The sequence below is a fragment of the Arachis duranensis genome, chromosome 5 (assembly GCF_000817695.3).
Source record: "Arachis duranensis cultivar V14167 chromosome 5, aradu.V14167.gnm2.J7QH, whole genome shotgun sequence".
Classification (NCBI taxonomy): domain Eukaryota; kingdom Viridiplantae; phylum Streptophyta; class Magnoliopsida; order Fabales; family Fabaceae; genus Arachis; species Arachis duranensis.
Window position 1 is genome coordinate 11343897 of NC_029776.3, and position 60886 is coordinate 11404782.

General features: G+C 35.3%; 3 protein-coding genes across 5 annotated transcripts; 2 read left to right on the plus strand and 1 right to left on the minus strand.

The window, feature by feature from the left end:
- The first annotated feature begins 8428 nt into the window (after positions 1 to 8428).
- Positions 8429 to 15560, plus strand: LOC107488044 (kinesin-like protein KIN-7E). 3 transcript variants are annotated; one of them, XM_052262335.1, is made up of 15 exons: positions 8429 to 8920; positions 8993 to 9093; positions 9718 to 10133; positions 10630 to 10719; positions 10874 to 10974; positions 11058 to 11171; positions 11238 to 11319; positions 11453 to 11520; positions 11617 to 11682; positions 11776 to 11900; positions 12043 to 12379; positions 13221 to 13328; positions 13422 to 14393; positions 14567 to 14886; positions 14997 to 15560. In XM_052262335.1, the coding sequence occupies exons 3-15, from the start codon at positions 9923 to 9925 to the stop codon at positions 15316 to 15318; spliced, it is 2916 nt and encodes a 971-aa protein (XP_052118295.1). In that variant the 5' UTR covers positions 8429 to 8920; positions 8993 to 9093; positions 9718 to 9922; the 3' UTR covers positions 15319 to 15560. The 3 variants fall into 3 exon arrangements, with proteins under 3 accessions (XP_052118295.1, XP_015964226.1, XP_020997852.1); XM_016108740.3 differs by having other exon boundaries at positions 8429 to 8910; XM_021142193.2 differs by lacking the exons at positions 8429 to 8920; positions 8993 to 9093 and having other exon boundaries at positions 9592 to 10133.
- A 22933-nt stretch (positions 15561 to 38493) lies between these two features.
- Positions 38494 to 42978, plus strand: LOC107488045 (probable LRR receptor-like serine/threonine-protein kinase At4g36180). The gene has a single exon (XM_016108741.3). It carries the CDS (start codon positions 38893 to 38895, stop codon positions 42190 to 42192), a length of 3300 nt encoding a protein of 1099 aa, XP_015964227.1. The 5' UTR covers positions 38494 to 38892; the 3' UTR covers positions 42193 to 42978.
- An 11692-nt stretch (positions 42979 to 54670) lies between these two features.
- On the minus strand, positions 54671 to 56742 carry LOC107488047 (V-type proton ATPase 16 kDa proteolipid subunit). Its single transcript, XM_016108742.3, has 3 exons — positions 56489 to 56742; positions 56052 to 56337; positions 54671 to 55070 (listed from the first exon to the last, which is right to left on the minus strand). The coding sequence occupies exons 1-3, from the start codon at positions 56562 to 56564 to the stop codon at positions 54938 to 54940; spliced, it is 495 nt and encodes a 164-aa protein (XP_015964228.1). The 5' UTR covers positions 56565 to 56742; the 3' UTR covers positions 54671 to 54937.
- Between the last annotated feature and the right edge of the window lie 4144 nt (positions 56743 to 60886).

A 60886-nucleotide genomic window follows, 5' to 3' on the forward strand; every position in this document is an offset into this window, starting at 1 on the left:
AAGTAATTTTCTATAATTATAACCTTATGTCTAATTAGTTAGGTGGTTTGAAATGAATAATATCTCAGAGAAAATAAAAAATCAATTCAAATAATCTAAATTTATTTTATTCACAAGTTTAGATTCCTAGTATTATCGATCTGAAAAAATATCTTTTATTTTACTGTATTAGACCAAACTTTAAGTTCCAAAAACATGCTTCGGTCCGTTTATATACTGCATTATTTTAGTTTCTCTTGTTGAGTTATTTTTTAATAAAGGATTTATGGTAACATTTTATACATTACCAGAATAAAAATTGTTACCGATGGAAGGCATGTGTTAGTTGAGTAGGAAGAAAAAAGGTTGAAAAAAAAAATTATAAAGCGGAGAGATGAAGTCAATGAGAGATGCACGTGTAAGTATACTATTTGAGGACTTAAGAGTCCAAAACTCGAAATGCATAAAATGTAGTTTTGTATTCTACAATGGAGCCGATAATGGGACACTCATACGAGAGAGAGTGAGTATACAACTACACATGCATATGATGAGAGTGATATTATATGGGCCTCTTTAGCTCCCAGTTACTTTATAAATTATCACTACACCTCCAACTCCACCACACCATGCACATGGCTTGTTCTTGAAAAGATATCATCTTAGATTATGAACTTTTTTATTACTTCTTTTGGTCAAAGGTCCCCAGTACCTTTTTTCTAGTTTCCTTACCTTTGAGAATAATTTTGAAGAACGTAATACTCAAACAAAGGTATTCATTTTTCAAACACAAAGGAGAATATCTTACCTCTTATTATCAAATTTAAGATGATAACATAATAGTCACTCAACGAACCGGGACCACAACAATAATCTTCTCTCTTACAAGAATTTTATGAGACATAAATAATAAAATAAATAAATAAGCTATCTTACATCTTAATAACACATTTAAATCATTTTTAATAAAATACTTTTTTAATGTTATTAAAATATATTTTTAAAACATATTAGGAAGCAGAATTTTTAAAAATAAATAAAAATATAAAAATTACAGATATAGACATTCATTGGAGTAATTATTTTTTAACACTTTATTATTTATCATGCTCTCATAGATAGGACGAATTTGTTATACACATATCTCGTCTTTGAAAAAGATGAGATAAATAAAGAACGATATCAGTATCTAACTAATTTACAGACGAGATAAAACAATGCAATTATGATAAACGTATTTTGTCTATGTTGAGGATGAGATATATGTATAACTATCTCGTCAATAGTGAAGACGAGATACATACAAAAATCAGCCTATATATATAAAATTATTTGCAGATAAGTTCATTTGTTAACTTTTTAAATTCTCTCCACTTTTTTTTTCTTGAGAAATTCCAATTTTTCTACTCTTTTTGTTAGGTTTCGTGCCATTGTTAATGATACAAACACGTGTCGTTGATATCAGTCAGTTGAATATGATATTACACATTGTTAGAGTACTTTATAGTGAGGCTAGTAACTGAAATAGTTGATTATTTTAATATTATTATTGTTAAACTGATTTTGTTAGTTTAAATTAGATAAGAATGATTTTAGAAAATAGTTTAGATTAGATAAGAATGATTTTAGAAAATATGACTATTAGAAGTAATGTTTGAATTATTTGTTAAATAGGTAGTTATATTTTACTTAATAGCTTTATTCTAATTGGTTTGAATTAATTAAACTTTTTGTGGCATAATAAACTATTGTTAGGAAAAAATTATTTAAGTTATTTTGAAATATCGAAATCGTTAGTTAGGATTTTTTAAAATTTTTATATTTGTTTTATTTTTTTAATGAAATCAAAATAGTTAGTTAGATAAAAATAAAATATGTGGCTTTTCTAGGATTGACCAGTGCTCTGTTAGGATTTCTGTGTTTCTTTGGAGCGGTTCTTCACAACTTTTGAATTTTGCAGTGATCAGATTATACAACTGAGTATGGAGGCAAGGATGATTTCTGTCAGAGAAAAAAATTCAGATAGTGATGGGAGAACGACAATGTGGTGATATTCAAGGAAGAAGATATCAAGAAAGGGAAGGAAGCATGTGCTAATAGCCTCATAGGCCGTATTTTTGCAGACAAAAAATTCTCTATGGACATTATAGAGAACGCATTCAAGACCATATGAGGCAGACCAGAAGGGTTCAGAGTCTCGGATAGAGGAAGTAACAAATTCCAGTTTTTCTTTGACAATGATAAGGGATTGATGCGGATTGAGAAAGGTTCCCCATGACTATTTAAAGATTATGTTCTTCATGTGAGGAGATGGAATGACCTTGATCGGAGGAAGGAGAATGAGATGCAAGGCTTCCCGGTATGGTCTCAATTTTGGGGATTGCCAGAATACTATAAAACTATAGAAGTTGGAAGGAAACTGGCTGAAAAAATTGGTACAGTTATAGAGATTGGTTTCTATGAGATGAAGGGTGGAGAATCCAGGATCATCAAAGCGAGATTTGAAATGGACATATTGTGGCTAGTTCTAACTAGCATGACCAATGGGACAAACCGAAGAAAAAACATATGCCTAGTTGGCTACTTAATAGTCTCTCATGCCTCTCTATGAAAGAAACGGTGGATAGTAAGGTGGTCTCAGAGGAGAAAAGTTCTCACTCAAAGAGCAATTCTTTTATGGAGAACTCGGAGGAGAATTTGTTAGACATAGCTACTGCAATTAATCAGGAAACACAAGGAGAAGCTCAAGCTATTATGGCTGTAGAAGAGGATCAAAATGTCATTCAAATTGGCACACCGAAAAATGAGCGTACCAAGATCAAGCAGATGGCATGAAGAAAGACAGAAGGTCCTCAAGTTACATGTGGGGTGAAGCGAAGATTCAATGAGAAAGAAAATATAGAACCACACAAAAGGATTTGCTTGGAAGAGATCCAAAATGATCATGAGGAGGTGGAGGGCAATGGCTGTCAAACGGTGTCCCAAGAGCCATGAGAGTCCTAACGTGAAATTGTCGGAGTTTGGGGAGACCCCTGACATTCTATAATTTTAAAAGGATTTGTAGATTCCACTCCTCCGAGATTGGTTTCATCTGTGAAACAAAAAAGCATCCTCGTCAAATGGAGAACAAGTTAAGGGCATGTGGTTTTAGTGATTGGTTTTTGTGTAATCCTAATGGTACAACGGGTGGCCTTGCGCTGACATGGAAAGAGGGCATTGATGTGGAGGTAACGAACTCGGGTAAATTTTTCATTGCTGCAAAACTCAAGGATGCTACTAGGCAGGAGGAATGGGGTCTAATTGGAGTTCATTTTAGCAGCATAGAACAGATTCAGCTTCAGCAATTTGAACAGATCAAACCTATACTACAACAGTTTCAAGGTAAAACCATCATTCATGGTGACTTTAATGTTATAAAGAATACCCAAGAAAAGGAAGGAGGATTTTGGCTTCGGAACCTTCTACGACAACATTCAATAACTTTATAGATGACAATAATTTATTGGACCTGGGAATGATGGGTAGACCGTTCACTTGGTCAAATAGAAGGAGAGGTCAAGAACTTATTCAAGAGCGCCTTGACAGGGTGTTGGCAACATTGGATTGGTATGCTTCTTATCCTACAGCTACAGTACTCAGATTCCAAGAGGATGGATTAGATCACGCCCCTTTACTGCTGGATTCTAATTCTCATATGGAGAAAACAAAACGCAGGTTTAAATTCCAAGAGAGATGGTATTGAAATGCTGAGGTAAAAGCAATAGTTGAGGAGTCATGGAAAATTGAAATTGTGGGATCCCCTATGTTCATCCTTGCTCAAAAACTAAAGAGATGCAGACACTCGCTCGTTTGATGGCAGCAAACCTCTCGGTTAAATTTCCTGCAACAAATCCAAGAACTCAAAGACCGAGTGGAAGAATTGAGAGTCTCTAGAGTTCAAGGGGGTGAGCAGGTTCTGGAGATTGAAAAGCAGCTAGAGGTGGCCTACTTAAATGAGGAAAGTTACTGGAAAGACAAGTCAAGAATAAAATGGTTAAAACTTGGGGACCGTAACACCAAGTTCTTCCACAATTTGCTCGAGTTAAATGCCACAGCAATAAGATTTGGAGTTTGGTTGGTAAAAATGGGGTGGTAGCAAACACAAATGAGGGTATTGCGAGGGTAGCTGAAGAATATTTCAAAAGCATTTCCTCAGCCTCTTCCACTCTTGATCTGAGCCAAGACTTTGAAGAGTTTGAACTGAAGGTTACCCCAAGTATGAATCAAAAACTTCTAAGGCCTATTTCTATGGAAGAGGTTAAACGAGCAGCATTTAGTGTGCATCCACAGAGCTCTCCAGGGGATGACAGATTTACATCTAAATTTTTTCACGCATTCTGGAGCATCGTGGGTAGAGATGTTTTTTTGGCTGTGAGGAGCTTTTTCACAAGAGGCAGACTACTCAAGAGTTTTAATCATACCCAGATCTGTCTTATCCCTAAGGTTTCTAATGCCAAAGACATGTCCCATGTGAGACCCATCAGCCTCTACAGTAGTCTACAAGATCATTTCGAAAATCCTTGTCGGTAGACTGCAAAACATTATGAATCTCTTAGTTAGCCCGAACCAGAGTGCCTTCTTGAAAGGTAGACTGATTTCGGATAATATTCTTATTGCGCACGAGGTTATGCACTACTTAAAAACGAAGAGATCTGGGAAGATAGCTGAGATGGCCATTAAACTTGATATGAGTAAAGTGTTGGAATGGCCTTTTCTTTGGTTTATGATGAAAAGACTAGGGTTTGATGCAAGATGGATTAGGTGGATCTAAGAGGTTGTTACAATTGTTTCTTATTCTATTGTTATGGAAGGTCAACCATTTGGCTATTTTAGGCCAAGTAGAGGTATCTGGCAAAGTAATCCTCTCTCCCCATATCTTTTTCTTTTTTGTGCGGAAGGTCTTTCCTTCCTATTACACAAAGCAGAGCAAAACAGGAGTTTACAAGGGATTCAAATCACTAGAAGATGCCCGACTGTTAACCACCTCCTCTTTGCAGACGATTCTATCATCTTTTGTAAAGCTTCTCCTAATTGTTGTGATCGTATCCTAGACCTACTGGGTAATTATGAGCAGTTCAGTGGACAAACAGTCAACCTAAATAAGTCGGCTATCTTTTTCAGCAAAAACACTCCTCAGGATATCAGAATCTTACTGGCCGAGAACCTAAATATCTAACATATTGGGGCCCAAGATAAGTATCTGGGTCTGCTTTTTATGATTCAGAGATAAAAAAAGACTACATTTGGTGCTATTAAAGATAGAGTTTGGAAAAGAGTTGAAGGTTGGAAACATAAACTACTCTCAGCTGGAGGGAGACATGTCCTCATTAAGGCCGTGAGAGAAGCTGTCCCTATCTACACCTTGTCATGCTTCAAACTTCCTGACTCCTTACTTCAGAAAATTCATGATATTTTAGCTCGATTTTGGTGGAGTTAGAAGGAAGAGGAATGAAAAATCAGCTGGGTCAGCTGGGATATGATGACAAATCCGAAAGTAGAAGGAGGACTGGGATTTAAGAATTTGAAGGCACAAAACTTGGCACTTCTAGGCAAATAATTTTGGAGAATAGCACCACAACCTAATTTGCTATTGGCTAGAATTCTCAAAGGCAAGTACTTTCACTATACAGATATTTTGAGAGCAGAGATAGAAAACTTACCTTCCTGAGGCTAGAGGAGCATTCTGGAGGGGCAAAAAGTCACTGAGAAAGATTTAATTTGGCAAATAGGTCCTAGCTCCGAGGTGAACATCTTCTTAATTCATGGGTTCCGTCTTTGCAACAATTTACTCCTCCAATCAACCTAAACATCTTTTCCATGAACAAGCCAGTCTCACGAGTTAGTCACCTGATGAATAAAAATAATGAATGGAATCAACAACTCATTTCCTCAATATTCCCACCAACCATCACTCAGCAAATTTTAGCAACAATAATTGGTGAACAGATGGATAAAATTACCTGGTTGTTCCACAAATCAGGCAAATATGAAGTCTTGTCTGGGTACAGAATAGCCTTTTCCTTCAATCATGAAGCGGCTGAGCTTCATCCACACCTTCAGCAAAGGCAAGGAATTTGGAGAGATCTCTGGAAGATTAAAGCTCCACTACAAGTCCTCTTCTTTCTCTGGCGTGCTCTGCATAAAAGACTTCCGACTATGGAGCTGCTTCATCGAAGAATGCCCTCGAGACCGCCTACCTACCTGCGGTGCCACGCAGCCACAGAAACAATTATACATTGCCTATTTACTTGTGAGAAAGCTAGAGAAGTGTGGAATAGGAGCCCTTACTGTGGTATGGCTGTTGGCAAAGATGAGGGTCTGTTCTTCCAGTGCTGGGCAGCGAAAAAGCAACATTTAATTCTTTATCCAACTGAAGAGTAAAGCCTATTATCATTGGGGATTTATTGCTGGAGCATTTGGAGAGCTCGCAATGAACACGTCTTCGAGCAGGTCTCCAAGACTTCCTAAGAAGTGGATGGCTTAGCAAGAAGCTAAGGATGATTAACATGGCTTCTGCGGCGGCCAATGAACCCCAAATCTAATTAGGCATTCTTTCCTTTTCTCTCTCTTTATTGCAACTATTGAAGATAGCACTCTATGTGTCTGAGTTTTGAAGAGTCTGCTGTCTCTCTTTTTTATTTTCCTTTAGTCACATTTGAACAATTGTATTTCTTTTTCTTTGAAAGGAATAAAGCATCTCTTTTTTCTTTGAAAAAAAAAATAGTTAGTTAGGATATTTTTATAATATTTTATTTCATATTTATTTTATTTATTTCAAAAAATTCTAGTTAGTTCATTAGTGGCGTTAGTTTTGATTTTTTTTTAATGTCACATATTTTTGTTATAGAACTAAAGTTGAGTCATATGTATTGCTGCCGATGGTGTTTCATCTTAGGCGGATCTATTACACCATAGCACCACCAGAGATTATATTATCGTACTTTAGGGAGACTAATTACTTATCAATAATAAATATTTTATATAAATGAAAGGCACATATGCTTCACGGACACCCAATTGAACTTTGATTGCATTCACAGTGGTTTTTAGTATAATCAAACTTCTCCACTCTATAATTCACAGTTAGTCGAATGTTATAATTCTTCATCCCCATATGAACAACTTTCCTACTAATAAACCAGTGGTCCACTCGAAATTAAGTGTCCAATTCAAATTGTAATCATCATCTACTACACCAATGCCACAAAGTAGTGGATCCTCCTCCATCTCATCAAGGTCCAGTATGTGATAGTAACTAGGCACATTGAAAAGTTTAGGTACACAACAATGGTGCAGGTAACAGAAATCTTCATCCCAACAAAGTATTTGCTGCAAACTCATCCTCCTCAGAGCTATCCAAGAAATCTTCGATCTTAGCAATATATTCCTCATCTAACTTAAAATCCTCCTCTATGCGATCAGCTAGTGTAACGTAATGCAACGGAGATGCAGTAATTGGTGGCCGGTCCCAAGGGTGTGGATGTAGATGGGCCAGTTTCACTATTGCCAATATCAACGACCTCGACGTATAGCTCCATGACTTGGTGTGCTAGAATTCTCTCATGAGCCTCAAACATCGCACACACGTGTTCATCATTTACAACCCAAAAAAACTTGAAGAACCAGAAGTCTCAATTTGCTAAAGCAGCAAGAAATCTGTACTTACTTCTCGTAACTTCTCTTTGACCTTGAACCCCATCTTCATCAATATTAGATTCTTCAAATCCTACGAAGTGTCAAATCAAAGGGTTTAAAACAATCATTTACATAAACACTTACAACATACTCACTAGTCACTACTAGACATTTTAAGCATGTAAAAAGAATTAAAAAAATGAAATTGGTGCTACAATGACATGAATAATAAACTCTTTATATAGTTGAAAATTCTTGTCACGTGTATATATATCATGTCTGCAAATATAAACGATTTTTTTAAATAAATATCTCGTTCTCACCATGAACGAAATAGTTATACATATATCTCATCTTTATCATAGTGAGATATGTTCACAATAATTGTATTGTCTTATCTCGTTTGTAGAATAAATACATTATTATCGTTTTTTACTTGTTTTTTCAAAGTCAAAATATGTGTATAATAAATTCATCTTCTCTGATAATAGAATAAATAATAAAATGTAATTGAGTAAATATCCAAATGTGCGTCTTGGTAATTTTTTTATTTTTTTATTTTAAAAAATCTATTCGTAAGAACTATAAATATATAATTTGAAGAGGACAAATGAAAAGGTGAGTAATAAATGATGCCAGTATGCCACAATCACAATTCAATTCACAACCAATCTGGTTGTTAGATAGATGAGCGAATCTTAAAAACCATTATTCTTCCTCTTCATTCTAAATAGAAAAGTAGAAAACTGCAGTAGTAGTTAGTGACTATGGTACACTTTGTTAGCTGTGTGGAAAGTGGGGGAAAAGGCACCATGTGCTACACCGCCATTTGAAGTGGCATGGTTTAAAGCATTCTTCACCTTTTCTTAAATTCAGCTCATGCATGCCCCCTCCTCTAAATTATGTATCAATTTGGGTATATTGGTAATTTCATGAGTCTAAGTCATTACTATTTTCAAAATATAATATAGTGTTTAGCGCGGTAAAAATATTATTTATTATTTATATCAATGCAATATACAACGCAACGCAACGAAGTAACAAGAAGAAAATTAGGAGGGAGACGTCAAAGCAACACAAAACCCTTTTGGACAGAGAAAGAAAAAGCCATTTCTGCTTTCTCTCTTTACATTCAAGCTCGCTTATCATTGTTATCTTCCTCACTCACTGCATTTGCAATGCATCGCACTTCATACTTCAGAATGTTCTCTTCGATCTTTTCTTCATTCTGAGATGGCATTCAATATCCTGCATGAGGTGAGAAACGGTTAGTTCCCCTTTTGTTCAATTTGTGTTTCCTTTATTTGAATTTTGAACTCTCACATTGTGTTATCAACAGTCAAGGAACAAAAATGCAAGAATTTGGTTTCATGAAGAAAATGTGATGGCAGAATTTGCTGTCGGAGTAACATTCCATCGTCAGAATCTAGCTTCAAAATGGTATATAGTATATCTTTTTCTTTTTTTAAAAAATTTGTTTGCCTTTTCTTTTTCTTCCATATATTCTATTTCTGGAATCTTCTCTCGAGTTCTGTTTGCATTGTGTTGCACAAACTAAAATTAGGAGAAGCTGAAAAAACTGCCAAAAATATCTTTAGAGTGGGTTTTTTGTTGAAACAATTGCACCCGTTCATTTTTTTGTTGTCACTTTGGACAACCCAATTTTCAGATCTTCTCTCTGTCTCTGTCTCTGTTTCTCTCTGTCTCTGAATTCATCTGCAAATGAATTAGGATGAAGAATGTTCCTTTGAAAATTTCTGAATCCTTAAGTCCTTATCACCTCTGGTAAATTTTCTTTAACAAAATTGGACGTTTTTCTATATTTCCATGTGAAGAAGAATTTGACAGTCTGTTCCATGGAATGGGGACCATTTCATAAAAGTCCAAGTTTTTATATTAGAATACAGAAACCACCGCATTCTGTTCTCATAATTGGAAGACCTTGTGATATTAGTCAATTACACCTCTAAATATAAAATTGCATACAATATTAATATGTTTTTTCTCTGCTAAAATGAAGTTGTAACCTACGATTACTATTATTATTTTTTTGTTTTGTTGCAGATAATAATTGGGGTCAAAAATCTTGAGTGGCCCTAGTGTTCCATACCATCCCAACAATGCAACACAGCAAGCTTCATGAAGCATTCAGAAAGAAACTAGTGCTAGATTAACTGAATACAAAAGTAGCATTTGGGTTGCTCCAAATTCAATGACGTGTGATATCATTCTCATAGTTGGAATTAGAGTTTAGAGGAGGTGGGTGAGGATGGGTTCTGTGGGAGGGGAGGAGGCAATGCAAGATCCTGCAGACCGCGAGGAGAGGATTCTTGTTTCTGTTCGCCTTCGACCTCTCAATGACAAGGAGCGTGCAAGGAATGATGTTCCTGAATGGGAATGTATTAATGACACCACTATCATATACAGGAGCGATCTTTCAGCTTCTGATAGGTCCCTGTACCCAACAGCATACACATTTGGTATGAAAACATAACTATTGTATTTGAAAAACAATGATTTAGCTTCTTACTTAAAATTAGCCAGCAGCTGTGGTTTTTATATCCCTGTCTGTCTGCGTGAGTTTATCATATTATTTTCAATTTATTTCTTCAGTGTTTAACGAAAGAATGAATGTTCTTGTCTTGGAGTATAAGGTGGAAATTTACCATAATTGCTGCTGTTCATACCCTTTGTTAATGCTACTATCAATCAATGGCTTTATGTCTCTTCCAGATTATTATTCAGTGTGTGTGGTCTCTTTTTGTTGATATCATCATTCTTCTTGGCAGAAAATATTTACAATGTATGTTACGAAACTGGTAATATCCATGCATGCAGTTGAAGTTGGTGAATTTGTTTTGTCACTGAATTCATTCTGCCAAGATCATGTTAAGCCTATTTTTGTTACTGTCAGTTACATGGACTATGATAAGATTTGCTTCCATGTTCTGATCCACACATTTCTTTTCGCTGCAGACAGAGTATTTAGGGCAGATGCCTCCACTAGGCAAGTTTACGAAGAAGCAGCTAAGGAAGTTGCGCTTTCTGTTGTCAATGGCATCAATTGTGAGTTCTCTTTCTTTCTCTATCTTTTCTTATCTTATTTCTCCCATCTTCTTTTTCTTCCTTCATCAGCATCAGCATTCATTCAACTTCAATGTTGATATCTTCTCTTGCTTTATCCCTTGTGGCTATGGTCTTAAATATTCTATTTGATCAGCAAGCATTTTTGCATATGGACAAACAAGCAGCGGAAAGACATATACTATGAGCGGTGTAACTGAATACACTGTAGCTGACATTTTTAATTACATACAAAAGGTAATTGAACTGCTAACGCTTGCCTGCAATGCTGTGTTTTTCTCCAAACAAATTTTTTTACTTAGATTTTTCCTTTTTTACAGCATACAGAAAGAGAGTTTGTTTTAAAGTTTTCGGCGATTGAAATTTATAATGAGTCTGTCAGGGACCTCCTCAGTACAGATAGTACTCCTCTCAGACTTCTTGACGATCCAGAGGTACATGTCTTCATCTCAAAAGAGGTAGCAAAAGTACATGTCACTAACAGTTTATCATTTTAACAGAGGGGGACAGTTATTGAGAGACTGACTGAGGCAACTATGAGAGACTGGAACCATTTTAAAGAGCTTATTTCTTTCTGTGAAGGTAATGATGGTTTGAGCTATTCTTGCTTCAAAGGACTACCTAGATTGGATTTCTTTATTTTTCTATTTCCCTGTTACAAAATTTTTATCCAGCTAGAGCTGATTGCTTATCCAAATTGATTGCATTTTTTCAGCTCAGAGGCAGATAGGGGAGACATCACTGAATGAAGCAAGCTCCAGATCTCATCAGATTCTCAGACTGGTATTATATGTTATTGTTTTTGTCAAAGGCCTGCAAAATTTGTGAAATTTCATAGTAGACCTTTCTTACATTTCCTAAACAATGTGGTTTCTTCAGACAATTGAAAGTTCTGCATGTGAATTCCTTGGAAATGACAAGTCTAGCTCTCTGGCTGCTTCAGTGGTATGATTAATTTGCTCATTTTATAGGAAATAATTATTATGTCTATGAGGAAATCAAATGGTTTTTTTTTTTGTTGGGGGACGGGGGGCACAGAATTTTGTGGATCTTGCAGGAAGTGAACGCGCTTCCCAAACAAATTCAGCTGGCACAAGGTTGAAAGAAGGTTGCCACATTAATCGCAGCTTACTAACTCTAGGAACTGTTATCCGCAAACTCAGGTTAGCTTGTGAAGTTTGTGTTTCAACGTCTTGTTACATTCTCCAGACCATGTATACATAATATCTGGAACTTTTTAGTTCTCTTGAGTCTTGAGCCAAGATCATAATCTTTTGCCTCACATGCAATTGAATTTGGTTGCAGCAAGGGGAGAAATGGACATATTCCTTTCAGGGATTCAAAGCTAACCCGCATACTGCAGTCGTCGTTAGGGGGTAATGCAAGAACTGCAATCATCTGCACCATGAGCCCTGCACGGATTCATGTTGAACAAACCAGAAACACACTCTTATTTGCAAGTTGTGCCAAAGAAGTGTCAACTAATGCACAAGTTAATGTAGTAGTGTCTGACAAAGCATTGGTCAAGCAATTGCAAAAGGAGTTGGCCAGACTACAAAGTGAATTGAAAACTTCAGGGTCAGCCCACTCTACATCTGATTGTGCAGCATTACTGAGAGAAAAGGATCAAGAAATTGAGATGGTAAGGTTTTTGACTTGTTTCCTGTGTTTTTTAATTTTATGATCCGATGTAGTATGTTGTATTATTCTGACATCACGTCTAGGTAAATGCTAATAAACTCCAGATAGATTAGCCGATAAATTATAGCAACCATCATGTTACATATGGAAAATTTGTATTGTTTATAAGGGTAGTACATGTTACTGGATTGTTCATTCAACTATTTGTTGTTGGTTCTGTATTGTTCTTCTATCCAGGTCTGGTCACATACCTCCTGTATTGTTTTATCTCCTTGGTCACACCTACTTCAATCCTTACACTTATATTGAACTACCATTTTGTATTATTAAATTCCGCCATATATTCTTTCATGGAATATATCTACCTTGGCTGAAAATTTGATAGATTGAAAACTAGATTTTCTTACTTCCTTCCGGTGGTGGATGACGGATTATTTGATGGTCTTTAGTAAAAAAACCATTGGACCTTAAATTTCATTTCTGGCACTGCCTTTATGGTCATTACTTGGCACATTGGTAATCCATCATAATCTTCAGAGAAGCTTGAGTTAATTGTTTTTGTTTCTATTTTTGTAGTTTTTCCTTTTTAAGATATCCCTTAGTCATAGTACATTTAGAATATTTTGACTTTCAGCTGATGTTTTCCATGCTCACTGAAGTATGCTAAACACTTTATGAAAGCATTACATTTTATTGTTGTCATAAAATAACTATTTTTCAAGCTAACTTTGATTTCAGCTATAAAAAGAGACTACTGTTTTTAATATTTATTTATAGTTTGATATCTTTAAGCATATATTTCTTTTGGCCATATACATGAACTATGTTAATTGTACATGCAGTTAAAGACAGAGGTGAAAGAGCTGACTTTGCAGAGGGACGTTGCACAAACTCAAATTAAGGATATGATCCTCCAAGCAATTGGAGATGGCGAGTCTTCAACAGAATTTGTGAGTATATGGCCTATCCTGCTAAAGAATTTAAAGTATTAATTTAATCGGTGGAATAACTTCTCACTGTTAATTTTCTTGCCAAACATTCAGGATAGTGTGTATTCTCAATATCCCAAAATACGTGTGAGAAATGTGTGGGATTTTGGAAATCAAACAGAGGAGCAAAGTTCATTGAGTGTTGACTGCGAGGAGAGTTTACGATCTTTTATTGCATATTCGGATGGACACAGTATCTGCTCTGATGATAACTTGTTTCAACTTCCTGACCTTGACAAGAATCTTCGAATGAGAAGTGCTCCGCTCGTGGTCTCACATATAGGCATTCGAGATGATCAGAAGAACATTGAAGATGAACAAGAAGAGGATGCCGATGATCAGCAAGAAGAGGATTCTTGCAAGGATGTTAAGTGCATTGTGTCTGAGGAGCTAATTAGAATCCCACATACACAGCCAAAAGTGGTTGCTTCAAGCTTAAATACATACACTGATTCTATTGCATCATCTCCTTTTGCAAACGCAGATACCTCGGCATTGGCTGAACCTGATAATAGAAGAGACAAAAAAGATCTGGATTCATATTCACCTGGGTTACAGGAAAACAAAAGGGTGAACCACTTGCGCCAAGATTTTGTTATTCCCTCCCCAGAGAAAAGTTATGCTTCTCCCTGGCTCAGAGAAATCGGTACATCTAGTTCTAGAAGCTTGAGGTTTAGCAGAAGTAGAAGTTGTAGAGCAAGTCTCATGAGGAATTCATCTTCGTATTGGTTCGATGACGAAGAAAGTATTCAGAGCACAACTCCAATAGGGAATGAAAAAGACTTCACTAGAAGACCTGATGTACTTCAAAGCAAGGCTTATGTCCTAGACCAAAACACCTATTTGGAGAGGCTGCCCCCATGGAATGCCGGTGAGAATTCTGTGGAAACTTCTGCCATTGATGATGTACAGAATGTGGAATCCTCCATTGACACGGAAACTAAGAGCAATTGTCCTGAAGCTTCAACAACACAAATAAAAGAAGAGGAAGATCTTAAAACTATGAATTCACCAACTGACCATGAGGTAAGCTTCCATCATGCTTCTTAAATTTGTTTCTTTTCTCTCCTTTTATTTGTCTTTTATCAGCTTGACGGTCAACTATCAGAAACTGGATCCATTTGAGCATTTGTTTTTATTTTTCAACCATTGCTGTTTAACCATGTTAGTTATATAAGTAGCACATTTCTGCTTGGTAGGTGTCCAAGACAGGATTGGATCCTGCAGTATCTGCAAAGAATTTCAAAGACGTTGGTGTGGACCCAGTGCAAGCTGAAGGAGACAGTAGTCCAGACTGGCCTTCAGAATTCAAGAGGCTGCAAAGAGAGATTGTTGAACTCTGGGATGCTTGTTATGTTTCATTGGTTCACAGGACTTACTTTTTCCTTCTATTCCAAGGGGATCCCTCAGATTCTATTTACATGGAAGTAGAGCATAGAAGGCTATCCTATCTTAAGCAGACTTTCTCCCAAGGCAAACACACTGTGGAAGATGGAAGAATTCTTACAGCTCAGTCAAGGTAACAACAACATTTCAATTTTCAAGCATTAAGAAATATAAGAATTGAGGTCATGTTAAATTCTTTGTAACAAGAAGCCAATTAATAATGCTTTTTCTCTTGAAAACCAGTATGAGAACTATTAAAAAAGAGAGGCAGATGCTGTGCAAGCAAATGCTGAGGAGGCTGTCCAAGTCTGAAAGAGAGAACCTCTACTTGAAATGGGGCCTTCTTTTGAGTTCCAAGAATAGGAGATTGCAGTTGGCGAATCGTCTATGGAGTGACACAAAGGACATGGAGCACGTTAGAGAGAGTGCAGCCATTGTTGCAAAGCTGGTTGGTTCAGTTCAGCCAGAGCAAGCTTTTAAGGAGATGTTTGGACTTAACTTTGCCCCAAGCCCCACAAACAGGAAATCTCTTAGTTGGACAAGCAGCATGAGGAATATTTTGTGAGTTTGGATCACTCTTTAGGAAGGTTGATTACGGCCATGTAAATAACACATTGTTCTTTCAGGGGCAAGAGGATGATTTCACTTGTATGTTGCTAACTCAGATTCCTATTGAACTGATTGTAAATTGGTTTGTAACTTGTAAGGGATGTGCAATTCCTCAAAGGTAATTCTTTTCCAAAAATTGTTGTAGATTCTGTGCTGGTGAACATCACAAATATTGAATAGGTTGTATGGTTTTGTGTACTATGTTAGCACCACCGTTGTCACATTATCTTCTTTCATCATTTATTATTATTTTACTAAATGGTGTTATCAAATCAAGAATTATTCAACCAGTTATCTTATACATACAAATTTTTTTTGACAATTAAGTCCAACCAAATTTACCCAAACTCAACAAAAACCAATTTTAGATTAGAGAGCCTATAAATATACGCTCCTACAACTGTTTACTAGTGCGAACGTTAAATATAAAAAAACACTTCTTCTCCCTCTCCCTCGATCAAACTGAAACGATCAAATTTCAAATAACATTCAAAATCTCTCAAAAATCTTTTAAAATTTTTGCAAAAACTCAAGAAAATTTCAAAGTTATGTTCCAAATTTTCACCGAAAAACATAGAAATAGAAGACCAAAGATTATTGAAGATACTATTCACTAATTATTCATTTTTTTTCACTTTTCTCTTTTGCATTTTCGATCGTGAAATACTAGATAGTCATATTTCTGTTTATTTAGTAGATTTATTTTGTATTCTTGCGTTCAAGTACATATTATTGTTCTCATTATACTGTTCATTTGGCGATAATATTGTTAGATCGATGTAAAAATGTTACGTAGTGTTTCTCGTATAGTTTAACCTATAACTGCATTGAATGTGTTTTTGTGCATATTTGAATGTTTGCATATTTTGAACTAAGTTCGTGTGTAATAAACTAGTAATCAATAATAACTTTTGGTGTATTTTGTCTGAATTAAAGTGCACTTAGTGTTGTTGTCCTCTTTTTGTTGTAACTAAGCAACAAAATGTTGTTATAGTGCTTCTGATGTTATTTTGTACATGTTTGAGTGATTTGCATGCGTTTTTTTTTTTTGAGAAATTTTATTCATAGATTTATTGTAACTAGCCTATAGAAATTTATTTTAATACTTCTGGTGTCATTTTGTTTATGTTACATGTCTTTTTAAACTGACATTATGTGATCCAATCAAGAAATAATAGCGATGCATTTAGTTTGTATTTCAGTGTATTTTGTCTGAATTGAGGTGCACTAGGTGTTGTTGTCTTCTTTTTGTTGTAACTAGGTAACAGAATGTTGTAGTACTTCTGATATTATTATGTTCATGTTTGAGTGATTTGTACGTGCTTTTGTCCATTTTTGAGAGATTTTATTCATGAATTTGTTGTAACTAGCCCATAAAATTTTGTTGTAGTGCTTTTAGTATTATTTTGTGCATGTTCATGTTTGATTGAATTGCATGTTTTTTTGAACTGACATTGTGTGATGCAATCAAAAAATAATAGCGGTTTATTTAGTTTGCATTTCGATGTATTTAATGTGAATTAAAGTGCACTTAATGTTGTTGTTACTATTAACTTAATTTATTGTATTTTCTGTTACTGTCCCAGTTTAATGTGTTATTTCATTTTTGTCTTTAGATAAAATTATGCAATATATATGATGAAATGGCTAGAAATAATTGATCCAAAAATGATCAAAAAGAAAAAATATGCATGGAAGAATTGGAAATAGGTAATTATCGTTACAAATAGATAACTCTCTATTACTAAATTAATAGAGTTTAATAAATATTTTTTTAAACTGTAGAAACAAATTGATCATTTTAGAGTCAAATATGCTTCACTCATTCTCTTTGATGAAATAAATCAACTGAAAGATAAAGCTGTTCAAGAATTTGAAGCCATAATGCTCTCCAAGTCATTTGCTACATTATTACATCCTTACTATAAATTTTTATCAGGAGATATTGATAGTAGATAGTTTAATCATCTGTGCAATGTAAAGTTAAAACAAACACTATTTTATAAATATTCAATCCAAGTTTTTCATAAATTTTTTTGCAAATTTAAACTTCTATGAACATGTCTGTACTGTATTAAAATCCTGTTAATATGAATGAATCCAAGTTCATAAAAATGTACAAAAAGAAGAATAATTTCTGTAATACACCAAACTGCTACACCGAATACACCAAAAATTATTCAAATAAATATTGAGAATGCTTAAAATTTTTTTGTAAATTTTCATCAGGAGATATAAAAATGAGTATATACCCATTTTGGTACTCAAAGAATTTCAGACTGGACACTTTACTCCCCAACTAAAATTAATTACTCGATTGGTCCCTAACAATTAATTCCGTCAATCACTTAGGTCCTTTACTCCGTTAACTCTAACGGAAGACAAAATAGTCCCTAACAATTCTAATAGGGGACAAAATGGTCCCTGACAACTCTAACAAGGGACAAATGATCCCTGACCCCTTTATTCGAAAACGACACTATTCTTCCCCAATTTTTATCATATATCGCATAACCCTAACATTCATACTCTCCTTCTTCACCTTCACAGTCTTCTTTTCCATCTTTTCCTTCCTCCTCTTTAACTCCAAGATTAAGCCATGGTGTAATTGTCACACGTGTCGCACCTACCTCAACATGTCATGGACCACACACTTCCTAAATTTTTGTGACTCGTACATCCACCCCTTCTACACTTCACCCACCAAAAACATCCACTTCCACATTTTCGATAACATCACCTCCAACCTCGACACGTTCACGACATCCTCAAGACCAAGTTCCACAACTACTCCAAGGGTACACTTTTCTCCACTCTCCGACAAGCAATATAGATTGTTGGACATTAGGACATCACGAGAAGATTCTCCTTCGACATCATATGCAAATTTTCATTTGAAATAGACACCGAATACTTCATTCCTTCTTTTCCAGAGTCCAAGTTGACAGACAGCTTTGACCTCACATCCAAGCTATCAGTACAACGAGCAATGTCGCCGTTGCCGCTTATATGGAAACTGAAGCAATTACTGAACATTGGTTCAGAGAAGAAGTTGAAGGAAGCGATCGGAGTGGTGGACAATGTGGTCATGGTGATGATAGGGCAGAGGAGGAGGAAGATGGCAACGACGACGACGGGTCTTAACAAATCAGACTTGCTGTCAAGATTCATGGGATCCATCGAAGACAATAACTAGTTGAGAGACATAGGCATTAATTTCCTGAATATGAATTGGTTGAGAACAAGTTGAGAATTTTTTTTCTTGTGAATATTAAATTATAGAGTGTGTATTGTGTAGTTTGAAGTTACAGTGTTAGACTGCTAGTGTTATGCGAGATATGATGAAAATCGGGAGAGAACAGTGTCGTTTCTGAACAGAGGAGATTAGGGACCATTTTGTCCCCTGTTAGAGTTGTCAAGGACTATTTTGTCCTCCGTTAGAGTTAACGGAGTAAAGGACCTAAGTGACTGACGGAATTAATTGTTAGGGACCAATCGAGTAATTAATTTTAGTTGGGGACTAAAGTGTCCAGTCTGAAATTCTTTGAGAACCAAAATGGCTATATACTCTATAAAAATTGTCTAGGTTGAATTTTTACACTGCTTAACTATTGTAACACTGATCTACTATCTAAAAGGTTCAAATGCAAAAATTAAATCATATATTAGCAACGTCCTTCAATATATGTATATAAATTCTTGCAAGATAATTTAATCAGTTGAAGGATTTATCTTCTGAGTTGGAGATATATTCGATTTCCATTTTTCTTCTCTACTATATATAATTAATTGGTTTTTAATTTCATTTTCTTTCTTATTTGTGTTCCGAATGTTCGTATAAAAACTAACAAGTTTAAGTAAAAAATTTGTTAAAAGTAGTGGCACGTAGAGATGAATTAGATTAAAGTTATTTGGTTGATTAAATGACTTGGACGTAGAGATTAATTATTATTCAAATATAAGGCATGAAATTGAAAATAATTCAAGACATACATAAGTATCTTTTGATTAATTAATTTATACAAAAATAAATCACTTGATCTATAAATATGCATGACATATATAACTAATAAAAAAATAGTAACAAAAATTAAATTTAAGCATGTTGCTCAATATTAAATATAAATTTAGTCTTATTGCATGCATCAAAAAAAATTACTGACTACTTGGTTATGCAGACTAAACACCTAACTATATCTCGAGTAGAGCAGAACAACTAGTTCTGTTATCCTAATTAAATTAAACAATCAGAAGGTAATAGTAAAAAATATTAACAGAATCAAATTCGACTCAACCGTGGGTACCAACACTAGGTTAGTTCCATGAGAAAAGCATGCAGCATTGAGATTGGAGGATCAACCGTGGGAAGTTGACGAAGGAGTGTCTTTTACAGGCCAACCAAGTGAACTGTAATAAAGTCACCACTCACCGACAAGCTTATGAGTTATGGTAAAAGGATCTTAATGGAGTTCTGACCTTAGACATGAAGCAATTTTTTTTTTATTATTATAACAAAGCCCAAAAGGAACAAAACAAAACAAACTAGATATAAAACGGGGTAAGGTAGTTTCTCTACTGTCCTTGTGGAAGATTTTTTGTTAACTCCGCAGAAAGGGTGATTCCAGAATAAAAAATCATAGTCTAATTCTATATTTTTCCTAACCAAACAATCTGCACATCTATGTATGTTTGTACAAAAAAAAATTTCATTCTCTCTTTAATAGCTCATTTATTCTAGAGATGGCGAAACTCTCCGTGAGACTGTCCCGAATGGGATCTGACAATAGGGAATTTTTTCTGTGGAAATACGGATGGGGGACAAAATTATCTCGAGGCAGGCGCAGGGATCCGAGCGGGGATCCCCGTCCCATCCCCGCTAATCCCCGAAATTCATAAATTTACTGAATTGTCTTTAATAGTTTATTTCACATATATGTTTTTTAGTCATTTCACACACACATACAGAAACCCAAAACTCCTAATCCTCATTTGCATAACTCTTCTTCAATTCAGAAATTCCTAACGCTGTCCATACTCCATCTAACCTCTCGCCGCTCTCCCTTCTCACCGTATTGTCACACCTCACCGTGCGATGATCCTCACTGCGTCGTGCTCTCTATTTGCGACATTCCTTTCCGTAACTTTGTCGTCGTGTCCATTCTTCTCTCTGTTGCCGCATCTCCCACTTTGTCCACTTCTCTATTCTCTGGCTCGCCGTTGCGTTCCCCCACTGCGTCATTTCGAAAGAAGTCACCATCTTGTCGTTTAGATTTTTTGTATAAAATTTTGTTATTTTTGTATAGAATGGATACTTACATCTCTATTCATATGGAAATTAATAATTAGTTAGAACTATCAGATAGATGGGGAATGGAGTCCCCGCGGGGAATGGGGCCCTGTGGAAAATGGAGATGGGGAGCAATATTCCCCCACGGCAGGGAACGAGGGCGGGAACGGGGAGTAAATCTGGGGGCAGGAATGGGGAGCAGGGAAGCATCTCCCGCCCCCGCCCTGCCCCATTGACATCCCTAACTTATCCTTCTAAAAAGGGATTTCAGGATTTGAGATGTTTTGCAATTTCCTCTCCATTACTGAGCAATTTAACCACACTCCCAACATCACATTCCACAATTAGCCTCTGCACTCTCATTGTCCACGCCATCTGGAGACCTTCCGCTACCCCCCCAAAGTTCAGCCATGAACGCCAAACAAGTCCCGATTCTGTAGGTAAATTTTGCAACCCAGTAGCAGTTACCATTCCTCATTAAGCCGTCGCACCCAGCTTCGCCCTTTTCTCCCTGCGACGTCCTGCGGACCTGGGTTGAGCCCATTGCTTCATGTGTATACTCCACTAAAACAATCTTTAAAAAATTATTCTAAATTTCTAAAAGTTGGTGGATTTAACGCATAGTTGTAAGAACAGAATCGAATCAATCTTAGAATCGCTCAAGGACAATAACCAGTAAAAACAAGTGAAAATCAATATAAAATTGGTCCAATCAAACTGCTGGAAAAAATTTTTAAAATTAATAAAAATGTAATTTAAATTTGAATTTTTTTCATAATTACATACTCCCCTTACCACTAAGCTATGTTATTTCTTATTATTTTTATATGCTAATTATTAATTACATGATAAAAACATACAATAATTTTTTAGATATTATTTTAATTTTATACTCGTTTATATTTAAATTAATTATATTTATTATTATTCATAATTATTAATATTGTTAATTATAATTTATTAAAACTTGATTGTTTTAAAATATTAATAGAAATATATATTTTAAATTTTTATTATTTATATTTTTTATTTATATAAAATTAATTCTATTGATTCTAATAAATTAATAAACTAATAATTTAATTAGTTCGATTATCGATAAATTTTGATCATTATAGTTTAAAAGTCTATGCAGTTATCGTTGTATTTTTTTACAAGGTTTGGAAGTTCTCTTAATCACCTTTTGGTTTCTTTCCATAGCATATATATATATATATATATATAATCTATTCCCGCATCATATTCTGATTTTATTATCCTATAAGTTAGAGCTAATATTTCTAATACTTAAATTTTCATGCACTACAAAAAAAGAACGTTATATAAAGTCAATTATGTATTGGTACGTCTGTAAAAATAATTAATTTTTAAAATTATTATTTTAAAAATTATATAAACACAAATCTAATTGGATTTTTTTTTATAAAACTCTTCGATGCATCAAATTACAATAATTTAAAGTTGGTTGAATTATAAAATAAATTTAAATTAATATAATATACATTATAAACATTTAAATCAAATGGACTAAATTAAAAGAGAAAATTAAACTAATAAAATTTAAATCAAAATAAAGTATATTTATTTTACCTTTTATGCCTATTTAAATTTATAAAATACAAGATGACAGATGAATTAGAACTAGAAAAGTACAGTTAATAATCAATATATTTTGTTAGATTTTTAACTTAACAGAATTTTTGTGCCGTCAAAATCAACATTTTCTACACATACCACAATTTCATTCTTAATTTAGAGTTATCATACAATATAAGTTCTTCTCTATCCTTTTCTCTTAGCATTACCTCCCTGAATCATGACAAAAAGTGGAGGAAATTTAATTAGTTCCATTCCTTTGAATAATAAAAAAAAGGAATGATGTAATACAATTGTCAAAAAATGATATACAGGGGGCTATTTACAACTGCATTAATAGTCGAGTTAAAAGATTTTTTTGCTGATAAATCCTTTTCAACCAGAACTATGGATGGGGGCTTAAAGCAATTTGGGGGAGACTAGTAGGGTTTCGAGTAAAGGAGATTTATCACAATCAATTTCAATTTTTCTTCGATGAGTGGAATGTTATGAGAATTGAAAGAGGCTCCCCATAACTCTTCAAGGACTATGCTCTTCATGTCTAGCGTTGGAAAGTAAGGGTGTGCATTGGAGAACAACTAATCAATGAGATATCATTATGGGCTCAATTTTGGAGAATTTCTAAAACCTTTAAGACGCTGGAAGTTGCTCGAAAGTTTGGGTGAAGGGCTTGGTAAGGTGATGGATGTGGTACTGTTTGATGTTAAAGGGAGAGAGACATGTATCATCAAAGCAAGGGTGGTTATTGATGGAAACTGATCTGTAAAAGACTCTCTTAAAGTCGTTGGTCCTGACAAGTCTCTAATTGAAATGGCGGTTCGGTATGAAAGGCTAAGGATGGTGTGTACGTACTGTATAACTAGAGGCCATGACCACAAAATATGTGTTATATTTTTGGAGGATATAAAGAGAAATATATTAAGGGAGGATAAGATAGGAGAATAGATCAGAGCTGATCAAATTGGTATAAGGGTGGAATCAAGTGAGTCAGCCCCTTCGCAGAAAAAAACCACTCCCAACTACCTGATAGATGGGTTTTTAAACTCGAGTGTCAAAGACAAAAAAAGTACAATCAAGGAGTCAAGAGTCCTGACAGAAACAAAAGACGTGATGAGAAAAAGGAGAATGATAGGAATATAGAGGATGCTATGGTTATAAGCTCGAATCAGATTCAGTTGGGAGGAACAAGTAGTTTCCAAATGAAGCATAATAACATAGGGGTCCTAACTGAAACCCGCATGCCAAGTACTCCTGCTGCTGAATACTCCATCAAATATAAAAGGCTGAAACAGATGGCTAGATCAAACCATAGAAGGATGGAGATGTCCGAAACTAAAAGAAGGGCAAAAGATAAAATGGAGATCGTCTCAGAATCATTAACAGGAGGAGTTATTGGAGATATGGATCAAGAGATGGTGGAAGGTGCCAGTTGTTCAGTGGCACCCAATGCACCATGAGAGTCCTAACGTGGAACTGTCGGAGTTTGGGGAGATCCCTGACAGTCCACAATCTTAAAGGGATGTGCCAATCCGGCTCCTCCGTGGTGATTTTTTCTGTGAAACTAAAAATTAATCTCGAATGGTAGAGCATAAAGTCAAATCATGTAGATATCAAAATTTCACATTAGTAGACTAGAATCAAATATCATGAGGGCTCTAGCATAGAAAGTTCATGTGGAGGTACACATTCTGTTTCAAAACTCTTTTTTCATAATTGCTTCGGTTAAATATGAGAATACGAATGTGAGTTGGAGGTTAGTTGGAGTTTACTTGAGCACTAATAAACTGATTCGAATCAATCAATTCCTGGGTAGCTTTATCATCTTGGGTGATTTCAATATAATTACAAATTATGAAAAAAAAGAGAGAGGGAATATGAGGTCTAATGTCTCCATTAAAAATTTCAATCGTTTCATTGACGATAATCAATTAGTTGATCTTGGGATGATAGGACAGCGATTCACATGGTCAAATCGGAGGGGTGGAGAGGTGTTAATTAGAGAGAGACTTGATCGTTTTATGGCTGGAATGGCTTGGAGGGAGACTTATGTAGATGTGGTGGTCAGAAGATTATCAGAAAAATGGTTCGACTCATGCTCTTCTCTTACTTGATTCAGATCCTTCAAGATGGTCTACCAAAAGAAGATTTAAATTTCAGGAGCGGTGGTGTGAGATTGAGGATATAAGGACACTAATAGTGGAAGTTTGGAGTATGAAAGTTAATGGCTCACCTATGTACGTTTTGGCATAGAAATTGAAGTGTTATAGACACCGTTTAGTGCAATGACAACATCATAACAAATCTAACTCTAAGAAGGTAATTGAATAACTAAATCTTAGGTTGGAACAGCTGAGGACAGCGAGTTATTTTGGTGGGCCAGAGGTATTAGAGGTAGAGAAAAAATTAGAAGAGGTGCTATCAAAAGAAGAATATTTTTTAAAGGAAAAATCAAGATACAAGTGGCTGAAAGAAGAGGATAGCAACACAAAGTTCTTTCATCAGAAGTTCCAAGCTAGAAACCGAAAAAATAAAATTTGGGGAATAGTTCGAAACAATGGTATGATGGCTTCAGATCCACAAAATATTGCTCTGGTAGCTGAAAATTATTTCAAGAAAATATTTTTATCCGCTAACCTATTAGAATATGGTGACATATTCAACTATTTCAGTCCTCCGGTTACATATTTCATAAACCGGAGGCTAATGAGACCAATCTCTACAGAGAAAACTAAGAGATCCACTTTTAGCGTTTGTCCTCAAAGTGCTCCAGGTGAGGATGGCTTCACAACACAATTTTTTTCAGTTTTATTGAGATATTGTGGATGGTGATGATTTTAAGGCAGTTCGTAACTTTTTTGGTGGAGGTAAAATACTCAAGACGATTAACATACACAGATTTGCTTGATCTCTAAGATCCTGGATGCTAGAGACATGTCACAGGTCAGATGTATTAACTTATCCCAATCTTTTATAAGATTATTTCCAAAATTCTGGTACGTAGACTTCATGAGTTTATGAATAAGTTAATAAGTCCAAACCAGAGTGTATTTTTAACGGGTAGATTAATTTCTGACAATATTCTAATAGCTCATGAATGTATGCACTACCTCGAAACTAAGAGGTGTGGATTGGAATGTGAAATGCCTATTAAATTGGATATGAGTAAAGCATATGATAGAGTTGAGTGAAATTTTTTATGGTTCATCATGAAGAGAATGGGTTTTAGAACCAAATAGATTTCTTGGATCAAAGAACTAGTCACTACTATTTCTTACTCTATTCTTGTGGAAGGTCAACTTTATAGATTTTTTAAGCCAACAAGGGGTATCTGGCAAGAAGATCCCTTGTCACCTTATCTATTTCCATTCTGTGTAGAAGGATTATCCTATCTGTTACACAAGGCATATCAAAACAGGTCTATTTATGGGATTCAGATTTGCAGAAGGTCTCCAATAGTTAATCATCTTCTCTTTGCTGACGACTCTATCTTATTTGGGAAGGCTAATGAGGAATTATGCAACAATATCCTATCTCTACCCAATGAATATGAGATGCTTAGTAGGAAGAAAGTTAACTTCCACAAATCAGCAGCTTTTTTCAGTCAAAATACCCCACTCACTAGAAGGCAACAGCTAACAGAGTTACTTAATATAGAGCATGTGAAAGCCCAAGATAAATATCAAGGTCTTCCATCCATTATTCAGAGATCTAAAAGGGCTAAATTCGGTGCAATAAAGGATAAATTTCAAAAAAGAGTTCAAGTTTGGAAGAGGAATATGTTATTAGCAGGTGACAGACATGTTTTAATCAAAGTTGTTGGAGAAGTTATTCTAATATATACGCTTTTATATTTCAAGCTTCCAGTTTCTCTATTGGAAGAAATACACAGAATTCTAAGACAATTTTGGTGGAGTCAGAAGGGAATGGAGAGAAAGATGGCTTGAGTTAGTTGAGATTGTATAACCAGACCCAAAAAGAAAGATGGAGTGAGATTTAAGGATCTTAGAGCCCAAAACCTAGCCTTGCTGGGCAAACAGTTTTAGCGAATTACTACTAAGCCTAATTCGCTACTTGGCGTATGCTCAAAGAAAAATACTATAAATACACTAACCCCCTTTTGGTAGATAAAGGAAACTAACTTTTCTGGGATTGGCAAATTCTACTAGAAGAAAGAAAAGTAGTAGAAAAGGGTTTGAGATGGAGTATAGAATATAGCACAAATGTTCGTATTTAGGATGACCCATGGTTACTCTCACCCTACCCTTTTAGACTCGGTAACAACAACAATTCAGTAACAGACATCAATTGGATACATGATTTACTTACAGTTGATGGAAGATGGAATAAAAAGCTAGTTGAAAGAGTTTTTTCTCCTGAGCTCAGTTCGCGAATTCTCTTCCTGCCACTAAATGACGATAGTGAGGACAAGGTTGAATGAGCCTGAAACAAGAGAAAGCAGTATGGTGTGGCATCGGAGTACTGGGTGGCTTATGATTTTTTTTTCATGCACCAGTTGAGCATCTTCCAACGGTGATGACATATTCAATGCTTTGGAAATCAATCTGGGGGTTAAAATTAAATTACCATCCAAGGTAAGAATTTTTCTGTGGAAAGCAGCTAATGAAAAATTACCTGTACTCAATTTGATCAACCGAAAATTCTCAAATACTTTAGCAATGTGCCCAAGATGCAAAAATGACAACGAAATCATCCTTCACACCTTGGTGCAATGCGGTCCCGCTCCTGAGGTTCAGTCTTTCTCTCCTTTTGCGAATGCTATAGTGTAAAATGGAACTATAGAGTTTGTAATTTGTTAGCAAACGGCAAATAAAGGCATTGAAAGATGACAACCTTCTATGAACCTTCTTGCATCTTTATGTTGGGCGTTGTGGAACACGAGAAATTTGGAGGTCTTTAAAAGTGAGAAACTGGCGACAACAGTAATTGTGAAAACAGTAAAAAAGCTCCAACAATGAATGACTCAAGTTATAGAACACTGTTCTTTGTGAATCTCCAATCTCTTCTATTAGTTTTTCTTTTGTTAGTATTAGTATTTATCAAAGTGAGAGATCTCTCTTTTTTTTGTCTTTATTCTTATAATAAGCAGTATGTTTTTTTTTACAAAATAATGCAATTACATATCTTTAGAAAAAAATGATAATAAAATAATTTATTACTTATCTTATCGTGTAAACAAGACAAATAAAAAAAAATATAAATAATTCTAAAAATACACATAAATATAAATATAAAATTTGATTTATTTATTTTAAAAATTCCTATATATATAACATTAATATAATTATGTATCCTAGTAAAATTTTATAATCCATTTTACAGTGTTGTATTCTTTTATTTTTATTCTAAATCATCTTTTCAACCTTAAAAAAAAAATCTATTTTTGTTACTTTATGACATATTTAAAATGATTTAGTTAATTCATTTAATGTTTGCCATAAATACTACCTTGAAGGTATGGTTGTTCATGGGCCGAATTTCTGACTCTGATCCTAAAAGGCCACCGAATTTATTTTTGATCTGACTCAAAAGTGACTCGAAATATATCATATTAAACCAGGTTGACTCGATGTAAAATTATTATATACAAATTCGTAAATTTTATATACTAAAATAATAAAATTTTATTTTTAAAATTAAATTTAATAAATATTATATCATATTTATACCAGATAAATTATTTTAAAGCAAAAATAAACCGTATAATATAAAAATATTAATTAAAGTATAAAATGTAATATAACATTACTAATTTTATACAAAAATATATTTTTTGTATCATAAAAAATGGCTTCTAAGCGGACCAGGTGACTTGAAGTATAACCCGACCCGAAAATAACATTAGATAAAAAAGATGACAAACCTGAAATCAGGCAAAATATATCTTGGGTCCGAACAGGGCCTTGAACACCCCTACTTAAAAGATCTTAAGATTTGTGGTGTTATAGAGGTATAGTGTGGTTTATTTATTCAAAAATGTGTAACTATTTTATCAAAAACTTACAACTTAATTTGTATTTGGTCTAATCTGGTTTGACCTATTATAAAATATCTTTAGATTCAAATTATTATAAAAGCCTAAATATATTAAAGACTAGATTCAGATGTACTAATTAGTTTGATTGGTTCCTTAGTTTTGATAGACATGTTAAAAATAAATAAATATATAATAATTTTTTATTATTAATAAAATTATTAAATATTTAAATTTATTGTATTTTTAATATTTTAAAAATTTAAAAATTCTTGTAAACATTAAATTTGATATATTATATATAAATAATTTTTACTAAAAAATAGTAATTTTAAATTTTTTTATTTTTTAAAAAAAGATTTTTGTCAAGCCTTTTGAAAAGTTTTAGACTAAGACAGGTTCAATAACACGTCATATTTAGTACTAGTGAGAAAAAAGTCTATATATAAATTATTGTACCTCAAACTCAGATTAATTAACTAAGTGATAAATTTGATCTGTTAAAAATAAAATTTAGTCTAACTTGATCTATTTCTATCTCTATATGTAATGAATAACTACAAGATTTTTTTTAAATACTTAAAGCCCAATTTTTTTTTTAAAAAGATAAGTAAAAAAAATATTTTTATGATAAAAGGTTATCTTTCACAATATTAATTGAGGAAATTTTATTTTTTTATCAACAAATAACAGATAAAATTAAAAAATGGTTAAAGGTCCAATAGAATTTATTATTTTTGTTCGTAATTAATCAACAATTTTTAAAAATACGGACTAAAAATATATTGTTGAATTATTAAACTAAAAAACTGAGTTAATAACTAAAAATACTGGTAAAAAAAAAATAAATTTTGCTGACTCTTAAATTTTTTCTAAAAAAATTTGAAAAGACTCATTTTATATATTTATGTTAATAAATTAACGGAAAATCTTTTGTTCATGTAAAAATAGTAAAATACTACTAGTACTTTACAATATTAAAAGGAAGGTCTTGAAGGGAATAATTATTGAACAAGAGAGAGATGAAGCAAATGGAAAGCTGGTCCCATTGGTGCTCTCTCCACAAAGCTCCAGTCCACTATTTCCGTTATATTTTTTGATGCTTCAGTATTAGGAAGACCCAGGTCTATGCCATTACCAACAACCCTTCCAATATCTGAAAAACAATACAAATGAAGCTGGTCCAATCTTAAATGATATTTGTGTGTTATTCAGTTATTGGGTATGCCCCGTTATGATTCAGTTCACCAATAAAGACTTTGTTTTGACTTGCTCATCAAAATGGAGCAATAAAACGTTACCTGATGCAATTCAATTCTGTCACAAACTGTAACATGTTTAATTGTTTATGGTTAAATTGAATGGCCTACAACGCTACACTCATCAATCACGTTGTCACTCTGGCCACATTAACTACATGTTTCCTAGATGATTTCCTCTACCACGCTAGTGGTAACATACTAACATCCCAGTTTATTTTAATTATATTTATTATTTAATAATTAATTAATTAAAATTATAATAGTTTAATTCTTAACGACAATAGATAACTTTTAAGATATAATCATAATAAATTTCATAATTATTGAATTTGAATAATCTTTGGATGTATGAAAAGACGAAAAAATTAGATGTATTCTTTGAATTCAGTATATAATCAAATTTAATTAGGTAGATAACTCTATTACAAGTTTATAGTAGAAAATCGCGTTATAACTAATCAGTCTAACATACTAATATTTTGTCATAAATATCTCAAACTACAGTTATTCGATCTCTAAATTTATATCTAATAGGTATTTCCAAAGAAAAATGCTAGAGAATTATGAGAAATTTATTATTTTTGACCATCACTTTTAGCCATCAACTCAATTTCTTTAGTATAGTAAACCATCAACATACTTTAGCATACACTTTTAAGCATTGATGACTAACTACTGACAAAAAATAATAAATTCTGATGACTCTTTGACATTCCTCATTTTCAAATCCTAAACGTAGAAAATTTTATAAGGCTTGTAAAGTGACGATTCAAATTGAATGTTTCACCTAAACATGAGTTAGATTCTTTTAACACAATTTGGACATACCTAAGAGTGATTTGAGTTCTTCTTTTCTTATTATATTCCCCTTTCCTATACAAAAATGTTAGGTGGTATATCTCTACTATTTTCTATTATTTTTTCAAATTGTCATTCATATACTTTTTTCACTTTATTATAAAAAAACCATTATCTTATTTCACTTCCTTAAAATCATTCTAAACCTTTTGCCAACTTATAAAAGAATGCAGAAATTATAAGATGCAATAGAACAGTTAACAATGATATATGCCTCAAAATTGTAGTGAAATTATATTAATAAGTGAAGGAATTAATGGACAGAACATAAGTAAGGAAAGAGAAAATAAGACAATTATTAAGAAATTAAGAGAGGAAGAGAAGAGAGACTTATAATAAGGAAAGAAGGAAAAGAGGGAGAAAGAGAATTTAGAAAGAAGAGAGGCAAATACCGCAATTTCCTATCGTCCATGATTCTCCAATTTTCTACTAATAGTGCGTCTTTTGCTGTTGCGTCTCACGCCCTGAACATCCGGACTATGTTCTGTGTGTCTATTTTCTCTAACTAACTCTGCTCCATTATGGTCATTTTGCCCCCACTATATTATTTTTCCATTTAATTACTGCTCCCTTGTTTGTTACGTTACCCCGCTCTTCAACCTCAACTTTGTCTTCAATGTTGAAATCTGGGTAACTTTGGAGGAATTCTGTTTTATCCTCCCAAGTTTTCTCAACCCTTGTACCTAGTCCCCAATGTATCTGCAATTTTTGCACTTTTTGGCCATGTTTCAAGATGACTTGGCAATCCACAATGGTATGCGAACTAAGAATAGGACCTTCTTCACTCGATCAAAGTGGCAGTGGCAAGTATTGCTCATATTGCTTGCCCCTAATTTTCTTGAGGACGGAAATATGAAACACATTGTGAATTTTGGCCTTAGCTGGTAACTTCAGGTGATAAGCTACTGAACTCAACTTTCTACAGATGGGGAAGGGTCCAAAATAACGCAATCTCAACTTTTGGCTGTGACGTAATGCGACAAAGTGCTACCAGTATGGTTGGAACTTAACCAATACTAAGTATCTTTCTGCAAACTCCACGAATCGCCGACGCTTTTTGGTTTAAGTCTTCATGAATTTTTGAGAGCGTAACAAGTTATATTTAAGTTGCTCAATCAAACTGTCCCGAGCTAACAACAGTTCCTGTAATAGAATTTCATCCTTTGCTGAAATTTCATATCTGACCAAGGAAGGGGATCACGTCTATATAAAGCTTTGAACGGAGCCATCTTTATGCTGTTGTGATAAATGAAATTGTACCAAAATTGTGCTCACGGAAGCATGTAAAGCCAGTGCTTGGGATTCTCAAAACATAAGCAACGAAGGTACATTTTCAAAGTCTTGTTCAAGACTTCACTTTAGTCGTCCGTTTGCGGGTGATAGGCTGAGCTCATCGCTAAAGTGGTTCCTTGAGCTCGGAACAATTGCTGCCAAAATTTACTAATAAACACTTTATCACGATTGGAGACAATCGACTTGGAAAAACCATGGAGTTTAACAACATGCTCGATGAAAGCTTCGAAAGCTGTCTTGCTATCAAAATCATAAAGCAGAGCAATAAAATGGGCAAATTTGGTGAGTCTATCAATCACAATCATGATCATCAAGTATCGATGAGAAGGAGGTAAGGATGTAATAAAATCCATGCAAATATCATCCCATATTTGATGCAGAATAGGGAGAGGCTGCACAAAGCCCTAATGGCTTGGTAATCTCGGCCTTAGCTTACTGACATATCAAGTAATTCTAGACATAAATGTCCCTATGCATATCCAGTAGAATTAGGAGCGGATCCAATCAAGAGTTTTAGCGATACCAGAGTGTCCCACGCTCGAACTATCATGGTGCTCATGAAGGATAAGGAGAATGAGGTTGCTGGCTACAGGAAGCACTACTCTATCCTTCCATAATAGAATACTATTTCGGACCGTATAGTGTGGATCAACCTGCTTGTTTTGAAGACATTACTGCCACAACTCTTGCAATTGCGCATCTGCCTCAATTTTCAATTTAAGAGTCCCCATCCATTTCGCATTGGGACGAGACCAAGCTGCGAAAAAATAGCATGAAAGGGCATCAGTGACAACATTTTCATGCCCCCGATTTGTACTGTATCTCATAATCATACCCAAGTAGCTTATGGAACCACTTTTGTTGCTTAGGTGTATGTAGAGTTTGACCTACTAATGCCTTCAAACTTTACTAATCAGTACGAATTTAAATTTCTTTCCCATCAAATAATGTTGAAACTTTGCTACAGCTTTCGTAATCGCATAGAACTCCCTAGCATAAGCTGATTGTTTCTACAACGAATGAGACAACTTCTTTGAAAAGAAGGCTATAGGATGCTTCTCTTGAATAATCACGGCAGCAACCCCTGTCCCTGAGGCGTCAGTCTCATCTTCAAATGGTAGCTCAAAATTTAGAAGAGCTAAGACATGTTTGGATGTAATGGCAGCTTTCAATCGTTTAAAAGCAATTGTAGCTCTATCATCTCAAGCAAAGACATCTTTACGCAATAAATCAGTAAGAGGACTAGCTATGGAGGTATAGTGACGAATGAATCATCGATAGTACCCGGTTAAACCTAGAAATCCCCTCAATTGTTTCACATTGGTTGGTGGAGGCCACTCCATAATAGCTTGAACCTTGGCTTTCTCCATGTGGACGCCACTGTGTGAGATAGTATGCCCTAAATAATCAATTTCATTGGTTCCAAAAGAGCACTTTGACAGCTTAGCATAAAGTCGAAAAAGACCAAGACAAATTTATGCAAGTAAGGTCAGAACACATCATTCATCAAGTTCTGAAATATTGTTGGAGCGTTGGTGAGGCCGAATGGCATGACCAACCATTCGTAAAGGCCTTGGTGAGTGCAGAAAGCTGTTTTGTATCTATCCTTAGGGATGACCAGAATTTGGTGGTAACTAGAACAAAGATCAAGTTTGGAGAAAATGGAAGCGCCGAATAGTTCATCAAGTAATCATCAATCGTAGGAATTGGAAAACTATCTTTAACAGTGATATTGTTTAAGGTTCTATAGTATGTACAGAAGTGCCATGTACCATTTTTCTTTTTTACCAGTAATATTGGAAAGGAAAAGGGACTCTGACTCGATTGAATAATCCCGTCATCTAGCATCTGGTGGACCATCAATTCTATCTAAGCCTTTTGACTGTGAGGGTAGCGGTAGGGTCTAACCTTAACAGGTTTAGCGTCCTTGTGTAGAGGAATACAATGATCATAACGGTGTTGTAGGGGTAGCCAGAAGGCTGCACAAACACCCCAGCATATGAGTGCAGCGATTTTGCCAAATCAGGGTGTATGTCGCCAGGCAGAAGCAAGGAAGAATGAGCAACTTCAACCTGAGGTTGCAGCTGCAATGTGAAAGCCTCATCAATAGAATTAGTATGCACAAGTCTCTTGATATGGTAGAATTCTACCTGAGCTATAGCATTAGCCTTTTCCCGATGTACCGTAATCAAACTACCCTCATGCATGAAACAAATATAAGCTGCCTCATAGTCCATAATATCGGCTCGCAATCGTTTCAACCAAGCGGTTCCAATGACAAGATCACCACCAGCAACATTTAAAACAAATACATCAAGGACCAACACTTTATAGCCCTGCAGTGTCACCTCAAGCAAAGGAATGCGACCTTTAACCTGCATAATGTCAAAAGTTCCCACGATAACTTGGACTCCCAGAGCTGGCTCAATGGAGAGATTCAAAAATTTTGTTCAATCCGCGGCTGGATGAAGCAATCAGAGCTCCCATCATCAATGAGCGCTTGGATTTCTAGTTCACCAAGGTGAGCTTTGATTCAAATAGCAGATTGATCTGACGTGCCATGCATGGCATTGTAAGAAAGGTGACGGTCTATCACCTCTGCATCCAACTGTTGCAAAATATCTTCTTCAGACACACTATATTCCCCACTATTCGCCACTACATTTTTCTCATCATTCGCCACTTGCATAAGCATAAATTGTTGATTCGAGCACTTATGAGCGCTGTGAATTTATCATCACACCAATAACAAAGGCCTTTCTCTCGTTTACTCTGAATCTTTGCTGGTGACAAATGGCAAATTAGGTTTTTAGGTGGTGGTAGGGCTGTCTTCTGAGTTGGTGTGAGAAGCAAGGGAGGTAAGTGGTTTTGTTGAAAGGTACGCGCAGGTGTAAAGGAGCCTTGCGATAGGGACTTAGAGGCTGCCGGACCTGAAGTGTGTCATAGGGATGTCGAAAACTTGTTTTCATAGAGCCTAGCCAAGCTTATAGCACGCATCAGTGAGGGTGTACATTGAGCTTTCACCTCACGACTAATATCGTCCTGTTGATTGCTAATGAAACAGTCGCGTAACACATCAGCAGGTTCGATATGAGTTCTATTAGCAAGAGCTATGAAATCAGTGTAAAAGTCACCTATAGAACCCTGCTGTTGCAGCTTGAAGAGGAGCTTTCTGGGAGACTCGAATAAGGAGGGGCCAAACTCTATTTCAATCGCACGCTTGAGCTGCGTCCATGAACGAAACTGATGGAGTGTTGTGAAATCTGAAACCACGGAATTGCCGAGCCAGTCATGTGCATCGCAGCGAGGCCGATTTTCTCCTCTGCGGGTACTTGAAAGAAATCTAATTATTGATCTGCAGAGATGATCCAACTCAACACAGAAGTACTGTCAAATTTAGGAAGATCGAAGCTCACCCTTCGAGGCTGTGACCACAGACGCGACTATTTGTCAACTCTAGAGTTCGAACCAGGTGGAGACTCAGGAGAGATGGAGTGCTATCGGGACCAATCGAAAAGTAGCTAAGTGTGGGACGATTAAATCGCCTCAAATTTCATATTCGTCGCCTCTTGTGCTCGAGCGCGTTTCGCTCTATTTTCCTTAGCCACTGTTTCTATCATCTGAGACAAACGCTTCAATTCAGCTTCCATCGTCTTCATGCGAGTGTTTTCTACCATGGCAAATGAAAGCACCAATTGAAAGGGTGCAGAAATTATAAGATGTAATAGAACAATAAACAATAGTATATGCCTCGAAATTGTAGTGGAATTATATTAATAATTGAAGGAATTAATGAATAGAACATAAGTAAGGGAGGAGAAAGTATGACAGTTATTAAGAAACTATGAAAAATTGGAATTATTGAGGCAAATAAAAGGGTAGCAGCCATGAATTCCTTGCAAGAACATGAGAGAGGAAGAAAAGAGAGACTTGGAATAAGGAAAGAAAGAAAAGAGGGAGAAAGAGAATTCAAAGAGAAGAGAGACAAATATCACAATTCTCTATCGCCCATGATTCTCCAATTTCCTACTAATAGTGCGTCTTCAGTTGTTGCGTCTCACGCCCTGAACATTTGGACCATGCTCCACGTGTCTACTTCCTCTAACTAACTCTGCCACATTATGGTTATTTTGCCCCCACTATATTGTTTTCTCATTTAGTTACTGCCCCTTTGTTTGTTACAACTTATTCACAAATTTCATTCATACGTTGTATGAGGAGATATCCTCTGTGAATTATGCTAACTATGAAACCAGGAATATGAAGATTTTTTTTCTAAAATAAATCCAACACGAGCTCAGAGATTTGAACAGGATCCGTATTTTCTGCAACCTCTGTATTTATATTGAGTTTATCGAGTAAGACATTTCAATGTGTCATATCTTAAATAATGATGTTAGCATTCGGATATCATGATACAATGTCTCTTTATTACATACACATTCAGCATTATAACAACTATCTTATGTACATAAAAAAACTGAGGGAATAATCCTTCGGTAAGGGAAGGTGACCCTCAAAGACAAGATAATTGAAGTGATTGTTCAGTAAGAAAAGGTATTCGACAAAATTTTAGGATAAAAAATTTCGGTAAGGGAGGGGACTCCCATCAATTTTATACACAATTTGAGTTCAATACCCTCCAAAATCAAAGTAATGTTAAAAGAATGTTTAAGAAAAGTTAAAGTCAATTTCATGCATTGCATTAGAGTCCATATCAACAATGGACCGTTTTCAGTTCAAGTAAGGAGAAGTTAGGAAAATATCAAGAGAAATCAAGTTAAGGTTCTTGTGTTCACATTTTGTATGATTTAATAGTATATGCATTTTAGTCATGAGTCATATGAGTCGTAACATAAGTGCTCAGAAGCATCTAAAAGCCACACCATTCTCACTAACAAGAACTTTTGAAAATAATAATTGAACTACATTGCATCATTACTATTTTTATTTTAAAACTCAAAGTGGTTGAGGATAAATACGATGACACTAGATAGATAAACTACTGAAAAATTTTTGTTTCTCACTCTTCTCCACGAAAACGATGCAACACAAAGTAATACACTACTCGATTAAACTAAAAGGAGTAATATATTATAAGATGATTAAGAGCTAGATATTAAGGACATAGACACAAAAAGTCAAGTACTTGTTCAAATTCATTTTAATAATAGAGGATAAGTAGCTGCCTTAGTCATAGTTATGCAAAGTGCAAGAGTTAGGATTTTTTATGTACCTTATTTGATCTTTATTGAATGACTATAATTATGGTCATGATGTTTGGTTTTTTTAACCAGTAAAATTTTTTTTATTATTTTTGACTTCATAGTTTAGTACGTCTATCTTCTCTGTTAGTATCATTAAGTTCACTTATATTTTGTAACTAATAATGATTATAATAATTAAGAGTCTCACTATTTTAAATGATTTTTAGAAATAAAAATTAATTATTCAATTTTTTATAAATTGTTTATATAAAAATTTTATTTCAAAAATTTCATAAAAATTAAAGTATCAACTATTAATATAATCCAAATAAGGCTTTAAGCCTAGTTTAAAAAGATTAGGGTGTTTCACCAAAACTCATGCAAATGCTAAACAGCTTCCTAACGCATCTTTATTTTGAGGAATTGCTAAATCCCACTTTCTCAACCACTGCACCATACATACTCAATAATCCAGCTAGAATGCTTGTGAATTGTGATCAATTTCTATTACTACTACCACTTACTCACTGGACCATTCTTTAATTACTACAGATTTTATGAAACCATGGATTGTGTTTTTAAAGCTTAAACCTTTTTTAGCTGGAGCATACAAAATATATTTGATTCTTTATTCTTTAATCATTAATTTTATTTACTAAGTTGGTTGTAATATTTGTCCTGATCCCAAAACACCGCATTGATTTGAAATTTGTTTGGCAACCTTTACATTGTCAATGTTTACAACTAAAGTGAATATATGTACGAAAGATATTTCTAACTACTAAAGTCCATCAGTGTGACTATGAGATTTATGGTCCACCGAATTGATGGACATTAATCCAATTTGTACCTCGGGGATTAAGCCTTTGTTGCACTTTCCCACTAGAACTTTATGGCTAAAATGGATTCAAAAGCCTAAGCTATAGTGAAAAATTTGGCTGCTTTTGCTTTCAACTTCATATGATGTATTTGAATTTGACCATTCAATCGAAAGGGGAACGAATCATACAAAACTTTATAGAGAATTAGAAAAAAATCAAACACACCGCTATATTCATGGGGTGTAAGCATAAAGTGCCAAACAAGTTAAAAATATGTCTAAGCCGTCCGAGCATGAAAACCCCCCAGCTTTTCCCCAAATACTCAATCATCAGACAAAAAACACTAAACAATTTCATCTACTTCCAACCAAATATGTCCAAGAGAGAAAAAACAGTAGTTTGAGATAGACAAGACCACGACCTAAATAACTAAACTACCAAAAAAAGAATATTTTCTTGTACAAACATGTTCATGTTCGTATAATTATTATGTATTTGGATTTGGGACCAAAAAGTAAGATACATAATTTTATTTAATAAAAAATACCTACAACTTTGGTCCATTTAAAGGCTATTTGTTGCTCCAGATCTTGTAATTGTATTTAAAACAATCAGAAACACCTGGAACATTCAACATGAAAATTTATTGAAATAATGATATATTTTTCTTTTAAGAGAGCAAAGAACTACTCAATGATTCAAGCCATACCACATCATATGAGGTTAGAAAGGAAGTCGACTCAAAGGGTCCCATGAGAAATGCACACAGTGCCGTTTTCAAAAGTGCTATTTCAAAGCGTTCCTAGTTTTGGGAAAGAGGGAAACGAGCCTAAAATAAAATAAATAATAAAAAAATGGCAAGAAAGATGCAGAGTTCACTAACAAACACACACCCTCCCAAATAAAGAAGACAGAAACAGAAACTTCAGAGGGTGTGTGAGTGTGAGTCTCTTTCTCTCTCTCTCTCTCTCTATTTCTCTCCGTACGAAAAAAAACGGAGAGTAGCATAGCGCTGCTAAATCCGGCAAATACGCACATCGGCTCACATTTACGCCACCCCTACTCAATGATAGTCCTCTGTTTCACTCTGCTAATGTGCGCTGCCCCTTCACACCACGCTAACCTCAACTCCCTTTTATTATAACACTGCTCTGTCTGTCAGAGTTTCTTTCTTTTTCTCTTCGAAGCTGTGACAACTAACAAACCATTTTGCAATGCGAGCTCTTCTACTATTTCTAGTGCTGTGCGCACCTTTCTTATCTTGCGCCGATCGCAGCGCCGCAACCGTTGCTGAGATCCAAGCCTTGACGTCCTTCAAGCTCAACCTTCACGATCCTCTAGGAGCTCTCAACAGCTGGGATCCCTCCTCGCCGGCGGCCCCGTGCGACTGGCGCGGCGTTGCCTGCACCAGCGGCCGTGTCACTGAGTTGCGCGTACCTCGCCTTCAACTCGGTGGCAGACTCACTGAACGAATCTCCGAGTTGCGCATGCTGCGCAAGTTAAGCCTCCGTTCGAACTCCTTTAACGGAACCATTCCTTCGTCTCTCTCCAAATGCACACTCCTGCACTCTGTCTTCTTGCAGGACAACTCTTTTTCCGGCGTCATTCCGCCGGAGATCGGGAACCTCACCGGTCTTCAGATTTTCAACGTGGCGCAGAACCACCTCTCCGGAGAAGTCTCCGGCGAGCTCCCTCTTGGCCTCAAGTACTTCGACCTCTCATCCAACGCCTTCTCCGGCGAGATTCCAACTGCCATTGCCAACCTCTCTCAGCTCCAGCTGATCAACCTATCGTACAACCAGTTCTCCGGCGAGCTTCCGGCGAGCTTCGGGCAGCTTCAGCAGCTGCAGTACCTCTGGCTCGATCACAACCTCCTCAGGGGAACTCTACCTTCGGCGCTCGCGAACTGCTCTTCTCTCGTGCACCTCAGCGTTGAAGGAAACGCTCTCAGCGGCGTGATTCCGTCGGCGATTTCTGCCCTGCCGAATCTTCAGGTGATGTCTCTATCACAGAACAATCTCACTGGTTCCATTCCAGCCTCCTTTTTCTGCAACGTTTCGGTCCACTCGCCTTCGCTTCGGATAGTTCAACTTGGATTCAACGGTTTCACGGATTTCGTGGGGCCTGAGACGAAGAGCACGTGTTTCACTGTTCTTCAGGTTTTGGATGTTCAGAACAATCACATACGAGGCAAATTTCCCTTGTGGTTAACCAATGTCACTACGCTAACGGTTCTTGATGTTTCCAGCAATGCACTTTCCGGCGAGGTTCCGCCGGAGATAGGGAGCCTCACCAAACTGGTGCAGTTAAAGATGGCCAACAATTCGTTTTCCGACGCCATTCCTGTGGAAATCAAGAAATGCTGGTCGCTGAGTGTGGTTGACTTTGAAGGTAACGAGCTTTCCGGCGAAGTTCCTTCGTTTTTCGGTGACATGACAGAATTGAAGGTGCTGTCCCTTGGGGGGAACCACTTCCATGGCTCAGTTCCGGTGAGTTTTGGTAACCTTTCCTCTCTTGAAACGTTGAGTCTGAGAGGTAATAGTTTGAATGGAACCTTGCCTGATACGATAATGGCGTTGATCAATTTGACCGTGCTTGACCTCAGTGGAAACAAGTTTAGCGGTGAAGTGTCTCCTACTATTGGAAATCTGAATAGATTGATTGTTCTCAATATCAGTGGCAATGACTTGTCTGGAAAAATTCCTGCTAGTGTGGGGAATCTTTTCAGGCTCACTACACTTGACTTGAGCAAACAGAATCTTTCAGGTGAGTTGCCGTTTGAGCTCTCAGGTCTGCCAAATCTGCAAGTCATTGCTCTGCAGGAGAACAAGTTATCTGGTGATGTACCTGAAGGTTTTAGCAGTTTGATGAGTTTGCAGTATTTGAATCTCAGCTCTAATGAATTTTCTGGCCATATACCTGAAAACTATGGCTTTCTTCGTTCGTTGACCGTGCTTTCATTGGCTCATAATCACATTTCGGGGGTGATTCCTCCGGAAATTGGAAACTGTTCTGATGTTGAAGTTCTTTTATCTGGAGATGTGCCTGGGGATATTTCCAAATGCTCCTCGTTGAATTCTTTGTTAGTGGATCACAACCATCTTTCAGGGAACATACCAGAGGCATTGACAGATCTGTCAAACCTAACAATGCTGGATCTCTCTGCTAATAACTTCAGTGGGGAAATTCCTAGTAATCTTTCTATGATCCCTGGCTTGGTCTACTTCAACGTTTCTGGGAACAACCTTGACGGTGAGATACCTCCAGCATTGGGCTCTAGATTCAACAATGCCTCTTCATTTGCAGGTAATGAGAAATTATGTGGGAAGCCGTTGGATAGAAAGTGCGAGGAGATGACCAAAAAGGATAAAAAGAGGTTGATTGTCTTGATTATCATCATTGCATCTGGAGCTTTATTACTTGCATTGTGTTGCTGCTTTTACATTTTCAGCCTACTTCGATGGCGAAGGAGGCTCAAAGAAGGGGTTTCAGGGGAGAAGAAAAAGAGCCCGGCAAGGGCCAGTTCTGGGGCAAGTGGAGGCCGAGGCAGCACGGATAACGGTGGACCAAAGCTGGTTATGTTCAACACCAAAATCACCCTGGCCGAAACAATAGAGGCGACGAGACAATTCGACGAGGAGAATGTGCTGAGCAGAACAAGGTTTGGACTAGTATTCAAGGCATGCTACAACGATGGCATGGTCCTATCGGTCCGCAGGCTCCCAGATGGGGCATTGGACGAGAACATGTTCAGAAAAGAAGCTGAATCATTAGGCAAAGTCAGGCACCGAAACCTAACAGTTCTAAGAGGCTACTACGCTGGTCCACCAGACATGAGACTCTTAGTCTACGACTACATGCCGAATGGAAACCTCGCAACACTCCTCCAAGAAGCTTCACATCAAGATGGCCATGTTCTGAATTGGCCAATGCGACACCTCATTGCACTGGGAATTGCTCGGGGCTTAGCGTTCCTGCACCAGTCCTCAATGGTCCATGCGGACGTGAAACCACAGAATGTCCTGTTCGATGCAGATTTCGAAGCCCATTTATCTGATTTTGGGTTAGAGAGGCTAACAATAGCAACCCCAAGCGAAGCCTCAACTTCAGGCTCAGTTGGCACTTTGGGTTATGTATCTCCAGAAGCAATCTTAACTGGGGAAGCCACCAAGGAGTCTGATGTATACAGCTTTGGCATCGTGTTGCTGGAGCTTCTAACAGGAAAGCGCCCCGTGATGTTCACCCAAGACGAAGACATAGTCAAGTGGGTGAAGAAGCAACTACAGAGGGGTCAAATTACTGAGCTACTAGAGCCAGGGTTGCTTGAATTGGACCCAGAATCATCAGAGTGGGAAGAGTTCTTGTTGGGTGTCAAAGTAGGCTTGCTTTGCACGGCACCTGATCCGCTTGACCGACCAACCATGTCCGACATCGTTTTCATGCTCGAAGGCTGCCGTGTCGGCCCTGATATCCCCTCCTCCGCCGATCCCACCTCTCAAACTTCTCCAGCATAACATAAACCCATCACTGCAAAGTTTGATTGACATTATTTTGTTCAAAGTTCAATCCTCCTTTTTCTTTTTTGGTTAATTTGATTTCATAAATGTAACAGTTTGTAGTTCTTAATTGTTTTTTCTTTGTTGGAAAAAAAAAGAGAAAAAGAAAAGAAAGAATGGAGCCAGTTTTTTCAATTTTTTTGGGGCCCTTCAAGTGCCGGAGTCGGAGATGGCTAGGTGGGGACCACAAGAAAGTGAGCCAAGTGTAATCTTAATCCGTGATGCTCTCTCGCACTCAAAAACGGTCAACGTCATTGACAAAATGGAGGGTCGAGGTCCACGTGGACGAGTGTGGACAAATTGGGGGCGGGAATGTGGGCCCCCACGGTGGCATTTCCCGCCAAAAGGCAACGGCATCATGAAACAGTGTAGTAGGCACTGTTCCCGTCACCTGGTTTTCTGACATCATCATGTGGTTCATTTACTCAGTTTTCCGGCAACGGGGTTGGTTGAAGCTAGCTAGCCGTTAAGGTTGTGGGGTCCGAGGTTCATGTTCCCAAGAGGAAATGCAATGACATCGGTGTTTGGTGTGCTCAGTCTGGCGCTCCTGCAGTCTCAGTGGACAATGTTCCGCTGTACCTCACTGCACCACGTCGCTTCTTCAGCTGCCTTATTCAAAGCTTGGTTGTTTTGTTTCAATTTTAATTTTTCATTTCTTGCTTATTGATGATTGATTCATTGCGAGGAAAGAGAAATTGGCGTGAGGAACGGCGTTAGAGTGGATAATATGATTGGCTTTTACAAGCAGTTGGCCCACGCCTCATCTACTCTTGAACTTTTTGTGGGTCACTCTCATATCCATCCACTTATTGGATTTGAATAGGATTCTGTCTTCTTGCCTCTCTTTCTTTTATTTTTCCTCTTTAATTTGCTTTTGCGGATTCTTGGAGTGCATCAGAGATTCAGGGAAGGTGTTAGGAAATAATTAAGCCATCTGTCTCTATTACATTTTTTATTTTTATTTTTTCACATTCATTAAAATCTCTTTTGCTAAATAGAGAAGCTTCCTATTTGTGATCCCATCAGGTTTTGTGGGGGATAAAAGGTCCAATCTAGAGAGGGTAGGTTGAGGTTATTATGCATTTGATGCCATGCCATGCACTCTTTTTGTAGTATGTGGTAGCGTTACAACGGCACGAAGATTCTCCACAAGTGGGAGTGGCATAAAAACTGGTAAAAAGAAGCGATAACGTGGGTATTACCGTATTAGAATATGCCTGAAGATCTGGGTTATAAGATCTACAAAGCTGAGCACGGTAGTGGAAGGACAAAAGCTTCTACTACTATAATACTCTACCGTGCAGTGACCGTTAAGGGTCCTCTCAAATTATATAATCGTTTGAATCATGTGCAAGATGGGAGCTATTGAGTGTCAGAACTCACAATATTAATATAGACATGGAAGATCGGGTAAGGTGATTATTTATTTATTTATTTATTTTACTCGAACTAATTTGCCCCTTCCAACACAAACAAACAGCTCACAAACACAAAGTGTTGATTGAATTTTAAATTGACAGCGTCTGAGTTAAACGGAGTCTTAATCCTAGCGCAAACTTGTTAACTTTGGTCTCAATACTCTCAAATTCCGACATTACTTTTCAACTAATGAGTGATTTGAAATTTTGCCGTCTAAACTACATTATGAAATAGGAAAAGGCCTGAAAAACAAAGTTTTCCCCTAACCAATATTTACTAAAAAAAAATTTTCCTCTCTTGTTAACCAAAGAAATGTGTGTTTAATTTTTATTGGTGTTAAAAAGAAAGTTCCATAGTTAGAAACTTAGAACTTATGGAAAAATGGATTTTAGTAAACTGATCCGCGTTCCATCAATTTTATGTCTAAATTGACCACGAATATGTGTTTACACTAATGTAGATATTAATACCCCAAAAAAAACTAATGTAGATATTAAATATTGGTACTTTCTTTAGGATTCTTTTTTTATCACGTGACTCACCCAAGTCGAAAGTTAGTCAAATGCACATCACTCAGACATTCACTATTAACGTGTTGTAGTACTGTTAAGCATGAATTAATCATTAAATAGTAATGTTAGCATGTACACCATAGATATTGAAATATTGAATGGAATTCTATTCAAGAATTTATAGTTTAAGTGATAATATTAAAACACAATATAATTAAGTTCCTTAAAGCTGCGTTTGTTTATAGGAATGAGATATTGAAATAAGAATACAGATATAAAAATTGTATTTGACAGATAAGATATAGATAAAGATATTGTATTCACAGATACTGAGCTAATGTATTTTGTGTTCATTCTGACACAAAAAATATAAATACTAACAAAATACACAATTTATTTTTTATTTTTTTATTATTCTTATTAATTTTTTATAATTATATTTTTTCTCAAATTTTTTGAATGAAAAAATAAGAATAAATTAGATTTTTATAATTTGTTCTTGTTCTGATCTGGATTGTCAAAGTATAACTTGCCGGCAGTGAGTCTTCGTACCGACTTGTAAGTCGTTGTACCGATCTTATATTTCCAGCAGGGATGCACCTCGGCATGGAAGCGAACAACAAAAGATGAGAAAGTATTACAAAAGGCACTCTAATACTTAAGTTAGTTTAATGTATCCAAGAAAATACCGTATCTTCCTTATAGTAGGATGAGGTGTTTTGCGGTTACGTTTTTTATGATTATTTTCATTGAAGAGCAGTTATATCATATCGAGACGTTGTGATTATGGTCGTCCGTTTGGTTTCGAGTAGTACCGTTTGGACGAATTATAGCTCATTAAACTGAGATATAGCGTATAATGCCGAGTTATGACTTTTTAGTTAGATTGTAATAGCCATATCACAGCCCTCAAGCTTGGCTTGACGATATTTTTAATGAAGCAGGTTGAAACAAGCCAAGCTTGGGGCTGTGATATGGCTGTTACAATCTAACTAAAAAGTCATAACTCGGCATTATACGTTATAGCTTGGCTTAACGAGCTATAATTCGTCCAAACGGTACAACTCGGAACCAAATGGACGACCATAATCACAACGTCCCAATATGATATAACTACTCTTCAATGAAAATAATCATAAAAAACATAACCTCAAAAAAAGAAGGTACGGTATTTTCTTGGATACATTGAACTGACTCAAGTATCGGAGTGCCTTCTGCAGGTACTTCCCCACCTTCTTTTGTTGTTCGCTTCCGCGCCAAGGTGCATCCCTGCTGGAAATATAAGCTCGGTACAACGCCCTACAAGTCGGTACGAAGACTCGCTGCCAGCGAGTTATACCTCGGCAACCTAGGTAAGAACAATTTGTGATATGGCTGTTACAATCTAACTAAAAAGTCATAACTCGACATTATACGTTATAGCTCAGCTTAATGAGCTATAATTCGTCCAAACGGTACAACTCGAAACCAAACGAACGACCATAATCATAACATCCCGATATGATATAACTGCTCTTCAATGAAAATAATCATAAAAAACGTAACTACAAAATACCTCATCCTACATATAATGAAGGTATGGTATTTTCTTGGATACATTGAACTGACTTAAGTATCGCAGTGCCTTTTGCAGGTACTTCTCCACCTTTTGTTGTTCGCTTCCGTGCCGACGTGCATCCCTGCTGGAAATATAAGCTCGGTACAACAACCTGCAAGTCGGTACGAAGACTCACTGCCGGTGAGTTATACCTTGGCAACCCAGGTCAAAACAATTGGCGCTCACCGTGGGGCCGAAGACATAAAATCTTTCCTCATCCCTTTTATTGGCTTAAAGCTTCCTGTATCCATCCATGGTTGAGCTACCTCCACTAACACCCTCTGAATTTCTTCGGATGGTAACCGAGCTACAACAAACTAACCAACGCATGGCGGAGGAAAATCAAAGGATGGCGAACCAGATAGCTGAGCTGACTAATGCCCGGACTGAAAACAATGGTGATCGCACTGAACAAGTGGAGGATGAAGATCACGAATCTAATCCAACACATATTTCTGAAATTCCTCGGCACGAGGAAGTTCGGCCAGAAAATGAAGACAATGAACCCAACGATGTTGTAGGATCGTTCACTGCTGACATCATGAATTTTCAAATGCCCAAAAGATTCATTTTGACGATGAACCTAACTCCTTACGATGGGTTAGGAGACCCAAAGAAGCACGTTAAGAAATTCCGATCAATAATGATCGTAAACGGTGCTTCTGACCCTGTTTTATGTCATTATTTTCCTATTTTTTTAGACATTCTTGCACTTGATCAGTTTTGTTCTTTGCCTGCAGATTCTATTTCTCGTTTTTAGGAACTCGCAAAACTTTTTGAAGATTACTTCGCAGCTTCTTCTATCTACTTGCTGTTAGACATTTTATAAAACTAGTAATTTACGTACCTCCAGCCATTGCCAATAAAATTTTTTGATTTAATTTGGAACTTCCAATTCTTGAATCACAGAATCAGATGGAATCAAGGTGTGTTTTTGTTCTTGTATGATCAAAATTGGGAACCCAAACTTTATAAAATTTATGATGAACAGTCGTGTTCTTTCCATCAAAGAACAGACCAACTATCATATAATAATGAATAATTATAACACCACCCAAACTAATTTCTATATTAACAAATTGGACCACAATTAGAATAAAAATTCTAACATTCTCCCACTTGGTCCAACATTTGTTACGTATAGTTTGTAATTACATACTATGTTTAAACAATTAAGACAAATTACATGAATCATAGCGGTAGGTTCTCATTAATCGAGTATTACCTTCTATGTATTACAATGTAACATCTCCTAATTGAATAAACTCTTTATGTGGTATTTCTGTAGGAATAAGCACAATGCTTATTCTAGGTCCTTCACTGAATTTTATTTGTCATTCTCAATCATGTATGCGCATATATACTGACCAAATGAGAAACAAACAATAATAGGAATTTCATATGCAAATATGTCATATAATATAACATAAGTCATATAAGTGACATTACAGAACATAAACCCATACTGGTAACATGATCCTTAAACAATCCTGGTGGCATGCCTTTTGTCAAAGGATCAGCTATCATCTGTTTAGTACTAATATGCTCTATCTGTACCTCATTAGAGCTAACTCGGTCTTTAATGGCTAAGTACTTAATATCGATGTGCTTACTTCGACTACTACTTCTATTATTCTTAGCCATAAATACAGCAGCTGAATTGTCACAATATATTCTCAATGGCCTAGAGATAAAATCCATAATCTTAAGCCCAGAGATGAAATTCTTTAACCAAACACCTTGTGATGTAGCCTCAAAACAAGCAATAAACTCGGCTTCCATGGTAGAAGTGGCTACAAGTGATTGTTTTGCACTCTTCCAAGATACTGCTCCATCAGCAAGCATAAAGATGTATCCTGACGTTGACTTTCTAGAATCAACACATCCCGCCAAGTCTGAATCTGAGTATCCAACAATTTTCAAATTGTCGGTTCGTCTATATGTAAGCATGAAGTCCTTGGTCCCTTGAAGGTACCTTAAGACCTTCTTTGTAGCTCTCCAATGGATAATTCCTGGATTACTTTGATATCTTCCTAACATGCTAACAGCAAAAGCAATGTCAGATCTTGTAAAGACCTGAGCATATATTAGGCTTCCAACGGCTAAAGCATAAGGAATATTTTGCATCTGTTTCTTTTCAGGTTCATTTTTGGGACATTGATCTAAACAGAATTTGTCACCTTTCACAATAGGTGCAACACTTGGTGAACAATTTTTCATTTTAAACCTCTCAAGAACTTTATTAATATAGGCTTCTTGAGATAAACCTAAAATTTCTTTATGTTTATCTCTATGAATCTTTATGCCAATGACATAAGATGCATCACCCATATCTTTCATATCAAAATGTCTAGAGAGAAATTGTTTCACTTCATGTAACAACCCTAAATCATTTGTTGCAAGCAAAATATCATCTACATATAAGATGAGAAATATGATGTTGCTCCCACTAACCTTGTGATATATACATTGATCAGAAATATTCTCAATGAACCCAAATGAAGAAATCACATTGTGAAACTTCAAATACAACTGTTGGGAAGCTTGCTTAAGACCATACATTGCTCTTTTAAGCTTGCAAACTAACTCCTTACTAGCACTTGAGACAACCCTTCGGGTTGTCTCATATAGACCTCTTCTTCCAAATCTCCATTAAGGAAGGCCGTTTTCACATTCATTTGATGTAATTCCATGTCAAAGTGTGCTACCAATGCCATAATGATTTAGAAAGAGTCTTTCTTTGAAACAGGAGAAAAGATTTCCTTGTAGTCAACTCCTTCCCTTTGAGTAAATCCTTTGGCAACAAGTTGAGCCTTGTAGCGCTCAATATTGCCTGATGAATCCTTCTTGGTCTTAAAGACCCATTTACAGCCAATGGCTTTTTTTCCATCAGGCAATTCTACAAGATCCCAAACTTGGTTATCCTCCATAGAATTCATTTCATCCTTCATAGCATCTAGTCAGAAATTGGAATTACGACTTTCCATTGCTTGTGAAAACGCCGTTGGCTCATTTTCATCACAAACATCATAGTCAGATTCAGCAAGATACACTACATAGTCACTAGAAATTGCAGGCTTTCTTATTCTTTTTGATCTTCTTAATGTTGCATCATCAATCTCTTGTAAAGGTGGTGGCATAATAGGTTCTCCCTCTTCTTGAAGTTGCTCTTGAACAATATGTTCTTGAACAACATTTTCATTATGAAGAGTTTGATCCTCCACCATATATGATCTACTTGAACATTATCTTCATGATGTGGAACATTAGTAATAGGTTGTTCTACATTGACCCTATATGTATGGGCATTGTATTGAACAATCACTCTTGTACATGGAGAGGTTTGACAAACATTATCATTCTCAACAACTTTAAGAGGATGATTTCTCTCACTTTTCACATCATGCTCTAAAAATCTTGCATTTCTAGATTCAACTATTTTACTTAAATGGGAGGGACAATAAAATCTGTAACCCTTAGACTTTTTTGTATAGCCGATAAAATAGGCACTTATCGTCCTTGGGTCCAACTTCCTTTCTTGTGGATTATAAACCCGAACTTCAGCAGGACAACCCCAAATGTGTATATGGCTGTCTTAAGGGCTTCACTCCACAAGGATAAAGGAAGATTGGAGTTGCTAAGCATACTCCTCACCATTTTGATCTGGTGTACCAGGAATGGTGTATTGTGCCACAATACCATGCTCTTGAAGATACTTTGCAAATGGACCAGGTGCTTACCCACTTCCAGTATATCTCCCATAGAATTCTCCACCTCTATCTAATCTCACGATCTTAATTTTCTTTCCGCATTGTTTCTCTACTTCAACTTTATAAACTTTAAAAGCGTCCAATGCCTCATATTTATTAAGAAGCATATAGAGATACATATATCGTGAATAATCATCAATAAAGGAGATGAAGTATTTCTGACCACTTAAGGACATATCAGGACAACATATGTCAGTGTGAATTATTTCTAATATGTCAGAACTCCTCTTAGCACCTTTTTGAGACTTTTGGTTTGCTTTCCCTTAATGTAATCTACACAAGTATCAAAATCAGTAAAGTCTAGAGGTTCAAGAACTCCATCACTTACTAATTTCTTTATTCTCTCGATGGAGATGTGTCCCAACCTTCGGTGTCACAACATGGAGGATTTTTCATTTATACCATTACCATGCATAACCATAAGACTAGATGGAACATTATTAGCTAAATAGACTTTAAATAAATCACCAATTAAAGTACCACGTCCAATAATATTAGAATTTTTAATAATGTCAATAGAATCATCATAAAAATTTATACATAATCCTTGTTTTACAAGCTTAGATAAAGAAATCAAATTTTTAGAAAAATTTGGAATATAAAATATTTTCTCTAAATCTAAAATACAACCAGTACTTAATACAAGCCTAAATGTTCCAACAGCTTCCACATGTGAATGCATCCGATTGCCCATATAGATGCTCAGTTCACTTCCTATTGGTTTCCTTTTGCTTATGAAACCCTGCATGGTATTTGAAATATGAATTTCAGCACCAGAATCAGTCTACCAAGTGTCATGACATATTTCAACAAAATTAGATTCAAAACATACTGAAGGAATAAGATCACAAAGGTTAGTACCTTTTTTTTCAAGCCAAATTTTAATTTTTGGACACTCCTTCTTCATGTGTCCTTTCTCTTTACAAAAGAAACAATGTGCACCTTCTTTCTTCATAGGATGGCCTGGGATACAATACCCTTTCCTTTCTTCTTATGAGCTTGCTTTTTACCACCCTCATTTGTCACTAATAGTGCACTTTCACCAAATTCCTGAATTAGCCTTTCTTCCTCTTGCACACATATCACCATTAATTCGTTAATGGACCATTTTTTCTTATGTGTATTATAAGAAATCTTAAATGGTTCGTACTGAGTAGGAAGAGAATTCAGAATAAGATGTACCAGAAATGAGTCAGAGATCTCAACCTCTAAAGCTTTCAGTTGTGCTGCAATGTCTCTCAACCTCATGATGTGTTCACGCATACCTCTTACGCCGGTAAGCCTCATGGATGACAATTGTGCCATTAGGGTGCTTGCAAGTGCCTTACTAGAATATTCAAACTGTTTATCAATAGCCTTCATGTAATCTTTGACATTCCTGCAATCAGGAATTGAACCTCGAATACTAGTTGAAATATGAGACTTAATGAACATCATACTTAAACGGTTAGATTTCTCCCACCGTTCGTATAATGCTTCCTCGGCTTGAGAACTAGCATCAGTAGGTATCGGAGGCTCTTCCCTACGAAGAGCATAGTCAAGATCTGCACACCCTAAGTGAAAGAGAATCTTATATTTCTATTCTTTATAGTTGTCACCACTTAACAAATGAACTTCAGATACAGTTTCAGATATCATTACTGCTGCAAATAATAAATCATGCTAATATTATTCAACTTTAAATAGGCACATCAAAATCCATAATATATGATAATACATGCCAATGCAAATCATATCAAAATAAATATGAATCATAGTGTCATTAAAATCTACTTGTGAACAAAGATTTTAACACACATAATATTCACTATATTAACTAAAGTATTGAAACTAGAAAATAAAATACTACTTCTTAATACCTGTAGGCTAATTAAGAAGTAAGAAATATTTTCTATTTCAATCTAATTATATGTGAATAACATAATAAATTTCTGTGGGTAAGTTTATTATATAATTCACAATAAATACAAATATATCATATTAATATTTATGTGATTTCTTTAAATATAATTATTATCAAAGATGCTGTGGCTACTCCTCAATAAATCATATATTAATCACAATATAATATGCAGCGGAAGAATTTATATTGCATGTAAATATAATGATTAAATAAATAAATTCAATAACATGATTGATACCAAAAGTGAAGATGATCTAGGGGGACAATTATTTTGAAAGCATATAACAAACAAAATTCATCCATTTAAATTTTTATAATAACTTTAAATTTTGAAGCCCAACAACTTCAACGTAAAGGTAGAAAGCATATAACAAACAAAATTCATCCATTGAAACAAGTTCATTCTGTCTTCTCTCTTCTACCGTCTTCCCTTTCTTCTTTTCTCCTTTTATATATATATAGATTTTGCATTCCCGCTGTTTACATCCTCTCGAGTTAGTTCTTGCTTGCACGAATCCCAATGGAAGGCCTATCGTATCTACGATCGTCCTTTGCCAGGCTCCAGGCTAGAGAAAGGCTATTCCATATCAGCTGCTATGCTAGCTCGAAAAGTACTGAAAGAACTTACATTAGGTCGCCAGGAGAGTCAGCATTACCGCTCTTTGCTTTTCCTTTTAGAGAATCGACTGTGAACTCTGGTCATGGCATGGGAAGCTATCCTTCCTTATTTATTCTATATTCTTTATATAAGTTGTTTTGATCCCCGCTAAAGGTAAGCAGGGGAGATCTTTGAACAGCATCCAATCCTTATCTTTTCACTTTCGAGATCGAAGAATCATAGCTATCAGTGCATTGGCAAAGCAGACCCAGACTAGAAAGAACAGAGAGTACACTAGGCTCTGATCCTTTCGAAAGCAAGATTCGCACTAGAAGCATTGGCAACTTTGCGTTGCCTTCAGTACGGGAGAGTCCAGTCCGTCTTTGTTAAATGGCATTTTCTTTTGAGAAGGAATAAAGAGCATCAAAGCCCTATCTAAGTAAAGCTTCCTTATCCTGATATATATATATATATTCAAGAATAAGAAAACTTATGAAAATCATGGAAAATTATACTATTATGAAGAACAACTACGACACAAATTTAGAAGATTCTTTCTGAGAATATTATTTTTTATTCCCTCTTCTTATGGTACGTCAATTTTAATTTCAATAGTTTTTCTTACTTATTTCAAAATTCATACTACACATTCTTCTTTTGAAAAAAAATTATCAAAACAATGGACAGTAATTAAATTTTGAAATGGCAAGGCAGAGATAATTTTGCTCTGATACCACATGTTAGACATTTTATAAAACTAGTAATTTATGTACCTCCAGCCATTGTCAATAAAATTCTTTAATTTAATTTAGAACTTCCAATTCTTGAATCAGATAATCAGATGGAATCAAGGTGTGTTTTTGTTCTTGTGTGATCAGAATTGGGGACCCAAACTTTATAAAATTCTAACACTTGCACGATTCCGACTATTTGAATACAATCAAACAAGGTCTGAACGAAAACTTAAAAGATTACATAACCCGTTTCACAAAGATAGCTATCACCATACCAGATCTTCATCCCGAAGTACATCTGCATGCTATCAAGAGTGGACTCCAGTCGAAAAAATTTCAAGAACCAATCATCGTGACCAAACCAAAAACTCGCCGAGTTCCGCGAAAAGGCCAAGAGACAGATGGAGATCGAAGAGCTCCGCCAAACTCGAAAATCAGAAAAAACTCACACTACAAAAGACGAGGATAGAATATTAGACAGCAAGAAAACAGTTCTAGTTTATCATCAAATAGAATATAAGAACACAAAATTTTGTGTCTCTGTCTTTTGTATCTTGTTCTCAGTGTCTTATTTTATCCTATTTTCAAAAACAAATACAGCCGAAGGATCCTAAAATATCACTTGGCATCGTGAAACAGAAAAGGTATTGAACTAAAGATATTCAATTCTTGTAATTATGTAAAGAATGAAGTAATGATAAGAATATTTTTAATGCTCAATATATTAGTAAATCTCGAAAAAGCCGAACATTATCATTAGATCTAACTTTTTAAGATACTGTGATAGTAACTAGTATCAGTGTATAACATTTCACCAGGATTAAAAGTGAAGTAGTACTTTGTTTTTGTCATGGAACAACCGTTTTTTTTTTTTTTTTTTTTNTCTGAATTCCATTTTCAATCATCCCGATTGCATATTTGAAAAAGTAATGCTACACATCCTGATTTTTGTTATGACAGATAAATTTAGTTGGATTTGATTAACAAAAAGTCTTGAATATATAACACTATTCTATTTTAAAATTCATTAATCAATATACATTTCCAGATCGAGTATAAGACTCTGCAATCCACTTTTTGAGTCTCCAAAACAAAAAGCATTGGCCTAAACAAAGAGAAATTCAGTAGACAAAATGATTGATGTAGTCTTAAATTTAGATAGCAGTCCATGATTCAGTAATCAGTACAACTAGAGTAAACTCCTAATATCATTTCAATATATGAAAATTCATAATACTAATAAATTTATCTATGAATAAAATTAATTTTTAAATATTTTTATCATACAAATAAAAAGGAATACAAAACCTTTTGGAATAGAACTAGAGAAACAAGTTAATGACCCTATAAAAAAAACTGTTCAAAAATATAAAGGAAAGTCACATAGAGATAAAAAAAAAAAAAAAGGTTATCTACTTTCTCAGGTTCATCTAAGTTCAAAATAGGAGCTTTACTGCTTTAGAGTTTTTTCTTGGTTTCTTGGTCAACCCTAAAAGAAGGATTCTGGTAGTCAAATCGACTTTATATCTTTGTGCATCCTCATCGAATGTCTTTGATCTTCAAAATTAGTTATTGACCATTTTTAAATTTTAGAAGTAAACAATTTCTTGGTAACTGTCTTTCATATATATTTTTTTACTTTGTCATTTCTTAGAATGATTGCAATTGCCACTCTCTAAACCACCTTGAATTATAATTTGCTAAAGCCAACTTAAAATAGTTGTTGAAAACAAAAATACTTCCTTTTATAGCATGTTCTTTGCATTTGAGTACTTCAGAAACACGGCTAAGGCACTATGAAATCTTTAATTTGACATAGCAATCCACCTTCATACAAGAATTAAGACACTACACGAAGTCATATCAACAATTATAGTTCCAAAATCATAAAGAGAGACTTGGCTGAAGAGTATGAAATAATACTAATTAAACAATATAGTAACCAACACAAACATCTGTTTTATTACAGAGAAATCCAATCTAGATCGAATCGAACATACTAAACACAGTGATGACCAAATAAATAGTTTGACGGGTTTTATTCCTGGATAACCTGCAAAAGACGAATGAGGAGCATGACAAAGCTAAAAAGCTTGCCAATACAAAATCCCTGGTAACATTCACAATCTACGCGTCTGTGCACCACAACCAACAGGGAACTCTCTATTAATCATTCAGCTCTGGATTGGCCGGCACGGGAAGAAAGGATGATGCCAACAATGAGTCCATACAACGCTAACGCCTCAGCAAAGATGAGAATGAGAATCATTCCAACGAAAAGCTTTGGCTGTTGGGCATTTGCTCTACAAAACCAGTATATTAACATTAGCATGTCAAATTAAACACATTAAACCAAAGATTAAAAACATTTATCCAGTCAGCAATGTTGTATATACATAGTGAATTGCAGTATAATAATAAAAGCAGCAACTGCAAAAGTTACCAAAAGCACTTAAACAATTAAGAACTTTGGATTTAAACAATCAATATGAATGTTAGTCTTTCAACATTTTTGAAAAATAAAATTGTATTTTCCATTTGGACATGTAAACCAAATTATTTTGTTTAATCACTATTATATGTAAGAATAGCTGTTTCTTTATTATACAGTGGCATACATGCAGAAGAGACTATACTTATTCTAACTAGAAAAGGATGTGTAATTAACTAATTATCCATATAACTACAATTTCCAAACAAATCTTCACCTATGCGATGCATTAAGTATCAAGTCCATCCATCATAATAGATATAACAATATATATACTCTGCTAAAATCTGTATTCTAACTGCAACGAACAAACCAGAAACCACAGCAGAATTTATAGAATAGACAGAAAAGATTAACAAAAGAAGCATTGAACGTTTCTAATTCAGTATCACCTTTTATGCTAAAGTAGAATGAGGGAATGATCTTATATCCATCATAGCAGAGGAAGGCAAGACAACTAATACAAGTTACAGACATATCTAAAGAAAAAAACATAAAATTACATGCAACTCGTTAAATCAAACAAAACATATCACATGAATTAAAGGCCATATGAATCATTGGCTACCTTAATCACAAACAAGAACAAGACTCGTTACTAAATCAATCATTGATATACTAAAATCACTGAAACTTATAGAATACATTATGGCTTGCAAGTAATTTAAATCCTATAAACATGTCACTACAAAAAAAAAACAAAAACAGAGAGATTAGCACAACGGTTGAAGCTTCTCTACAACAAACCACAAGCAATTAGGATTCAGAAGTGGGAGTAAGAGAAACAAAATACCTAACACCAGCATCCCCAACAATGCCAATAGCCATGCCAGCAGAGAGACCAGCAAGGCCACAAGCCAAACCAGAAGAAAGGTGAGCGTAGCCATCAAAGAGATAGTAAGATTTGGCCTTAGGGTTAATCCCAGTACTGATGATAACCGCAATGATCAAACCATAGATACCCAACACACCAGCCATGACAACTGGCACAATTGATTTCATCACAAGCTCGGGTCTCATCACACCCATCGATGCAACCCCAACCCCACTTTTTGCAGTGCCATAAGCCGCACCCATACCTGCATATAATTGAACCTAAATCAAACAATTGAATCACACCACACCCCACACATCAAAATCACAACTTGGATCTTTTTTTTGCCTGTTGGGCAATTGGGGCAAAGGGATCTATTATGCAATGAAGAAAAATGAAAGGAAAGAGGGGCTTACAGGAGAAAACTAGGGCAGCGGCAGCGCCGAGGAATCCGAAGAAAGGAGCAGTTTCATCGCCGCTGAAACCAGCCATGCTTTGTTGATTAAAGTTGGGATCCGGCGATCGTGAGAAGAAAGAATGGATCGAGGAGAGGGAGGAGGAGAAGAAGGAGATCTATTAAGTGTGTGTTGGGATGCTGCGATTTTAGTTTTTGTTTGATTGAGTGGAAGTTTCTCGGTGGCCCCCTCTCTACGTTTATTGTTGCTCCCCCGCAAGTATCAAGCCATAAAAATATGGGCCTATTTATCTTGAATCAAGCCCAATAATATTTGTTTAGGTTAATTACCAATTCAATACGCAAAAGATTTTGTTGCTCACAAAAAGTCTCTTAAAAGATGTTATCGAAAAATTACTTCTTAATGATTTAAAAATACGATAAAAAAAATTAATAAATATTATATTTTTTATAAGTAACAAAATATTTCATATTTACTCACAATAAAATTAAAAAATTTTACTTAACAAAAAATTATCAAATTTTAAGAATAAAAAAATCTTATTTTTATAATTATGATTGCAAAAATTTGTATCAAAATTTGATTTTTTAAATTAACTTTTAAAATGTATATTTAATTTTTAGTTTTTTTTATCATCTTTTTAAAATTTTCAGAGACTTATTTGTCATTAGCATCTTTTAAGTTCATTTTGTCAACAATGCAACCTTTTCGGGTACCATTTTGATAGTTTACTCTATTTATTTTCGGGACCCTAAAATTTTCAGCTCGCATCAATTAAATTTTTTACTTTTTAAAATAACCAAATGTACCCCTCACTACTCTTAAAAGCATGAGTTACCGTTAGTCAGAAAACCACCAACCATGTTAACATTACTGATGTGTGCAGTTGAGTGCCAACTTAGCAGTTTGCCAAACGACGTCGTTCAGTGGTTAGGTTTTAATTACAGCAAAACGATGCCGTTGCACGTTATAATATGTCTTCTTCAAATAAAAAAAAAAAAACTCTCAAACAGATCCCCATTAACAAACATTTGTTTCTCCAAAAAGTCAAAGATGATCTTCTCGTGTTCATTGCCTCTTTGTCTCCATCAAGTCTCAATCATTGTGGCTAGCCAATACTCCTTTACGGCATCCGCTTATTTGGTTAATGAAACTCGTTATCTCTATCAACATAATCGTACTTAAACATTGGCAAAGGTGAAAGGTAAAGTTTAGGTTTATTGCCTATTACTTGTTTGAATTTTGTTGTTAGTTAGTTAGGTAATAATTATGGGAGGTTGTGGTCCTCATGCTTGCATTGTCCATTTTTTTATATTTTCTGTCATTTGTTTTTTTTTTTTTTTTTCTTTCTGTCATTTGTTTTTTTTTTTTTTTATCATTGTGTTTTAGAGTTGAAAGTTTCTATTTTAATCATTTTAATAATTTTTTATAGTGAAATTCTATTTTGCAAAGATAAATGTATGCGTTAGTGTAGTTAATGTTTTATTATTATGCTATGTGTGCATTTTTTTTATTAAGTAATTGTTTAACATTTTCTAAAAATTCCTATTTCTACGATGATGAATTTTGATTTATTTTGTTGTATTTTTTTAGATGAGTGATCGACTAAAACTCATTTTTCACCATAGAAGAAGATTTGAGACCCAAATTTCTGATGGTAGTGTTGTGTATTACATCCAATCTCACTGATGAATGAGTTTAGAGTTAATGAAGATTATTTGGATGTTTTTGCTATTGTTGATTACTACAAGGAGTTAGACTATGATAAAGCTGATGACTGCTAATATTGGGACCCTAAAAAAAGATTGGAATATGATTTTAGGAGGTTGAAGAAGGATCAGAATTTAAGGGATATGATTAGCCTCTGCCACCAAAATGCCAATATCATCCATATCTATTTTGAGCATATTCTTTTGTTCCGGAATTTATAAATAATGGAGTTTTCTGATGATGATGATGATGAAATTGTTGGTGGAAGAGGTGACAAGGATGGCAATGTGTCAGGCTTAGAGTAGGTTAAAAAAACTAACACAATTCTAATCCAATTATGTGACCCCAATGAGTAAAAGACCCCAACACTTAGTGATCCAAATATGCAACCCAAGATTAAGATATGTGAACCTCAGTCCACCTCCCAACCTGACATGCCCACATCGAAGCCCACACCAAAATCCACAATAAAGTTCACTGTTAGCATGCCCTTATCACTAGGAGTATTTGTGGTGCAGTTTGGTTCTTTTTTTTTTATCAAGATCATCCAAACCAAAACTAATCAATTAAAATCGGTTTTGTTTAGTTTGATTTTTTCAATCAATTCACACAAAAACCCGCCGTACTATTTTACAAAGTCATAACATTAAAATCATAAAACACAAATACACAATAACTAACAAAATCTTGATCTAATAAAATTCAATGACCAAAGAAATTAAAATACGACAATTAAAGTCTTTAAAAGTTCAATAGTCAATTCAACAAAAAATAAAGTAAATTTTCAGCAAAAGATAGTTACATTTTGGTGTCAATAGCAAAATTTCTTTAAGCAAACCAACTTAAAATTAAAAGACAGTTATATAATAATAATAATAATAATATAGCACCAGTAAAAAAATTCTAATAAAACATTCTAATCTAATTATACATTCTAATATTAAAGAACATGATTCATACCATGACAAGATATACTCAATCAGACTTAATACCAGAATCTTCTTCATTAGGATCAGAAGTGCGTGCAACTTCTACAAAACATATAAAACAAGGAACAATCATAACAAATAATATATATAAATAAAACTAGATTAAAAATTATTTAAAGGTAATAAAGAAAATTATCAATCGAAGCTTGACCATACCTAATTCCAACTTCTCCAAATCCTCTCAGTACGACATGGTGATGCACACACATGCCTAACAGTATTCCTAATCTTTAAAATTGAATCATGTGTTTTTCTCAATCCATCATTCACAACAAGATTTAAAATATGAACACAATATCTAACATGCAAAAACTCTCCCTTCAATGGATGTGAGTTCCAATCCTCCATTATACTTTTCAAGTAAGAAATATCAATATCATTTGAACTAGCATTATCAGCAGTTATAGAAAAATCCACAATATTTTCCATCCCAACAAACATATCTCAATCTTCCTACCAATTATTTTCTCCTTATGATTCTTGATAGCACAAATATTTAGGATTCCTTTTTGCAGTTTCAATTAGCATCAATGTAATGAACAGTAAACAAAAATAGTTCAAGTTTTGCACAAATGGCCAACAATCAGTTGTCAAACAAATATTTTGATTTGGTTGATTAAAAATAGACTTCAACTTAAATTTTTTCATTCAAATAAAGCTTCCAACAATCCCTAAAAACTGTAATCTTTCTAGAAAGTAGAAATGTGAGTTGCAAACAACTCATATAATAACGAAAATCCTCCCCTTCAATATACGAAAAAGGCAATTCATCCATAATAATCATTCTAGGAATGGCTTGTCTATAAAGATCAATATCAAAAGAGGCAGCAGAAAGTGAACTACTTATCCCTTTTCCATCATCTTTTATCACATCTTGAAAATAAAGAATTTCCAACAAACAAATCCAACCGGCAAGTGTACCGGGTCGCATCAAGTAGTAATAACTCACTTAGAGTGAGGTCGATCCCACAGGGATTGATGGATCAAGCAACTTTAGTGGGTGATTAGTTTAGTCAAGCTAACATTGAAGTGAATTTGGATGAAGCGTAGCCGACAAAATTATAAATGACAGGGAATTTAAAGTTGCAGAAAGTAAATTGCATTGAAACTTAAAGAGCAAGAAATGTAAATTGCAAGAATCTTAAATGACAAGAAATGTAAATTGCAGTAACTTAAATGGCAAGAAAGATAAATGACTTGAATATAAAAGGGAATTGAGGAATGGGATTGCAGAATCTAAATAAAGAAGAAGTAAATTGCAACAATTAAGAGAGCAAAAATTAACTCAGAAACAGTAAGCATTCAGACAGAAAGGAAATAAAATGCAGAAGAGGTTCACAGAAGAACCCAAGTGAATTCTGATCTCAGGACTCAAGGGCTTAGGTAGCAGAGCCTAAAACCCAATTTGCCTTCCTAGATCCAAGTTCACAAAGCAATTGACAGAAATTTAAAGAAGAAGCAGTAAAGGAAATTGAAATTCAATTGATTATGCAGAAACAGAATTAAAGAGATTTTGGAATGGAGGTTGAGACAGAATTTCCTCAACTCATCACACCCAAAACTCAAAACAAGGAAATAAAAAAGACCCAAGCAAGAATGAGGAAGAAGAGAGATCAATTCTCCTCCCCAACTCTCTGAACTCTCAGTGAAGTCACCAAGAGAAGTTCCAAAGTGCAAAAATAAAATTCAAAGCTCAAAG

What these genes read in the sequence shown, in the direction of transcription:
- LOC107488045 (XM_016108741.3), top strand. Translation starts at nt 38,893, where the DNA reads ATGCGAGCTCTTCTACTATTTCTAGTGCTGTGCGCACCTTTCTTATCT.
- LOC107488047 (XM_016108742.3), bottom strand. Translation starts at nt 56,564, where the DNA reads ATGGCTGGTTTCAGCGGCGATGAAACTGCTCCTTTCTTCGGATTCCTC. An exon ending in CGCTGCCCTAGTTTTCTCCT is followed by an intron (nt 56,338 to 56,488) that starts GTAAGCCCCTCT and finishes AATTATATGCAG; the next exon opens with GTATGGGTGCGGCTTATGGC. An exon ending in GTTGGGGATGCTGGTGTTAG is followed by an intron (nt 55,071 to 56,051) that starts GTATTTTGTTTC and finishes CTGGTTTTGTAG; the next exon opens with AGCAAATGCCCAACAGCCAA.
- LOC107488044 (XM_052262335.1), top strand. Translation starts at nt 9,923, where the DNA reads ATGGGTTCTGTGGGAGGGGAGGAGGCAATGCAAGATCCTGCAGACCGC. An exon ending in GACTTCTTGACGATCCAGAG is followed by an intron (nt 11,172 to 11,237) that starts GTACATGTCTTC and finishes TCATTTTAACAG; the next exon opens with AGGGGGACAGTTATTGAGAG. An exon ending in AGGATCAAGAAATTGAGATG is followed by an intron (nt 12,380 to 13,220) that starts GTAAGGTTTTTG and finishes TTGTACATGCAG; the next exon opens with TTAAAGACAGAGGTGAAAGA.